Consider the following 72089-nt stretch of genomic DNA (forward strand, 5'->3'; position numbering starts at 1 on the left):
GCGTTACCCAGCGAATTAGCCACCGGAGACTCGGTGGCTGCGCGCTAGGCTAAGATTGTTTGAACAATTGAGAATGGATATCTTGAAGAGTGAGATTGAGAACATATTCTTAGAGCCCCTCTACATTTCCAGGTCCGACAGAAGCAGTAAATTAAGAGAGATATTTTGCCGAACGGATTGATGTGTGAATTCGTTTTTCCCCCGACCATAAAGGACTTTAAAAAATGCTAGTCGTTATTTCGTTAGATCATTTTCTTTCATATGTAAACGGCTGGTATTCCAACACCCTCTGCCGCACGTCTTTTTAGGTGGCTTGCGGGGCAGTATGTAGATGTAAACTAAAGGGCAGTGCAACGAGGTCCGGTGCTAAGGTCTACATTCAGTTCGTGTTCCGCTCCCGTCGGGTATGGATGTGTTCTCACTCCGTGTGGTTGACTCAACGGTATGCTTCGCCGGTTGCGAGCCATTTAGTTTCCGGCTAAGTGTGTGAAAATAGTTGCCTTCATTGAGTGGAAGCCTTATTTGTGTAAAGAAAAGTGTGCTAAATCGAGCTTACAGGAGTTATATCCGCCAGGCCTACAACATCTTTCTGGCATTAGTTCGTGTGCAAAGTGTGACACATCTACACGGAATACAACTTCAATTAATAGCGATACCTGCCGTAAAACCTTCCATGGATTTTCTCTTCAGGAGTCGCTGACATCGAAGGGATTGAATCAAGAGGGCAATCCTGGAAATGTGTGGACTGCCAAAATTCATTAAAGACATCCCGGATGGACAGAAGTATATCGGAAGGTAAATCCCTTAAGGAAATATTTTATTTGTTCGTAGAGGTTATAAAATAACTAAAGATAACGGATCAAAAAAATTAGGGAACACTATTCGTAATCCATACGATAAATTGGAAGACAGGTTAAAGCTAAATGAATCGCAGGGTAAAATATTAGAGACATTTTTAGATCAAATATCCAAATTGCAAAGCGAAAATGTGGTGCTTAAGACGCAACTTCCTTCAACGCATGGAAATTCATGGCATCCGCAGCCAATGTGATGAAAATATGGAAGTAGTAGTGAATAAAGTTTGTGCTGCATTAGATGTAGAAATAAATAATAGCCAAATTGTCTACTAATACCCGGTTAAGACGAAATCTAGTTGGGAAACAGGAGGAATTCAACTCCGACTACTGAATCAGCACATAAATGATAACCTGTTCGCTAAGTGTCAACTAAAAATAATTTTTTTCTATTCCACTCTTGACCTTGTAATCCGTACCTCCTAGTGATGTACAATCGTTTTCAATAATATGTAGACATCCACGTGTCCCATTTTAGTGAGTTAAAATAATTTCCATACCCTAGGGCTATTAAATGATTTCAACTACGAATGTATCTGGTTAGTTATTGAGTATTGTCAATACCATAAGTTGGGATTTTACTCAGCGGATATTTGACAGTAATTAGCTGCAAGGAAATTAAGATACAACCATTGTCACTTCCCCTACTTATTTCACCTCAGTAATTTAATCTGTTCAGAAAGAAATGTGTTAAGGTAGATAGATCCATTATTTTTATAAATGTAGTATTGACTCATGTATACTCTATTATTTTATAAAATGAACAAGAGAATAATTAATTCGAATTTAAACCCTCCCACATTTCACCGCAACAACCGCATATGTAATGAACCTATAAAGCTACGGAGCCACAACTTCGTAAATCAGAAACGGTGAGTCACGTATGAATATGAAAAGAGGATATACCATGCCGCAAAGTCAACCTTTTTGCGGGGAGATATCGCGGAACAAAATATCGAATTGATGCAAAGATATCACTGCCCACTAATTTCATTCCACTCACAGCACGAGTTTCGATTCCTATAAGTCATAATCGGGTACTAACAAATTACTATTTCGGACAGAAATATATATCTCCAAAAGTAGCAGTGGCGAATACATGCCCCCCCCCCCTTGCGGGACCGCCCGCATCGCCTGATATTTCAGAACCTAAATTGTAAATTTTTTGTATCATAAGATAGCATTGTCTTGTATATGCGTATAATCATTTTGAATAAAAATATCTTAAACTTTGCATGTTACTTGATTATTCTTCATTACAATTTAAGTATAGGTAGCTCAAAATATCTTTGCGCTCCCCCTTGAGTTTTTTCTATATCCGTTACTGAAAAGTAGTGAGGGCGAAGGATCAGAAGGAAGTAGGTGGAGGGGTTGTAGGAGGAGAAACAGACGGTAAGTCAAGAAGAGTTCATCATACAGACAACCTAAATTCTGGACTTGCGTCATGTCACGAGGTAAAAAAGGTTTTGGGGAAGGAAGTGGGGTTAGTTAGCAGTCAGGGGAGTACAGTTAAGATGGGGTAGTAACTAAAAAAACTCATATGTCGTTCAGTAAGTCGAATTTCTTCCTTTTCTTTTTCACTATTTCCCACATCTCGGCCGCATCTAAAATAAGCCCTTTTTCATGGAACCAAATAATTTTAATATCGAAAATTTGATGTATGTTTTTGTGCCATTGGGCGCTTTGAAAAGTTGGGTCACGGTTCTCCAGCACCTTTTGCGTTCGGGTACACGAGTAAAGAAGTTCCTCCCAGTGTGGTCCATATACACCCCCTCAAGTGAGTCACATCATATCTTGTACTTGCCGCTGAACCCGAAAGAAATGACTCCGACTGCCCAACGTGTGCTTGAGTTTCCTCAGTGCATTTTGGGTGCATTTTTCTAGGGTTTTTGCCCCGGGAGTTCGACTCCCATTTCGCTAGCCAGGCTGCATCCGCGTCCGACCTCGTCGGTGACGTAAAGGCAATGGAAGCAGCTTGCATTGAGTGCCAACCCTGTAAGTGGTCACCGACACGGCCCCATCAATAAAATGGGACTGGTGGGTGTCTGCATATTGAAAATGATAATACTTGTTTACATTAATGAGACCATTTGTGCTGGTAGAAAGGTGGGGTGGCGCAGAATGTTAAGCACTGTAACTATCTTTGGGTTCGTGGAGGTAAAATTTATTTGAGAGAAGTAGAAAAGGAGCCAGCAATTGTAGTTAGCATCATGGATGATGTAAAACATCTTTGATCATTGCTTTTGTGATTCATACTTCAATGGTATGGAAGGTATACCTAGACTATAAGCCAATTTTATGGATATAAATATTACTGCAAATGCCTTTAATGGAATGAATTCCCTATTGATCGTCCATCAAAATATCCGAAGTGCTAGACGTAATTTTAACTTACTACTTTCACATTTAAATAGCATGTCACAATTACCCGATATTATAGCTTTGAATGAAATATAAATACAATCTGATTAAAGTGTATACAGTGAATGGGTAGGTACTATTCTTGTGGAAATGATAATACTTCTGAAAGAGCAAGAGGTGTGCCAGCGTTTATAAGACATGACATAACAACCGTACTGAGGCCTTTTCATGTAAGCTCTACTGATTACTTGTTGATCAATGTTTCATGCAAGTTTCGTATATTTGATGTTTGTCGTCTACAGGGACAAAAAATTTCTATTGATCAATTTGTTCAATCAAGGGAGGGGAGGGGGTGGAGGGGAAGTGTCTAGTAAGTGGTGCGGCCCGTACCTCAGCGGCGCCGCGGTGCGGGGTAGCGCCCTGGGGAGTGGATTGCATTACGACGGACGATATCTCGTAAACGCTAAGAGATAGGTCAAAACAAACAGAAAATCGGGGCTTAAGGGCTTTACTTTAACGTTTTACATAAGGATAGCACTTTTTCTGTTCCAAAAACTCAAGTGAGGGTCCTCAGTACTTAGGGCCCTTGGGGCACGGGTTGCCGTTATTTTAAAGTAACCAAATTTTAACATGTGAATATAAACTTCATTTGGATCATTTTGAGACTAGGAAAACATAACTTTTCTCAATTCTGAAAAATAAGGGCCGGCCTAATAGCCATAGAAGTTCCGAAAATATTTGTTCTGGAGTGGCTCAAGGATCAGCGTTGGGTCCAATATGATTTTTATTGTAAATTAATCATCTGTGTAATCTAAATTTCATAGTAAACTAACCGCCTTTGCGGATAACCTAGTCCTGTCTTACAGAAGTGTGAACTGGATTGATGTACAGCAATACATAAAATGTGATATAAACGATATTAACCAATGGTTTTCATCGAACAAACTTAAATTACACGAGAAAACACAAATAATGTTTAAATTTATACAACAGCTTCCCCGTTGACTAATGTTGTGTACCGTTCTTCCAAGCATACTAAAATGACATGCTGACAGTTTCACACTGGTTCGAGTTGAGGAATACAAATACCATGGTTTAGCAATTGATGAGCATCTAAAATGGAAGCATTATACAAATAATATTGCAAATAGTTTGAAACATTGTAGAATGACACACTAGTTGATTAGTAATAATTGCTCTTTAACTGCAATTTACAATATTTATTATGCTTTCGTATATTCTAGGATAAATTATGGTATGTTTAGCTGGGATAGTGCATTTTAAAATTCGCTCAATCGTACACATACAGCTCTAAGAGCAATCACTTTTGCTCCTGCAGCCGGAGAAGATGGCCTTTCACTCTCTTTTCCTATAATTGTTAAACTGCAGGTACCTACTATTCCTGAGACACTGATAAATCTATTAGGTGCTAAGGTTTTCTACCTTCGTGGTGGTGGAGGTAGTCCAAAAGTCTTGGATAAGCCCCAATAATACTATCTACGAACAAATACTTCATATGTATTGCCCAAACCAAATGAATAACAGCATGTATACGACTACGAGATTAACAACATACCTATATACCATCCTTAAGCAAGTGAACCTGGCTGTATACTAAAAAAAAATTATAGGGGTTACCTAATAGAAGTATTTTCAAACCATATCCCTTTTTTATTGTTAATTCCATTTTTTAGTGTATATTTATTTTGTGTTTCTAATGTATCAAAAGTTCATATGGAAGGCATTTCTTGTTTCGCAGCTATATGCACAGACTTACGATTGTGTTTCTGAAGGTGATCCCTCCAACAGACATTAGACTCTGAGGTCAACAATAGCTCCAAAATTATTTATTTATGTGTGATATTTAACTTTCTTAATTGTTTAAGGAGAAATACATGTAACTATTATGGAGGACTGATGGTAAAAATAAAAGGTAGGCATTTCACCATTGCAAGTCACAGCCAATGGTTAAAATCAACGGGAAACTTAAAACGATAAACACGTTTTATTAAATTTGGGTTTTATACGCTTGCATTAATATGGCGACAGGTATGAATAAAACCGTAGGAGAAAAAGATGACTGAATAATCGACTCACTATTGTACAATGGGCTTCAAAAGTAAATGTCTAGTTGCGACAGGCCACAGAGTGTAGTCATAATTCGCTTGACATTTTTCCGCTTTGGAAAACAGGCACGGCAAGAAGAGGAAGACTCGGAGAAAATCATTTAGAACAACACTATATTTGCAGGTCCCTCAGAAACGATAATAAGAGATATTTTTTCGAATAGATGAATAATTGAATTTGTTTTCCCCCGGAACGGTAAAATAATTTGATAAATTCTGGGTAGAACTTCGTTACAGCCTTTCCTTTTTATTCGTTAACGGCTGGTTTCCTAACACCCCCTGCCACACGCTTATTGACGCGGCTTGCTGCGTAGTACTTATATAGATGTGGAAGAGTAGGTACTGAGAAGAAGTAAAAGGAGGAAGCTGCGCCTAATATATTGTGCATAAAAGTCTGGTCGTAGTCTAGACCCTATGTGGGAGATCAATGGAAAAAATTCGCAAAGTAACTGATCTACCACCACAAATGTTTTCACAGAAAAACTCCTGATTGGTTTCACAGGATCAAATCCAGACCTCTAGGGTCTCCCCTGTCATCACACCACCAACCCTCAGCTCACATTCCATGTAAAATCCCGTAAGTCATGAAACTTCCCCTTCGAGATTTTGAAACGACATTCATTTGATATGTCTTTCAAAACTAAAGTTATGCGAGCATTTATTGAAAGAACGAAATTTGAGTTGCGGTTGGTTTGGCATAGTTATAATTTCAGACATTCGAGAGAAAAGAAATCGAAAATTAAACAAAATCATATTTTGTAACAAATGAAAATGACGAGTCATTATCATTAGGGAATTTAGACCTGTAATTGATTGAAACATGCTAATAATGAGTGGAAACTATTGTGTATCCTTGCATAAATGTGGGAGAAGTGCACTTGGTATTTTGTGACGCGTCCTAGATCAATGAATTTATATCAGTATCAAGAATATCTTTTTCTTACAGATATCCTTATAGATTGCCTCCTATTCCCTTCAGCAGAGATAAGAGGTCTTAAGCATTTTCACACCTAATTTGGGGGAAAGGAACCCTACTCATGTGTATGATAACAAGGAAGTAAGTTTTAGCCATGATGAGAAATACGAGAACAGGCCGGGTCGCAGTGCGCAAGTCAGTCAAAGTAAGCTAAAATCATGCATAGGGCAAGTAAAAATAAACGGCTCTTAAGACAGTTATTTGACTTTAATGCCTACCGACTGAGAAATAGAAAAATTTATCACGAAGTAAAAGGAGAGCCTGGACTGCCCAACAGTGAACCAAGCACTAGACCCACGCCGCTAAGTATTTCGCTGCGGCCATTAGAAGGCAAAATTTCACAATAGTGTCGATTACTCAGAAAAAAACCGCAATTCATTATGAGAATTCGGTTTATGAAGTGGGAAGATTACTTGCGAGGAAAAATGATATTCTTCATTCAGCCATTCTCTGTTTAAAATGAAAAGATGCGAGAAGGCACCGCCCACATATCATGAGTTAGTGATGGCATTACATATCTGATAAATCAAAACCGATTAGAGAGGGAAAGCATTTCTGACTAGAGAACCGTCTAGTTGCTCTCTTATAATAATAGCCTAACTTTCCTAGACTAATAATTGTTGTATTTATTTTGTAAGCAGTTATTTTTTAACTGTACGCACAGTGGCGAATCTATAGCCCTCCCCCCCTTGGGTGTCCAATTCACACCAGATAGAATAATAATTTTTTTCGGACCCCCACTTAGCCTCCCCCCTTTTCCCTATTCTGAGTCCGCCACTGCTGATCCGCATCTTATTATATTCATACTTTTTCCATTTATGTAATAAAAGTGGTATCGTCGGAAAAAATAAATAAGCGGCAATGAACTTCGCTTGCTACGCGAGAGATGCTTGGGAGTATCTAAGGGCGGTGACTCGCTCAGCATTAATTTGTGACGGTATCAAATTTTCTTCCTTAGTCTCGACGCCTTCGATTTTTCTCTGAGAATTGCTCGATAAGTGGACGACGGGTTGTAAACGGAAAAATGTGTCAGTGTTATCAAAATCGACGACAAAAGGAAGTCCTGAACTGGTCTATGGTGTCAAAAACAAGTATGAGCTCAAATAAAGACGCATCACTCGAGCTGATAAATAGATCGAAGTAAGAATGGTGCATAGGAGGCAAAGGGGACAAGTAAGCTGGGTAAATCGCAGTACGCAAGTCATTCAAATTAAGCTATAATGATGATTATTCATGGTTATAGGTAAACCTATTTATCTGAATGAAGCTGAAAAAAAACTGTAAATCCTCGCAATGGATTAACATGACTATTAACTTATCACTGTGAAGCTGAAACATGCGTTTCATTCGTTGACGATTGAAACAATTCTTAAAAGGTTTCTTGAAGTTTCTCATGATACCCTACCTAATGCCACCTCATTGCATAAAATTTTCGAGTATATTTAGGACATTTTTTCCTGGGAGTCTCCCTCACGGAGGAACAAAGCAGACAGAGAAATCTACGTCGAGAAAAAGTTTACAGTGCCCGTAATCACCAAATAAATGGTCACTACGTCATTAAATAGTTCTACTCTGCGGGTGCATTGAGACATTGTGAAGTAAAAGAAAAATATAAATTAAGCAAATGCTAAAGGAAGCGAATGAACCACCAAGGATATATAAAATTAAAATGAATGAAAATTTGACTGACTTACCATACCATAATCAGCACACCTCTCCCATGTGACCTTGTAAGGATTTCCCGCAAAATCTGATTTCACTTCACGCAATCGACAGCGACAACGGATTTGCATTGCTGTAAAGAAAGAAAAATAACAAATTAAATTTCGCCTCGACTTAGTGCTCGATTAAAGCGATCACTATCCTTTATAAACCTCTAGTCACACTATAAATATTATCACTATAAAGAGTATTAAAATATGCGAGAAAATCTGAGTGAGCCATATTGATAAATTTTTAAATAGAAATAAACGGAATTAAAGAAAGTTATTGGAATTCGATCCCTGCCGACTAAGAATTTTTACAAAATTCGTGCCTAATAGTGAACCAAGCGCTACTAGTAGTCACCAGTAGTCACCCACGCTACCATGTATTTCGCTGCAGCGTTTAGGAGGCAAAATGCCACAGTATGGTATAGATTTTTCAGACCCGAGACCGCAATTCATCATACGTATTCGGTAGTTGGAAGTGGGGGCATTGTATTAGTTACGAGGGAATTCCAAAGATTATTAAGTTACGAGGAAAAATAATCTTCATATCTCAGCCATTCTCAGTATAAAACGAAAACACGCGAACGTAACGCCCACATTTCACGAGTTGATAACGTCATTAATTCTAATTTCCAACTCCCACAGAATTGTGGCCCAGCATTAGTTTCAAAGAAGCGTTTCATATTATGTATCAACGTACTCATTTCCTCGACCAATCCGTGGAATAGGTGGCTGCAAGGTGGAATATACCAATGAAGATTGACAAAAGTTATGGTGCTACAGATTCTGATTCACATCACTACATAGTTATGGAACATACGAATGCTTTGATTAGCAATTTTTGACGCAACCAATATAATACACTGGTGAAAACTTGAAAAGACAACGTCAGTACCAACTGATTATGACGGTATAGAGCGATGTACAGTCCCGAGAATCGCCAATTCAAAAGCTTACATTGAAATCCCGGTCAAAAAATTTCTGGAGCACGCCTTACGACCTTGGTTCACGCTTGCCGAGAAATAGTGAATTTAAAATTTGAGAGGCGAGAGAAATCCACCACACACAAAAATGGATATTTCATGCGTTGCAAGTATATTACAAGTCCCAAAAACTTGGCCAAACGAAAACGGTTCATGTAAACGAACAATGGAAACCTCCCTCCGAAAAATATATCCACGATCATCACATCGATAACGATTACATTACGTAACCTCAAACATCGAATAAAATATGAGAATTACTTGATAAGCTTGAAGACTATACGGGATCACTGGTTGTCAGCACTTCGTTGAACACGATTTTCCGCAAAATTAATTTACTTCACGGGTTCCATAGTCACTCGCTACTACAATTATTTTCACATGCCTAAAGTCAAAATCACACACAAAACACCGGAGAGGAATGTAGAATATGCAAGCTGTTAACTTTTTGGGAACACTCCCGTACTCACCTCTCAACTCAATGCAAGTTGCCGCCAGACTGATGAAAGATTTTCAGGAGACGGATCGGGGGCCTCTTCGAGTGTCCCGTGACAACTGGCCGCCACAATAAATAGTTCCGATAAATTAAAAAAAAACAGTACAAGGCAGGCGACAACATAAAATAAATAACTTATAAAATATTTATATCTATTCATTTTAATATTTGATGCTGCTTATTAATTTAATAATACGTTTAGGTGCGATTAAAAAATTGATTTGTTACGCGGAAGAGCGAATTTTAATTTTAAGTCTTCGCGGAATAACTTCAGCGGAAAACAGTATCCTTACGCGAGTGTCACGATGCAATTTTTCCAACCTTTTTCGGGCATAGACCTTCTAGAAAAGTCACCCAATTGTGGGAGGGGGAAAATCTGCTTCAAAGGTCATTCAAAGACGTCATCCGTAAGATTATCATCATTTTACGCAAGTATTGCATTAGGCCAATGCCTCTCGTAACAGTCTGCTCCGCGACGTAAAATTGGGCAGTAGTCATGGCTATTCGACGTCGAGCCTGCCTTAATTCGACGGCCTCAGTAACTGCCCTACCCCGCCTCCTATCAAGACTTACCTCCCTCTAGTCTAAACGTTACGAACCTTGGTGTCATTTCAAGCAACTTATTCCTTGAATAAAGCTTGAATGCTGATAAACCAACCCTCTTCGTCAAGATCACATTCTTCCTCAGCAGTTACGGAGTTGTTGAAAGAAGACATTGCGAAGGAGACTACGAAAGAAACATAAAACTCTTCGGATGGCCATTTACGTGAGTACGAAAATGTTTTACTAGCGGTAGAACGATTCATAGGATAAACTTACTTTGAAGAAGTCATGCGGGCTATTTTACGATAATGTTCGTAATTATTTTACTGGTTGTATTAGTAGGGTGGGAAGAATCGAAAAAAGTAATAGGCATTTGTAAAATATCGGTATTTGAGATGTGATTTTTTCATCAAAATAGCAGTGCAATTAATGGATGCAAAATTCGGTCGCTAACTAATCTCCATGACAGTGTTGAAAGCATCAAAATTATCATTATTTAAAAGAGATAATTTGCTGCACTTTCAGGTGGGTGGTTGAGTTGTATGTTAAGCTTCAATTGGATTGCTGTTTTTGTGTAGCTTATCACTTTCCATATCTTTACGGTTTCGGTAGTTTCACATCGTATATTAAGAATTTAATGGTAAAAATCAACTCATCCGCATTTGCGAGCATTTATTATCGTAATGTCCTTTCAATGTAATAATGGTAATAGCTTGAGGTTATTGGCGTGGTAGCGGTGGGAAAGTCAGGGCGGTCTCAATTCCTCTTCCTATCGAAATTCTAGAGAGAATGATCATATGCGAGATCCCTCATAATGAGCCCCTCCTACCCGGACATTTTCTGGGTTCATTAACTTCCTTACCGACTTGGTGGTGTGCAATACTAGTCAGTGATATTACGTATGAAGCCTGATATACGTTGACGAGTGAATATGTGATTTTCATAAATTATTTTTAGACATTGCTCATTAATCTGTTCAAACGAAAATTTTCATTGGTAAGCCACCTAAAAGCAATTGCAATATTTTCAATTTTCCCAGAAATTACGTGGGTGGTTCTATCCCCACTACGTTACTCCTGCGGCCTTGATTTGAACAACGGTAAAGGTAATAAAGTAACACTCTCACACATGGCTAACACCAGTGCGATGCCTCTTCAAGTGTTTAATCAAGTGCCGAATTACATAAAATTCCAAAAATAATTCAAAATTCGATGTCCATCTTGATGATTATTTTCTGCCATTTGCGTGATTATTTTCGAGAGCGCAACGACTTCAACAAGTTTGGCTAAACGATGAAATTTGTAGTGCCATAGAAGTTTTTTTTCTGCTGTTGCTTTCCCGTTGAGCTGCAGCGATGGCTTTTTCTCTTTGGGTTTCCCTCCGGGTTAGGCGCTCCAATTTCTGCCCACGTTTCGATGGACGCGTCTCACTGACAGTACAGTATGTCGGATGTACGAGATAAATTCATGGCATATTAATTGCCATTCCGTAAATGGTGGGGGGGCGAAAATGTTTCTCTAGGGCATACAATTAACTGCAGGGGATTGGTGTGGCCAATTTTCTTCAATAAAAACCTTCGGTTTGCATAAATGTAACTTATTTCCTATAAACTTTCATCTGTTGAGGCGTTAGACCTATTTACCACTCACAATCAGTCTCCAGCTATTTTCCACGCGTTGATATGACCGGTTAGGCCCAACTTCGTATTACCTCTTTTTGGGGCGAGTCGGGGCCTGTAGACTCAACTGGATCTGAACCTCTCTGCTCGAGTAAAGTGCCCATATATCAATACATACCATTCTACCTCCTAACCTTTAAGCTCCCACCTCTTGTCCTTGCTTTGGCCTGCACAAACCAACCAGGGCAAGGAATGAACTTCTCGGCCTAAGTTAGGATCTTATCTTCGAATAACTCCTATATTTTAAGCTTAGGTTTTTCTTTTGTCTCTAGACAGGTTTGTTTTCCCTGCCTAACTTTTGCAAAGCAGCTACAGTCTTCCACAACTCCTTGCACTCCTTACTCCTCTACAACTCCTCTTAGAACTCATTTTCAGTGACGTCGCCTCACCACAGCTCCGTTGCTTATCAGTTGCCAGCCCTAGTTAACCGCTTCGATTTATTATGCGAAAAAAATGTGCTCATACAAAAACTATCACGTGGTGGCCCAACATCAGCGCTGATATTTAGTATTAGTTTTTAAGCTCGAGTAGTACCTCGAGCTCAATCGGTCTTTTTTGTGACGGATTACTAGCTTAAAACTCATGTACCAACTTGGAATTTTCAGGGTGCATAAAATCGGCCGAAGACAACATTTTTCTTGCATCTCCAACTTGATCACTTTACTTTTTAACGGTTTTATTTGATGATTTTTTTTTACTTTTGAGACTCAGGAAAACGCTGAGCAGATGTCGTGTTGATATTGTGCTTTGTGTGTCAATTGTTTTAAGTGCTGTCTACAGCTCCCTGCATTCATATACTCACTGTTGAATAAACGTTCGTAAGAACATGACATGGCGCAGCCGGTAGTGCTCGATTAGGGCAAGGGGTGATCGATAGTACGTGGTCAGGCGACGTGTTCAAAGTGAAGGGAATAAGAAAGTTTCGAGGATGCAGCAAGCGAGGTCTCCTAATCCGTTAGTCTTAACGGGCAATGTCCGTGATAATTTCCTGAAGTTTAAGCAGAACTTAGAGATGTATATGTTAGCATCTGGACTGAAAACGAAACCGAAGGAAGTTAAGACTGCCATTTTACTGAATGCAATTGGTGAGGACGGAGTTGAGCTCTTAAATCGTTTAATCTGGAAGAAGAATATAAGTCAGATTACGATAAAGTACTACATGAATTCGAAAAATACGTGAATCCTAGAAAGAACGTGGTAGTTGAACGATTTCTGTTTAACACGCGCAAACAGCAGGAAGGTGAGCCCTTTGACGTCTTCGTCACTGATTTGAAAAAGTCAAAACCTGTGAGTACGGCCATCAGACTGATAGTGTTCTGAGAGACCGAATTGTTCTCGGAATATATGATTTGGCTGTTCAGGAGAGACTTCAGCGGATACCGGAATTATCTCTGGATAAGAGCATCGAGATCTGCAAGGCAGCTGAGATGGGACAACATCAGGTTGAGACCCTGCAAGGAACCAAACCCGTGGATGCAGTCAGCAGGAAGGGGACGAGAGCGAAAGAATTGAAGGATTCAGTGAGGCATACTGATAAGTACTTATCTAAGACAGTTGTAAATGATGTCTATTTGTGTAAAAAGTGCAATTATAAGCATAAAAAAGGAGAATGTCGAGCATTTGGTAAAATTTGCAATAAGTGTGGAAAGCAAAATCATTTTGCAATTGCATGTAAAGTTAAAAAATTGTATAATTATACTAAAGTAAAATCAGTTGACTTATGTGCCCAAGACGTAAGTGTTGAACACGATCTTAATGATTTTGTAATTGAAAGTGTTGTGAGCAGTTTATTATAACAGATGATTCGAATGTCTGGTCTGAGATTATTAATGTTAATGGTATAAACGTCAAATTTAAACCAGATACCGGTGCTCAGGTGAATGTTCTGCCTTACAGAATACTGACACGTTGTAAAAGTGATAATTTGATGAAGGTGGAATTGAAACCCACGTCATTAATATTAGAATCATTTGATGGTCATAAAGTGAAGCCACTTGGAGTGGCAAGTCAAAACGCTACGCAGAGGAATTTTCAACCGTTCTGGATTTCTGGATTCCGGATTTGAGGTCCTCAACTGTAATATGCTGGGAAGGTTCATCAAGAATTGCTCTTTTTACTGCACAGGAGGAAAATGAACAGTTAAATCTACTTCTTTATCTAAATGAATTAATGAACCAGGACTTAACAACATCACTAACTCATGAAAATTTTGGTAAATTTTGTATTTTTTCCACTTAAAAGTTATAACCTTTGGGGAAATTTAGTTAAAGAAATACCTTTTTTGTCATAACTTATCTTTTCCATCCACTTACAGAATTACCTGATAGAATTGTAATATTTGGTTTGACTGAAAGACCCCATAGGAAATGAGGTCTCGAACATGAGCTGATTCCTTTGAGTATTTTCTATCTCGATTCATTTGAGTCTCTTCTATCATAATGATTGAATCAATTGATTGAATCGTTTATGTGACTCAAGTCGAAAGGATTGAATCACTGAAATGATCGACTCTACCCATCACTAATATGACCTGACTCACTCGCACAGTGTGTCCCTAACCTCTCCTCCTCCCTTCTTCCCCCCTCTCTCCATCACACACACTGACTCGGGCAGCATGCTTTCCCCACCTTCCTCCATATGGCTATTTTTTTCAACCTTCATCTCTAGTATTGTGTCACTGATTACGAACCGTCAAGTGAAAACCCACGCCTCGAAAGCTCTTCGGGGTGTTTGGTTTTCGAAGCACCTCAGGCAGAAAAAAATCTACAAGGAAATTAGTTAAACGGGTGTCACAGGAATTAAGGAATAGCATCGCCTCCATCATTCCTTCGCAGAGACTAAGCGGAAGAGGAAATAATATGGAATAAACATAATTAGTGTACACATAATACGCCTTGACTGTTCGTCAATAACAGATATTTAGAATTATCGATTTCCCAAATGATTTTCTGGTTTTTGCCACACTTTCATGCAAAAACAAGTTCTTTTTCTACACCACCATATCTGTCCAGGAATAACCGAATTATTGGGTAATGAAGACAATTAGAAAATAGTGAATTTATAAATGAAATAGACACATTTTATTTATGTAGTTCAGTTTTTAATTCGAAGGCTCAGCATGAAACTTTATAGATTTCAAACTATGAACAATAAAATTGGGTAAACTTTTCTCGGGATTCCCACCGCGTTAAAAACTACATTTTTCTGTTGACGTTTCGAGCTCAATTCGTGTCTCATCCTCAAGGCTGCTAACAATGGTTTCATAATTTTTTTTACTCCTAAATCGCATTATTACAATACATTTTTTTGTATCAAACTACAATTAATTTACTAAAAAGCTTACTTTCCTTATAAGTTCCTTTTTCGCAGCTATTTGTGTTTTTTGAAGTATGCAATATATCCTAATGTAACTTTTAGTGAAATTACGCATTTAGGTAGGTATAAGGAGACACCTGGGTCTCCTACCTAACTCTGAGGAAGGTGGATGTATACCACCGAAAATTTCTGTGATTTTTTTGTGCCCTGTGCTTCTGCCCAACCTGTGATATTTTTATGGTTTTTTATTTATTAATTTTCTCTTTCTTATATTTTATTTACTTTTCTCTTTTCATTATTTTTTCTAATTACAAAATTTCACAACGGTGAATTCAAGTTATAATAAATAAATGCATTTGAAAGACGTATGATTGAAGGAGGTTTAGATATAGGATAGACTCATAGACGAGTAATTTGGTGAGGCAGTGGGTATGTGGTCGGAATACTTGGGTCGCAGTCCCATATGTCTGTAATTAGTGTATTACCTGTGCCCTTCAGCCTGGACTTAAAGTTTATGCAGATGTGGGAAATGAATTCGCTGATTGTTGGGAGTTTGTGAGCTTTACGGACATTAATTTGCTTATATTAAGAAGGAGGTAGATGGATTTATTTTGGAAGGATGTTTTACGGATGGTTTTATTTTTGGCGAAGATTTCGCATGCGTAGCAGCAGTACCGCACGGATGACGGTCTTGTAAGGCCTGATGCGGCAGCTATGGGAAAGAGGGCTGGTTTGGGAGGAAAGACAAGCGATTGCTTGACGGGTAGATATTGCTTTGGAAATAAAATATTTCCAGTGGGGTTGGTACGACGATTTGCCATCAACAATGACGCCGATAAATTCGTGTGTAGTCGCTCTTGGTATCTTTTTCTTGTTGATGTGTGGAGATGTCTGTGGAATGAATTTTTTGCGTTGTGTACGTGCGTGCTTTTTGTTGCGTTTATTTGTATCTTTCATGTTTGTGTCCGTTTGTGTAGCCTATTTAAATGAGTGTTTAGTTTATTTACGTTAGTGTCTCCCGTGCGTGATGTGGCTGCGATAGCCGTGTCGTCTGCATGCATGTAGATTGAGGTGTGCTTGGAATGTCGTTGACGGAGAGGATGAATAGCTGCGGACCTAGCAATGAGCTCTGTGGAATGCCTGCCTCCATAGGCCTTCAGATATGTATAGGACATATCGCTTTCGTGAGTAATGTGATTGGTCAATTGATGAGGCATTTTCCTCTGGGATTGAAATATAATCACCAGCTGTTCAAAACACCTCCATTTAGAATATTTCTCCCGATTCTTTTCAGCGACTCTCAGTAAAAACTGGATATTATTTGGTTGGGGTAACGTCGTAAGATCAAAAGGTACTGACAGTAATAAAGCTTTTGCAATGTCTTTAATCGGGTCATGTTCACTACAATACCATATACTTGGATATAAATCTACGCAACTTCCCCAAACTAACTTCTGACCATTATTACCTCAGCAGTGACATTTTCCGGATTTAAACTGATTAATCAGCCGATGATATGAGTGCTTAGCAGCTTAAGTGGCACCACTCAAGCTGCAAAGCAATGTGATGTAGCGAAAGATCCGAGGATGAAGGGTAGTGTCCGGAAGAATTCCTTTTTTCTCTCTGGGTTAGCGGACAGAGGAGATAATTGGTGGGTCATTGAGTTCAGCTCTTCATGTGCTTGATGAGTTAGGTTTTTCGTCCACGGTTTTTCGACCTTAATTGTGAAATGGCACACTGGGTCTTTCTTCGCAGAATATACTCGTTTAGCTTCGGCCGTTATCTTTCGTCAAAATGACAAAATTTGTTTCCACTCGTTAAATAATCTCAAGTCTGATTACTACAATTGACTGTTTATTTACTGTCAGAAACCCCTAAAAAAACTTAAATGACCATATAATATCCCATTTGAAATTCAGCCAAAGGCATTACGACGTTGTTTTGAGTATCCAATAATTAATCCAATGTTGTGCCCACCACGGTAAAAATTGCACTGATGTTAACTTTCGAAAAAAAATTAATTTTTGGAAGTTTAAGGTAAATTAAAAACGTCCGCATCTACTGCTATACTTTTGATATGGGAATAATATTTGGGGCCGTTTAGGACCCCAGAGAATTTATCGCGGAATAGAATATAGACATCGATGTCGACCGAAGTCATGAATATCAAATTTCAGCTCGATCGAATTAAAACTGAGGTCTACTTAGGAGAACAAAGAGACAAACACTAAATTTTTGCGATAACGGGAAGACGTGCTGATTTTCAACGGAATTGATAGGACTGGGTAGGATGGAATAAGATGAAAGGCAATTTATGCAGAAAGAATTGTGGTTTATTTCAGCGTTAGTTCTCGCCAAAATTAATTCGCCATTAGTTCACCTGCTATTTATTTCTACGCGACAGAAGATGTTCACGTATATCAAAGTAAGCAACGCATAAAAAATTGGAGTTGGCCTACATCATACAGATTCAAGTTAACGTGTCAATCAAACACTCACCAATCGCTTCATCTAAACTTTCTGCCTCCTCTGTATCTCATCTAAAAGCTGCCTCTCCTCAACCAGCGTTCTTCGTCGTTCCTCCTGCCCTCCGCCCACTTCACCTTCTCCATTCCTCTCCACACCCACATCTCGAATGCCTCCAGACTCTTTTAGTCCTCCATCCTTAGTGTCCACGTTTCTGCGCCGTAAGGCGCTAAATTCCATATCAGACTTTTCGCTAAACTTTTCCTTAAACTCTTACATAATGATACTCTCACGAGCTCCTTTCTGTGCATGAACGCCTCCGTTGGTTTGAACATTATTCCTTCTACTTTTACACCAGCTTCCAACTCATCCCACGCTTCCCTTACCATCTCTTCAGCATACACGTTAAAGAGCAGTGGCGATAGAGGACAGCCTTGCCTCACACCTCGGCCAATGCTTGCTCACCCAGATTCTCCGTCCGCTACCCTCACTTGCGCAGTCTGGGCCATATACAGATTACGAATCATGTAGATTGAGGTGTTTAAATACTTATAATCCCTCCAATCTACACCTATTCTCTTGAGAATATCCATTAACTCTAACCAGTTCAGTCTATCAAATGCTTTTTCAAAATCCACAAATGAGGCATACACGTCCGGGTCATATTCTAGGTTCCTCTCCACCAGGGACCTCATTATCGCTATTGCGTCACGAGTTGACTTCCCTATTCTGAAGCCAACATGATCATCGCCCTAATATTCGTTTGCCGTCGCCTCCAATCGTCTGTTCAATATCCTCAGTACCACTTTCGCCGCGTGCGATATTAGGCTAATAGTCCTGTAATCTCTGCATTCCACAGCTTTCTTCTTTTTCGGTAGCGGAATGTGGACCATCTTCACGAAATCCTCCAGCAAAATTCCCTCCTCATAGATCAAGCCATGGAGTAAGTATATTACTTACTCCATGATCCTGCGTACTAAGTCGAAAAACCTTTTCGTACTATACCTCCCTAGATTCGTCAGAAGCTCAAATGGGATATTTTCCCCGCCCGCTTCTTTCCTAGTCTTCATATCACGAAGGACTCTCTCGATCTCCGCATCTAATATCCCCGGACCAAGATTATGCTCCTCCACTGCACTTTTCACTTCTAAAGTCAATCTTTCCGGCCTGTTCCTCCCGTCAGGCAGATCCTCTACGTATTCCTTCCGTCTACTCTGTATCTCTTCTCTTTCGGTTAGCATCCTTCCATCTTTAGCCTTAATTTTAGGCATTGCTTACCCTCATTTGCTGCCCGATAGCGACTTAACTTTGGCGTACAACGCACCTACCTCTCCTTTCTTCTGAAACTTTTCCATTTCCTCACACAGTCTTTTCCACCAAGCCTCCCTTGCCCTCTTAGTTTCACGTCGTAATCGATTATTAATTTGTCTATACATTCTTTTGCCCTGTTTTGTGTCCAAGTTCTTCCATTTTCTCCTCTCCTCCATTTCTTTCATCATTTCCTCCGTTATCCACGGCTTCTTTATCCTTCTACTGTCAACGTACCCAATTGACTTCCCAGCCGCTTGGAATATTCCAGTTTTAATATTATCCCATCTTTCCTCAACAGTCTTGTTACTTTCAATCTCCCGGATATTGTTTTCCTCAAGTTCCTGATATTCTCTCCTCATAGTCCCCTTCAGAGCTTCTACATTCCATTTCTTTGCCGTCCTAACTTTCATAAATCTTTTGAATCTTACGGGCGAATTGATGAATTAATCTGACTTAGGCCAGGCGCGCACTAGCGCGACCACGACCACGACAGACCTCTGTCGCACACCCTCCAACCAGAGCACGACCACGATAGCAAAACACATTCACCGTCCACTTGCTCAGTTCGTATGGTCGGGTCGGAGTGAAGTCGGAGTCAGTGCGTGGGGCACCAATGTGTGTAATTTTTGGCCGCAACGACCGCTGAATCGGGGCCGACGAAATTCAAAAATTTTGGTCGGACGACTCGGGTTACAATGCTAAAACTGGTCGTGGTCGTGGTCGCGCCAGTGCGCGCCTGCCCTAAGGAACTCACTCCTCCTCCGGTGATAATGAAGACTCATCTCACACTATTTTCATATGTCCCAGGTTTCTCTCATTGCAATTTTAAGACAGGTCCAAAATACTTTATAGCAGACTTTGGTTTATTATTGTCGCGAATTATTCCGGGGTGATGACAGCTTTAAGCGGCAAATGTGATAATTGCTCACAACTCGTACCATCCATTACGTACACGAATATATAATATATATACGTAATATTCGAATTTTACGTCATGCAGACAAAAAGTTTCCATCTCGGGGTGTCAAGTGGATTGATCTGTGTTAGCTTTAGGCCTTTTTGCACGGCGAACGATTTTATGCAAAAACGATGTACAACGTTAAGATGCTGAAAGTTACCAAAAGGTCAAACGTAGAGGTACTGAATGAGGAATACCATGAGACCTACATGAAAAATTACAAACACCAATGCATGAGGAAATGCCCGTACTCTTCTGACCAAAATCTAACAAGTCCTTATCCTCAACTTACTTCTGGTAGCAGAGAGTTCTGATACCAGCATAGAGAGAAAAAAGACGAGTGGGAACTTCTTCGCTCATAATTTCCACTATTATAGGAGCTGTACGCACTACATGTGGCTTTACAATGACAAATTTCACGGAGCATTCTAGGTCTCTGCTGAAAATCGTAGCACATGTACATTGAAATTTGCAGCAGAATGATGAGTTTTCAAAGCCACTTTCCGGCTCAACTATATTGAACTGAAAAAAATGTTAAGCCCTCGAAATCATTTGAGACGTATTACTACGTTACAAATCAACCTGAGAATCATGCAATTTGAATGGGGAAAACAGAGGCATCAGCGGCTTGGGTTACTGAAGCAAATTTGAGATAAATACTTACGCGCAAAAAGCCGATTCCGGTGTTTCTCATACAGCAATGAATTAGGCTGTCAAAGGAACTCTCTATTGATATCCGAGCGCGAAAATGTTTAGCGCCCCATATTTTTTCGCCTGGTCTTAGAATTAAATCTCTACGTCAATTTCTTAATCACTCCAGGTCATCTTAAAATTTTTCTTTAAAAGCTTTAAAAAAGTCTTCTTAAAATCATTTCTTAATCATAGGCATACAGGTTTAAATATCAGTGCCAAATTCACGTTCTACATCAACTATTTGTAAAAAAGAGGCGAAACGATTGATGGCAAATTTCCTTCCAGTGCGACCTGATTAGCAGCGCAACCATGGGCGATGTAGAGAGTTTCATGTTGAGGAGGGGTGGCATCAATCCTACCGGGGGTTTAGGGGATACGGAACATCCCCCCAGTGAAACGGGGTGTATTCTAAAGCTCCTAAGTGTTCTTGGGATAATTTGTCTAAATTAGCCTCTGAAAGCAACATTTTAAGTACTGTTTAAGACTAAAAATTTTTCAAACTTTTGCTGTTTTTTTTCATTGCGATTGAATGTTCAGCTTTTGTACTTTTTTCGGACAAATTATCATATAAGTTGACGCGACAGGTTCTCTCTTGCCCCAAACTCCGTACATGACTGCAACTTCGATCAACCTGTCTGCAACGCCCTGCTAACATGTGGTGTTTGTTGGTATGAATTCACGCTAAGACTTCGGCTCGGTTCATCGCGAGCGCGATAGTAGTGTGAACTGGGGGGGGAAAAAAGGGACGGACATCCCGCGCATGCGCGCTGCGCTTCCCCACCCCTTCCCGCCTCGTCTCATTCGAGATCACCCTCCCACCCGTCGCGGCGGCCGCATTTAGCTCAGAACGTCGCCGGCCATGTGGTCTCCTCTGTTGCTGCTGCTGCTGTTGACGTTGGCGTGTGCCGCGTGGTGCCGCGTCGGCGCCGCTCCCTGCTCCTCCAGCCTGTCCGCTGCCGCTTACCGGGTGCAGTTGAGGACGGCGTGGACGCGCGAATCTTTCCCGCAACACTACCCCGAGTGGCGGCCCCCGGCACAGTGGTCGCCGTTGGTCGGTGAGTGCGGCGGAAAATGATCGCCAGGAATATTACGAAAAAAGAAGATCCCCAAGTCTGTGTTCTTATCCGGAAAATGCCGGTTGCGCTGTTTCTCATGCAACAATAACTTCAGCTATCAACGGGACTAATTGACATAGGATACTCGTTAGTTGTCAATCACGACAGTAACAGTTTCGTCGAAAACTACTACGGGCGTACAGACAGTGTTACCCAGATGTTAAGCGAATTAGGCTGGGAGCCGTTGGAGACTCGGAGGCTGCGCGCTAGGCTTAGATTGCTTGAACAATTGAAAATGGATATCTTTAAGAGCGACAAGGAGAACATAATATTAGAGCCACACTATATTTCTAGGTCCGATAGAAGCGATAAATTAAGAGAGATGTTTAGCCGAACGGATTGATATGGGAATTCGTTTTTTTCCACGAACCATAAAGGAATTTAATAAATGCTAGTCCCAACTACGTAGAGCACTTCATTTTTTGTGCTTAGACGGCTGGTGTCCTAACACCCCCTGCCACACGCCTTTTAGGCGTCTTGTGGGTTATTATGTGGATGTAGATCACTGCGTATTTAAATTTGTTTACCAAAGTCGGGTTACTGACGGAAAAATTTGATCCGAGTTTCACGGGGAAATAAGGTATAATTATGGGCGTCAAGCGATGTTTACATTCATGATGATTTGATCTATCAAATTCATAAAAGATCAATGCTGTTACCGACATTGTACTTCAAAATATTGGAACAAAAGTGGATCGCATTGCACTCATCAATGCGCCGCGGACAGTTTTGAAAGGTGATTAAAATGCGACCGAAGTGGCAACAGGAATCAGCCTCCTACGAGATGGAATTGGGCCTCCAATATGCAGTCCCTTTGATGACTGCCGTCTCAATGCGGCGCCGGCTTCGTGGGTATTTTGGATTTACGGCTGGCCCGCAGTGACTCACAGGGCTAGGGAGCCAAAATGCTCTCACTGGCCTTATTTCCTGCGGCGTGTGCCCATTGTGGAGTAGCATGTAAATAAACATAAAGGATCTTTTTCTTATGCTTTACCAGCACGTACGAAGATATGGTATAACATCAGAAATAGAACCTGCCTATTTAAATGCAATAAGGTAGTTTCCTTCATCAAAGTAAACGAAATGCATTGATTGCTATTCGTTACCCACCATTAATGTATTCATAATATACAAATTATTTGGTTTTACAATTCCCAATTTAGACGAATGGCTATGGTAAATTTTAACCTCATTTGAAAAAGGCCAGATTGGCGCCCATGCGATGCACTCCACGTGACGTCACAGGGACCTAGTTTTTTATACGAGTAGATAGGAGTTTTACATCGCCTGAGATTACCAATGCATGTATGAGGCACAGAGCTCAGGGAAACATGTCTTAATAATCACCTATTAAAACTACCTAAGGTCGGAAAGTTTTCTTCGTTTAATAGGGTAATAATAATCCTTATTTAAGCCAAGCGCTACCTTCTAGCAGGGTACTCTGCTACCTGCTAGCAGCCTGCATCGTATCAGCGCTGCTCAAAGCCTCGCCCCAAGATCACCTCACACGGCGACAGCGGGAACCAGAGTGACGTCACTCTTGGTTTTCCCAGCATTCATTCTTAGCCGTCGCATTTTCGCGCGCTTGAAATTTTTCACTTTTCGTTTAATCGCGAAAAAAAGATATCGACATTTAAAAATCTAAAAGTTTGAAATGCGTACTCCAGGAGTATTTATCTTTCGATTTAGGCAATGAAATAATAATAGGAAACCACCCTATTCTGTGACGGGTATCAACCGTGTTCAGTGTTAATCCTTTATGCCACACGGGTAGCCAATCAGAGTGCCTCTAGTGTACTACTGCAATCAGTGCAGCGTCTCGCCAAAGCGCTCTAACCAGCGCCGGAAGTGGGCGGTGGGCAATTCATTGACCACAAGTCGACCGTCTCGGGAATGGAAACAGCGGGAAAGACATGGCGAAGAATACAACGTAAACAAAAATATATCAAAGCGAATATTATGCTTAAGATTCAATAGCTAAACGTTGCTTATAGTATTAATGGATTTGGTAGTTTGATGTCAACTAACGCCTAAAGTCAAAGAAAAATAAGGACATTCTGAGTGGACAAGAATGTCATTGCTTACATCAAGCCGCTGGATGTGATTAAAAACATTGAAAAATTAGGTACATAATTGTACCATCATCGCAAGTCACAATCCTAAGATTGGTTTAACGAAGCTCTCGATTTATCTCTCCCATCCGCTAGCCTTTTCATAGCGACGTATTTCTTCCCTTTTACATCCTTTAAAACCCTTTGTCCTGTGTAACTCATTCGGGGCCGTTCCATGCGCTTCTTTCCTTCCACCTGTCCTTCTATGATTGTCTTCATCAGGCCATCATACTTCATAATGTGGCCAACCAAGTTCCGTATTCTCCGTAAGGTTTTTAGAAGACTTATCTTTCCTCCCACTCTTCGTAGCACTTCCTCGTTACTTCTACGGTGGATCCATTTTATCTTCATCATTCTTCGATAGCACTACGTTTCGAACGCTTCCACTCTCGACTGTATAGCTGTAAACGCCCAAACCTCGCTTCCATAGAAATATATTGTCCATATATAGCATCGTTACCTTGGTTCTATGCTTGTATTTATAGCTATGAGAGGATTCTTCCCACTATAGAATTATTCCCTCAACCTGTGCGATTCTTCTGATTGTTTCTTTCTTGCTTCGGCCATCGTTGGTAATTCGGCTTCCGAGGTAAAAAGGTCTTTCACCTCTTCAAGCTTATTCCTCCCTAGGCTAATGTTTGCCTAAGCCTCCTCTCTTTTGCTCTTTACTAATATCTAAGTCCTCTTTTTGTTGGTTTTCAGGTGATATATGGCCATCTTCTTTTCCTTACTTGTCAGAGTTCTCTTCAGATCATTCTCTGTCTCGGCTATGACTGCGATGTCCTTAGCAAATAGCAGCATATCTCTCCGTCGATGTTGACACCCAAAGCCTTCTCTTTGATTTCATTGATGGCTTTCACGAGATGAGCATTGAAAACTACTGGGGACGGTGCACACCCTTGTCTCACTTTTTTTCTTATTCTCGTTTCTGCACAGTTGGGTCCACGTTTTGTCACAGCTAATTGTTTTTTTACTAACTGCGCGCAACCATACGATAATTTTACAGCACTCCAATTTCTTTCATGAATTGTAAGCATTGAATTCCGATCCACGTTACTAAACGTAGAACGTAAGGTATGTCTCCTGTTCAGTACATATTGGAGATGGTTTTGTACAATGGAGTTAAAGTCTTCTCTCCTGTATTTTTCATGAGCTCTGCTGAAATATCATCTATTCATGGGGCCTTATTCTTTCGCAGGTCTCTTATAGCACCATCAAATTCTGATCTTAAGATGCTCGCTCCCATGTCATCCTTTTCTACTTCGCTTTGATAATTTTTGAGCTAAGTTAACTTCCGTGGCATTAATCCTCTGAGTATATTTTTCCATTTCTACCTTCACTTTGTCTTTTTTTCAATCAGAATATTTCTATACTTGTCTCAGATGTATTACATCATATACTCCACTCCTTGAAACGGTTTCTTACTATTCTCATGGCCGCTTCCATATTCCCTTGGGTGAAACAAAATTTACGCATAGTTCATTAGCGTCTGAAAGCGGCCAGCTCTGCAACTACTTGAAGACGTCCAGCTTACAAAATATTGCCCTCGCAATGCTCTCATACAACCTTGAATTTTCAAGCCACAAACCCCTTGTTCCGGAGAAATTAATCGTATTCGTCGCAGTATGACAACGCGTGAAAGACCCAAAGTTGAATTCTTCCCCATATTCTCCGAAGTATGCTTCGCCCACGTCTCACTTACAATAGAGATTTCTCTCATGGGGTGTGAAGACATCCTACACATTAAGAATTGAAACTGCCCGAAAGCACAAGTGTTACGGTGATGTAGCGGGTAAAGTATCCTGCAACGGACCAATAAGCCTACGGATTAAATTTACGTGACGGTTGATTTTATTCTTAAACGTATTGTGGACATTTTTCCGGTCATTAAAACTTCTCAGCACCTAGTGTGAGGTCCAGAAAATGTCACATGACTGTTCAATTGCTAAGCGCCTATTTCTTTGTTGAAACTCAACTCCTACCTTCCATTTGGGGAGTTGACTTAATAGTGAATATTGACTATAATTTCCGCATCGCCCAGCCCCGCTTTACTTCCCCCAACCATCAGCTTCAAAGCGCGATGAATCACAGTCTATGATTCTTCCTCTAATTAAGGGGAAAACTTCTGTCTCTTTCTATCCTTCTATCCTGCACGCCAGTCGCCACAAACACAAATAGGGTGCGACCCAACATGTGGAGACGCGCAGAGTGAAAGGGGATGGAGAGGACAACTGCAAAAGCTATCCCGGTGAAAAAAATGAACATGGATTGTTAGACATAAAAAAGTAACGAGATCTCGTACAGTTGTTTCGACGCATTTACCTAGTGTTCCTCCCTCTGTTCGCTTGAGGTGTACTTTTTGTTAAACTGCATTGACAAATGAATCATATGCCTCCCGGCTTGTCATTATCACCCACTCTAGATCCACTCTGCCAGCATGTAAGGAAAGGAGGGAAGAGACAGTGGCGCAGCGAGAGGGGGGGAGAAATTTTGAAATTTAATTCATTTTACCTAGTGGATTAGTATTACTTAGAGAACATTGTTAGGATTAATCAAATATTCCCCAGAAAACCGTTAAGCTCGCCATTTTGGACCATAAATCTTAAAAAAATTTCTGGAGGAGAGCCCCCGCAAATCCCAATCACCCTGGCGGGTACGCAATACCCCCACACCCCAAAGTGTTAGTTGCGCCTGAAACCCCCCTAGTCTTATTTTTTGGCTGCGCCCCTGGGAAGAGGGACTAATAAGTGTCGCGAATCGTGAAACGAGCAGCTCGGCTGGCGGCAGGGAGGCGGGAGGCAATGTTTCGGCATGAAGGAATAGGGTGCTTTCCTATTATTTTTTTATTGCATAAATTGCATTGCGTAAGATTAATACTCCTGGAGTACGCATTTCACGCTTTTAAGTTTTTAGATGACGATATCTATTTTTCGCGATTAAATGAATTGTGAACATATCAAGCGCGCGAAAACGCGACGGCTAAGTATGAATGCTGGGAAAAGCCAATGTGACGTTATTCTGGTTCCCGCTGTCGCCGTGTGAGGTGACCTTGAGGCGAGGGTATGTGATGCGCTGCGATACATGCTGCATGCTGATAGCAGGTAGCGCTTGGCTTAAATAAGGATTATTAATACCTTATCAAACGAAGGAAACTTTCCAACCTTAGGCAGTTTTAACACGTGATTATCAAGAGATGTTTCCCTGAGCTCTGTGCCTCATGCATGCATTGGTAACCTCAGACGATGTAATGCTCCTGTCTACTCGTACAGAAACTAGGTCCCTGGGACGTCACGTGGAGTGGCATAGCATGGGCGCCAATCTGGCCTTTTTCAAATGCGGTTAAAAATTGACCATTACCATTCGTCTAAACTGGGAATTCTAAAATCAAATAATTTGTATATTATGAATACACTAATGGTGGGTAACGAATCGCAATCAATGCCTTTCGTTTTATTTGATGAAGGAAACTACTCAATTAAGGTACGGCTAAACAATTGAAGTATTTCAATGGAGCTCTCAAATATTCTGTTCTCCTAAGGAAACGTTTTATTCGGGTCGAAAAATTCAGCTTACAAAATAACTGCATTAAGGCCCTGCAGGCACCTCAGGCACGGCTATCCGACGTCACACGAACCTGAAACTTTTTCACATTTTTTCTCTCACCATTTCGCGCATTTTGAGACCACAAATTCTTAAATCGGATCATTAAAAAAAGGAAGCGCCTGCCTACTTCACCGATGAATCCGTCCATCTTCAATTCTAGTCAACCCGTCAGCGCCCACGGGTGACATATGGCACCCAGTGCAGTGCTGAGCCAATATTCCGGCAATGCATTTAATATGTGAATTTTAGCGTACATTTCGGTGCACATGCTTTGTAGAAGGTTTCCTCTATTATTCAGTCAGTTTGAATTGTGTTCTTTGTGTTAAGTTCTTATGTATCATATTTTTTTAATGTGATATATGGGGGATTAAAAAAAAACAACTTTGGGCGCTGACGGGTTATTTAGTGCCAATCACGTAAGTAAAGCTTCAAAAGGGAGTGGTAGAGAAATATTCTACTATTTCTGACGCGCATTTTGTTAGGAAATACCCGTCGGCTTCCTGGAAATATTTTTCACATGGCTATAATACAATGTCAGTATTAGGCGAAACAATATAACTCACGGGGTATTAAAAATAAACCATGTCGCACCTCATAATTGGAAAGGGAACATGAAGTCAGCCAGAAATGAGAGAAAAAGTTGCAATAAACGGTAATACATCGAATCGCAGGAATAAAATCTCATAATTGACGAGTATTTCTAAAGATAGAGGAAAAAAAACTCTCCAAGGAGCCCGAAGGAAAACACAGTGGGGTGAAATCGAAAGAAAATGGCCAAAAATTCAAAAACGTTTATTTTTTTGAGCCGCGAATTTGAAACATCGCATAAATATTGTCGCATAAAATTTTAATATATTTCCCGATTTGTTCTTTCCTATGCTCTCACGTTTACAGTTTATATGTGGTCAAATTTGAACTTTAGCGAAAAACGACCACCCTCGATTTTTTCTGAAATTTGCCAAATTTATCCTCTTTCTGTGGTTTCACGAATTTAGTTATTGACAAAATTGTTGCACTGTCTTGACGAACACTACTTTTTTCCATATTAATGTTTGTCACATATTATATTTTATTCTTAACCATAGATATTAGACAAAATGGTGGAGTCTGCTTGCAGCCATGTATTTTACATAAACGTAGAGAGAAAGTGGATACTTCCCCCGAGTGACATGTACCACACCTTCTATGAGCCTTTTCGTTGTGAACCTGAAGTAAAGACCAGCTCATGCTGGCAAACCCAAATTTTACATCGTTCTTTCTGTCGTACGGTCGAATCCGGTTCTGACCAGCGGTGGCGGAGAGTGCGGTGACGCGGAAAGCGTGTGGATGCGATAGGTCCACGTTTTATTTTCTAATTTTGATCATCGATTTAACATAAATAGAAAATAGGATAGTCGCCATAGAGTAAAATTAATAAAAATTGCTGCGAATGACACGTAATATGTAATAGCGGAGCTCTGCAAGAGGGATACCGAAAGACCTCCAACAAAGATCAATCCCATTTATTCTCTGAATCATTTTGCAGCCTAGCTTTTCTTTATCGTGGTCGGTCTCTGCACTTCTTTCGCGCCTATTGGTGAGGTTTAGTTATAGCATTATATCTAAATATTAATGGCAAAATATTTTGCGAGTTGACGGTTTTTTATCTGCCATATCTTGAAACCGAGACGTCAAGATATGAGCAAGATGCACTCGAGAAATGAAGCTAAGAAGGGTTGAATTTCCATACGACTGCTATCATGGACGAAATTTATAGTTTTTTTTGTTGAGGCAGCAATCCTGCCAGAGTTTTAGGGAAAATGAAACATCCTGCAGTGAAACAATAGCCCCTCAGTAAATTTTAATAAGTTTTGTTGAGATTAGCCTCTGTTTATATTTATTTTTTATTTTTTATCAACATTGATAAATAATTAATTAAATTAATTATTAATGAAAATAAAACAACATTTTAAGTGCTACTTAAGGCTAGCATTCATTTTAACTTTTGACGTTTATGTTTCCGTTGTACTTGAATATACAGGTTTCGTACTTTTTAAGTTAGGGGGCGAGGCTCCCCGTGGCACCACTGAAACGCCGCCCCTTATGCTCATCTCCCCCTGATGTACTTTACTTCATCTTGTTTGGATTATCCATTTCCGACATTTTTATTCCACCGATGAAAATTTTCATGTTCCCAGTTTCAGTTTATGCTTGGCTCACTTTGGAAGGAAGTATGTACTTCAAATAATTACACGCGTTCCTTAATCGTTGACTCAACGAACTTTCACTCTTAATTTTTAATCCTCAACTGTTCTACTATGAAACAGCTTTTGTGGGAGATCATATGTAGACCAGTTGTTTACCTGGCTTTATAAAAAATAATAAATAATATTAAATATTCTGCCTCTTACCTTTCCATCTATTTTGGTAGGTAACAGCGATATCTTACGGTGTATTTTCTAACATGCAACTTTGCTTGTACTTTGGAAATTATTTATGTTACGTATTTGTTGTTGTGCATAATATTTGTCGTGCGGTGTGCATGTGGGGATTGTGTTGCACCAAGCACGCTGGTGATTGGTCACCCCCTGCCATACACTGTAGAGGTGGCTTGCAGGGTTTAATGTAGATGAGTGAAATGGAGGGCTCTGGTACCCAAAGAGGTATGTGACTCTTTGCGCTAGCTGTATGTTTTTGCGTTTCTTTCTTTCGGATTTTCACGTAGAAAACTCGGATGGAGGGAGGACATATTTGCTTTCCTTTGATAGTATTATATGGAAATGGTACTTAAAAAATTTGCATGTAGCTAGTGGGTTGGGAAATACTGTAATGTTAATGTAGTAGATTAGGATACGCAGTACATATTTCACGTACGTGAATTGGCAGTGCTGATAAAAAAAATCAATCTAGTGCTTGACGTTGGAACTATATCTGTCCCACTGTATTTCGGTACGTTAGGAGTTTCGGAATTGTGCTGCTCTTGGTTAGCGATGGAAGGTGAGTGAACAGCGAGGGTAGAATACAATTATGACGCGGAACAGGGGTTCGTGATTGCATCCGTCAGTACCTCAACTTGAGAAGAGGCAAAATGGAATGGTCCAACATAACTTCGGCGGGTGGAGTAAAACAGCCAGAACAGAGAAATGGAATTGTTTGAGCGAACCCTCAGACCATGCGAGATATATCTATGTGCTTTTAGGGGATGAAAAAATACCCTGTTCCCATTCCATTCACCTCTCGTGCACACTACCCCACCCATCACCAGTTAACGTCATCATGAATCACTTCCCTTATTCCCTACGACAACCCTCCACCCTTTCCTCATCTCAAAAATACAGGAACTCTCCCCTCACCCCTAGCCCAGTGGGCTGTTATCCAAGAATCAAGTACCTTGGAAGTGGCGTTATGTGCAGACGCTGGCGACCACGAATATTACTAAAGATGATCCTGAAGCCGGCCTCTGGATATGCTGTCAACCACCGCGCATTTAAATAGGTTTACAAAAGTCGCCACTCGCGTCGCTGACGGACAAATTGATCCGAGTTTCGCGGGGAAATTAGGAATAATTAGGGGTGTTAACCGAAATTAAGATCCTGTTAAGATGAAGATCAATGTTATTTATCAAACTCATAATTTTTAAATACTATTACTCGCAATTACTGACATTACAATGCAAAATTATGAAAAAAAAGTGGATCGCATTGCACTCATCACCGCGCCGCGGACATTTTTGAAAAGCGATTAAAATGCGACCACAGTGGCCACAGAAATTCAGCCTTCTATGAGGTGGAGTTGGCCCTCCGCTATGCAATCCCCTTGCCTGGCTTGGTCGAGATAAATTAGTGTCGAAATAAGTTATAGTGAATTTGTCATGTTGAAGACGGAGATATTGTCAACTGACGTCATGGCCTACCCGGGAGAGGTCGTGTCTTTGCTCATCGGCATGACGTAAATCAGAGGTCAGGGTGGATAAAATTTTTGAATCAGCGCTAAGGAACCGGAGTTAGTTTTAGTTGCTCGGTGACCATGTGAGGAGTGTGTCGAATTTTGATGCTTGGAGTAGTGTACCTTTTCCGGAAAGTGAAGTTTTATTACCTAACGCTAAGATAGTGATTTGTGCATGTAATGAACGTGATTTTTTTCGGTGAGTACCGTGAAGAAGTGAGCAGTTGGATATGATCTAAATTTTGAAATCGTTGAATCAGTGCATGGTATGGTGTTGAAAGTGCGTTCGATGGTGTATAAGTATGGAAGTATATCGAGCGAATAGTGTGATAGTGTGCTTATTGGTACCGGGAGAGTCATTGAAGAGAATCAATCTAGTCTGCGGTCCACGAATATTAGAATATAGCTTCATTCCCGTAGAGTGAGGAAAAACGGCCCCCCGTCATAGGTAATTCGACTAGTTATAATAATCATCGCATTTGGAAACTAAATTTTACCTGAATATAGGCATTGTTTTATAAGAAAACCATCATATTGACTTTATGAATGACATCGGCTACATATGTTAAAATATTTCTTGACCTACACTCCAAGAAATATTTAAACATGATGCGTAGTTTTCCGCGGCGTTGTCTAGATGATGTCTCCATGTTCCTGGGTTTCACCGCGTGGATTTTCTTTGTGACAACAGTTTCGCCGGTATTCCAACCGGCGTCTTCAGGTCGATGTGAAACCCAGGAACATGGAGACATCAATATTTTAACATGTATTAAACGAGGTCAAGATAAGGAGGAAATAAAATATATAATCGGCTACTCGTAGATTTCTTTGCGCGGTGCGTCTATGGTCAAATTGAATGTAGTATTTTTTCTGAACGATACAGCAGTAGATTTCACTGCTGTTCGCGCAAGATTCAGCCTTACGTCCTTACTCAACGCACGATAGGTACTTCACATTGTAGTAGGTGTTGACTTGAACTGAGTGTTGGCAAATATAAAGATGGTTAAATTACACTGTGTGTGGATACATAATAAATATCTGATACCGCGACGTATGCTGTGATAACCTGTCTTATGCACATATTTGCATTCGCACATATTTAAATTCAATATACATATAATGATGTGGCCATTTTTTTCTTTTTTAAGCTAACTGAAAATGAGTTTATCCCCCTCTTCTAGTATAGATAAATCATCTAAGACTATGGATAAGCAGGGTACGCTTAGTACATAGAATTTTGCAAATCGCGTAATGGAAAGTTCATAATCCGTGGATAAAATAAATTGGAAAGCTCCGGGATTCGTCAAAAACTGCTACGGGCTTACAGAAAGCGTCAAACAATATATATATATATATATATATATATATATATATATATATATATATATATATATATATATATATATATATATATATATATACTACTATATATATATAATATCCTGCGAGCCATCACGAGGGTGTTTGGCATGGGAAATTCAATCACCAGCTTTTAGCATGCAATAGGATCCCCACACACACAAGTATGTTTGCAGCCGGTAGGTACTCGGAGGCTGCGCGCTAGCCCAAGATTGCTTGCGCACTTAAGAAAAGATATCCTTCAGTACGACAAGGAGAGAATCATATTAGAACCCCTCTATATTTTAAGGTCCGAAAGGAACGTTAAATTTGGGTGGCTTGCGGGGTAGTATGAAGAAATAGATAAGAGAGGCAAAGCCGAATTTTCGCCTCCGGAAGAATAGCCCGGCCGATTTTACGTGTATATTCCTGAATTTTCCTGACATGCGCCGCGCCGTCGCCTATCGTGACAGTGACGTCTGTTGACAGTTACGGTCAGCGATGGAGTCAAACCAAATTTGAGATTAGCTGATCTTAATCCACTCAGATGCGACTATATGGGATGGGCCTGGGCGCCCGACCCCATAAACGGGAATCGATGGTTGCATCATTGCAGCCAGCGACCAGTTAAATGAGGAATATTAGGATTTACGTATGCTCGTGTGCGCTGAAAAATTGCTCATTCTGAAGTGTGTAATATATTCCCATAGTAAGGGAGAAAAGGTGACAACAACGGGTCGCGGTGAGGAGCCACTTCCGTTTCATAGTTGGTTCCACGCAACGACGATAAATGCAGGTCATATTTCTCGTCGTCTAGGAAAGACTCTTCATCTAATTTACTTGGTGTATTTAGCCTTTAATTTTCTCCACCCTCCGTAAAGATTCCCATCCTAACTCGCCCAACACATTGCAAACGCTGCACTTTTTCTCGTAACAGTTCATCATAAATCTGACCACCCTACGCTGTACTTCGTTGATTTTAACTCCCAACACCCTCCCCCCTTTTAGTCCTACTTAAGTCATATTTAATAAGAGTCCCACTCGCTCGCAGCGTTTTCCAAGTGAGGCCTTTCCAAGTGAGGTCAGATAGCCCTGTCTCTTTCACCATTGTATGGCATATTTCGAGGATTATTTTTACAAAACCCTCTTTACGGTTGGCTTTCCCGCATACTTTGCGTATTTGTTTTCCTCCAGAAGAGATACCGAGTAATGGTGAGCCCTAAGGGGGCCTCCAATCCTCCCCCTCAAATTTTTTCCCCTTTTTGCGAAATCAGAAGGCGAGGCCGATAGATTTACAAACAGAGAATTCGGTTCGATTACTCAACATTTATTTAAAAGTTGAAGAAATGAGTGATATCCATTCAGTCATAAGTGCACAATTATTAATAGTCGTCGGATTTATTAGTGTGGATGAGTTCATGTACCAATTACTTTCCACCTGGTCCTCGGAGCTAATTTTTGTTCGCACCCCCACCGGGAGGAAAGCGTATTTGATTTTAATCTCGTAATTTCCCACATTTTTTCTTGAACAAACAACAGAAATTAGAAAACTATGATATGCGAGGTGAGGTGGAGGGATGGGGGGGACTATTGGAGTGATGGGTATAGGGTTATATATAGTGGAGGGGAAGAAAGCCAGCGAGGGGTAGCTTTAGTATTAAACGGGAAGATGGGTAAGCGTGTGGTAGGTATAGACCAGGTAAGCGATAGGATTCTGGTGAGGTGAGGCGCGGCCCACCAACCTTGTGGTGGTCCAGGTTTACATGCCCACTAGCAATCATAGGGAGGAAGAAGTAGACGAGGTGTATGAACAGCTCGAGGAAATAATTAGAGACACACCGGGTAAGAAAAATCTGGTAGTGATGGGGGACTGGAACGCCTCAGTCGGGGAAGGGAGGGATGGAAACGAAATAGGAGATTTTGATCTAGGAAAACGGTACGACAGGGGAGAGAAAGCAGCAGAATTTTGTAGGAGAAACAAATTATTCATCACAAACACATGGTTCAATCATCATAAAGGGCGAAGGTACACGTGGAAAAGTCCAGGGGATGCGGGGAGATATCAAATAGACTACATTATGGTAAGACAGAGGTTTAGGAACAGTGTGAAAAACTCGCGCAGCTTCCCTGCAGCGGATGCGGATTCGGACCACAATCTAGTGCTCATGAAATGCAACGTAAGATTCAAAAGACTTATGAAAGTTAGGAAGGCGAAGAAATGGAACGTAGAAGCCCTGAAGGGGAGTATGAGGAGAGAATATCAGGAGCTAGTGGACATTAGTATACGGGAGATTGAAAGTACCAAGACGGTAGAGGAAAGATGGGATAATATAAAAACGGGAATAGTCAAAGCGGCGGAGAAGTCAATTGGTTACGTTGACAGTAGAAGGATAAAGAAGCCGTGGATAACGGAGGCAATGGTAAATGAAATGGAGGAGAGGAGGAAGTGGAAGAACGTGGACACAGAACAGGGCAAAAGAATGTATAGGGAATTGAATAATCGATTACGACGTGAAACTAAGAGGGCAAGGGAGGCTTGGTGGAAAAGACAGTGCGAGGAAATGGAAAAGTTCCAGAAGGATGGAGAAGTAGGCGCGTTGTACGCCAAAGTTAAGTCGCTATCGGGCGGCAAAAGAGGACAAGCCATGTCTAAAATTAAGGCTAAAGATGGGAGGATGCTAACCGAGCGAGAAGAGGTACAGGGTAGGTGGAAGGAATACGTGGAGGACCTGTATGACGGAACGAACAGACCAGAGAGATTGACTCTAGAGGAGGAAAGTGCAGTGGAGGAGGATAATCTTGGGCCGGAGATATTAGATTCAGAAATAGAGAGATCACTCCGTGATATGAAGGCTAGGAAAGCAGTAGGCGTGGACAACATCCCGTGTGAGCTTCTGAAGAATCTAGGGAAGGAAGGTAAGAAAAGGTTTTTCGAACTAGTGCGCAAGATCTATGAGGAGGGATGTTGGCCGGAGGATTTCGTGAAGACGGTTTTAATTCCGCTTCCGAAAAAGAAGAAAGCTGTGGAATGCGGAGATTATAGGACTATCAGTCTAATATCCCATGCGGCTAAAGTAGTGCTGAGGATATTGAACAGACGAATGGAGGCGAGGGCAAACGAGTATTTGGGCGAAGATCAGTTTGGTTTCAGAAAAGGGAAGTCAACTCGTGATGCAATAGCAATAATGAGGGCCCTCGTGGAGAGGAACCTAGAATATGAGCAGGACGTATATGTGTGTTTCGTGGATTTTGAAAAAGCGTTTGATAGGGTGAACTGGGTAAAGTTAATGGATATTCTCAAGAGAATAGGTGTAGACTGGAGGGATAGACGACTGATTTGTAATCTGTATATGGCCCAGACTGCGCAAGTGAGGATAGCGGACGGAGAATCTGGGTGGGCAAGCATTGGCCGAGGTGTGAGGCAAGGCTGTCCTCTATCGCCACTGCTCTTTAACGTGTATGCTGAAGAGATGGTAAGGGAAGCGTGGGATGAGTTAGAAGCTGGGATAAAAGTGGGAGGAATGATGTTCAAATCAGTGAGATTCGCGGATGACCAGGCGTTGATCAGTCAGTCAGCAAGGGGGCTTCAGGCCCTAGTGGATGCGTTATACGAACGTTGCGAGGAGTTTGGGATGAGGATTAATCACAAGAAAACTAAGGTAATGCGGTTTTGTAAAGCATCACGAGCGAGGAATGTGAGACTCAAGATAAAGGTGGGTGGTGAAAAACTTGAGCAGGTTGAGCAATTCAACTATTTAGGCAGTACGTTAGAGGAAAACGGATACAGTAGTAAGGACATCAGGAAGAGAATAGCATTAGCGAAGGAGGCGTTCATGAGCAGGAAGGAGCTTCTGAGAGGATCGTTGTGTAAGAGTTTAAAGAAAAGGTTAGTGAAGAGTTTGGTTTGGAGTGTAGCTCTCTACGGTGCGGAAACGTGGACTCTGAGGAAAGAAGACGAGAGATGATTGGAGGCGTTCGAGATGTGGGTATGGAGAAGAATGGAGAGGGTGAAATGGACGGAGAGGAAAAGGAACGACGAAGTGCTGGATATGGTTGGCGAGGAGAGAAAGCTTTTAGATGAGATACGCAGAAGACAGAAGGTTTGGAGTTAGTGCTTAGCGGTGAGGGGATGTTGAAAATGGTGTTGGAGGGTAGAATGTTGGGGAAACGAGGGAGGGGAAGGAAAAGAATAGGATTTTTAGATAGATTGAAAGAGAGTAGGCCTTACAGTGAATTAAAGAAGGCAGTGCTGGAAGGAAAGGGAGGCTCCCAGATCACCTCTTTAGTACTCCATGGAAACCTACCTTAATCGGTAGAATACTATAATAATAATAATGATCATCGATTGAATTTCAATTATTTGTCTTACTCTATGTCTTATCTATGTAATTATTTGTCTTATCGCGTCGATCACCTGGGCACATAGGCGGATCTAGGGGGGAGGGCACGGGGGCACGTGCCCCCCCCCCCCAGAACCTTAAAAAATATGGAAGACTTTAATTAAGTCCCATTATCATTGCGATCGTTTTGTATTACGAGGTAACCTTGTGCCCCCCCCCCCCCCCCCCCCGAGCAAAATCCTGGACACGACCTTGGGTGTGCCCCCCAGAAAAAAATCCTGGATCCGCCCCTGCCTCGGCATGTTTTATATCGTGGAGGAAAACTTCGCCTTCGCTAATATTCTCTGTAAGCCAGCTCTCTGTTCATATAACCACGTCTGCGTCTTGAAATATATGCTCGATTTTAGCGCATTTTTATTTAACTCTCCGGCAATTAACTACGTAAAGTTTAATGTCATAAATTGTAGATTGAGTTTTAGCTGATTCTTTTCCAGGCTTTGTGTATAAGGTGGGCCAATTATCCTGGAAGTGCTTATCACACTTGATATAATTGCTCCCCCTGGAGTACGCGTTTTGGAATTTTCGCTATTTTCCGGCATTACCGCTGCTAAGTTTTTTAATGTAATAATAAAATCTTCGCAATACGGTTTACCTCGGAGGCTACGTTTAATATAATAACTTTACTCGTTTAAATAATTCAGTATAAATGTTTTCTTTAATTCATCTGTATAGATCATGTTGATGTGAAGAATGCCTGTTTTAATTTATGAAAAAAGAATTATAATTTCGGATTTGAACCCTCCCAGAACTTCACCACAACTACCGCGCTCAGTGTAGACCTACTTGACTACGGAGCCTCGTATAGCCATAGCAATGTATAAACGTCGAGTCCACATATGAATCTAAAGAGAGCCCGAAAGAAAACAATCCGAGGGCCCAACGTGTGCATGGACGTGAGTTTCCTTAGTGAATTCCATCCGCTAATCTTAATTCCGATCTGGATTTTGCTGTTGGTGTTCGACTCAGCTACCGTACCTCACAATCAGTCGTGTTCGCGTCCGTCCTCGTCGGCTCGTGGTGCGGTGAAGGCGAAGGAATCAGATTGCTGCATGTGCCAAACTGACCTCGCCCCATCAGTTACGTGAGTGTCGTGGGTGTCTACATCATATTGAAAATAGGTTCATCCTCGTATGGGGTCAACATCCTCTCTTCTCTAGCTTTCCTCGCTTTGCGACAAATCTCGTTCCTTATTCTTATTTTTACTTCCTCAGTTTTCGCATTCTTATGTTTTCGCCGTTCTCCAATGAGGTCTAGGACTTCATTCGTGGTTTATGGCTTTTTCTGAACTAATTTTTCTCTTATAGAACGTCTCTAGCGGACTCCTGAAGCCCACTTATGATATTTGTCCAGCTATTCTCCACTGATTTTATAGTCTGATCTAATCCTATCTTCCTCTCCAATACTTCTTGAAAGGCCTTTTGATTTGTTGTCTCCTTAAGTTTCTCTAATTGCCATGAGTTCTTCACTGATTCCTTTGTTTTCTTGAATTTCAGATGGCATTTCATCATCACTAGATTATGATCACTGTCGATATCGGCCCCCGTGTAGCTTTTAGAGTCCCTTATCTGGTTCCGAAACCTCTGCTTCACTAAAATATAATCTAGTTGAAATTTTATTTTGTCTCCTGGCATTTTCCATGTATATCTTCTTCGCATGTGATTCTTAAATTGCGTGTTGGCAACCACTAGTTTGTGTTCTGTGCAGAATTGCGGAAGCCTTTCTCCTCCTTCATTTCGATTTCCTAATCCATATTTTCCTGTTATTCTTCCATCCTTAACTTCGCCGACGACAGCGTTCCAATCACCTGAAACAATAAGGTTTTCCTCACCCCTTACCTGTCTGATTACTTCCCTGATATCATCGTAGACGTCTTCAACTTCTTCATCGGTGCAGTCTTTTTCATTGGCATGTAAACCTGTACCACCTAACGGTATAAACCGTTTTTCTCTAATTTTACCATAAATAATTTTTCAATGTACCGTAGGAAGCTTTTCACACACATTCTGACGCTCTTCACGAGCATTATCCCAGCTCCAGGATTACAGTTTAGAGATCCTCTGTGTATAATCCTTAAGTTTTAACTCCATAAGTCTACCTCTTTTTGTCACTTCATTTCGCTGATTCCTTGCACGTCTGAGATTAATCTTTGCATTTCCACCTTAAAATTTTCTAGCTTAACGATGGTCCTAAGCAGTGGCGTAATCAGGAATATGCTTTTTGGGGGGGGATTCAAAATTTTCCCGTACTTGGTTTATTGTAAATTAAAGATCTCTTTTCAAGCTGACACCTTCAAAGCTAATTTCCTTAATGTTCTTTAACCTCCACCTTGTAGTAGGCAAGGATTCCAATTTCCTTGAGTAATAAGAGGCATTATCTACCACTATAATTGATCCTTCGGGTAAGTTTGCAAGAAGTGAGTGCTCAAACCATCTCTCGTAACACTCGCCACCCACTTCTTCATGCTCATCCATTGAGTTCTTTTTGTGAAGAAACACATGCGATGCTCATTTTATGAACCCATTTTCCATTCCTGAGTGTATAATTGCGAATCGTCCTCCTCGGGAAGTGGGGGCCAAGCCCAGTATTTAGTCCAGCAAGGAAAGCTTAACGCGGATTTTCTAATTGTTTGTTTCGCAAACTAATGTTCACTATTTGTCCAAGATTAATCCAACTTTCGCCTGTAAATACACTCGTCCTGTGCTCGCGACGATATTTTTTAAGCTGCCTTAAATAATTGTGCCACCAACGAATAATATCATCCCTATAGTTGCGCCCCTGGCGATGTGCCCACGCAATGTGGACATTTTCCTTATATTTGAAACTTCGTATGGCCCATTGCAGTGGCGCAGAGAGGGGGACTTGGGGAATAAACAACCCCCCCCAGAGCTCAGAGAATTTTTTTAGTTTAATCCATTTCACTTAATTGGATTAATATTACTTATAGAATAGTGTAAATATTAATAAAATATCCCTCAGAAAGCTGAAAAACTCACCGTTTTGAACCATTTCTATTAAAAATTTTCTTGGGGAGGGCTCCCGCACCTCCCCCCTTACCGTGGCGGGTATTCCACACCCCCAGACACCCCAGCGTTTTTCGCCTTAAACCCCCCCCCCCCCCCCCTATCCTTAATTCCTAGCTGCGCCTCTGGTCCATTGGATGTCACGTGACTATTGAATTCTAAAACATTTATTTCTATGATTAAATATAACTTCTACTTTGTTTTTCCTCTGGGGCAGATGACTGTCGAACGAAATTTGACTGCATTTTAGGCGTCCTCCAGACCTTCTTTCAATACAACTTACCATTAACCGCACATGTGATGTGATGTATACGGCCTCTTCCTCCTTATCTCACAAGAGTTCGCAAAGCAGAGCGAAAGCAGATATTTAAGCCACCTTTAAGCCTTGGAGAATCTGTTTTCTAGTTTTAATGCAGCATTGCAATGATCTGGTGCAACATTATATTTCCAGTTATAGTTTCCCGTGTTTTATATTGCAATGACTCAAAATACTTCCAGTGCTGAAATTCTTTAGAATGAACTTTTGATGTTCAAATTGCATGATGCAAAAACTGATGATGCATTTTAAAGAAACTTTTGATGCTCAAATTGAGCTTGTATAATTGCTTTCGAATGGTTCCATCAATTTGGTCAACAACCGATTGGTCTTGTAACATTAATTCTCAAATGGATGGTGTAAATATACCTTTGAAAGCCTCATAATTACAGAAGAATTGAATTATAATCACATATGATTCCTGCAAACCCATACTTGAATCCGAGAAGTAGAGCTGGATTATAGAATATGTATCTGAGCTTAGCTTTAAATGTCTTATAAAATCCATAACCTGGCATGAAATGAGAATCAGAAAAAGTATTAACTGAGATATTTATCCATATCCAAGTGAGAGATATAACTCGAAGAAATTTAATTATTGTGAAAGTAACTAGGTCGGTATAAATTTACTCCGTGCCTTAGTAAACAGGAGAGGATTAATTTTTATTCTGGATTTTTTTTCGTTTTTATCGAAATAAAATTAATATTACCTTGACTAGGCTTTGATAGAACTCATGAACTGCTACATTTTCCATAAAAAGTTTATCCATTCCATTGGTACTTGGATCAATTTTGTTATTGCACAAGTAAAATTTTTCTTGAACAAATCCGATCTTTGACGCCAATTTTTTTTTTAACCCGGCAAAAATCCCATCTTTTCCTTCAATCATATAAAGTGGTGGTAAAAAAATAGAGCTTTCCTTTGTTGTGCGTGAAAGAGCCCTAGTTGACCTTCCCCTTCTGCGCTTACAGCCCACGCAGCGGTCAGAAGTTATCGTTCGGACAATAGGCACGCATCAGCAGTCATATACATTCAGAAGACGTGGGCAAAAATCTGTGCGGAGAAGAACAGTTGTGAAAGGTACTGTTTTCAGTATTTAAAATAATGGAGCCGGTTTGAATGACGCCTATTTAACGAACGGATTCGTGTCTGCCCCCGTCAAATGTTTAATATTACGGACTTCCCACATACTTCGTACATTCCATTATGTATCTTTCTAGAAGGGACAGGCGAAGCACACCGCTGAGGATGAACGTCAAATGTTGAAAGGAGGAAAGCCTATGAAAAAAGTGTTAAGAACTAGAATATCTCTGGAAATCGCGATCAAAAAGGTTAGAAAGAACTCATTTTGCGGCCTCCTGTCGCCAAGTCACTTAATCTTCACTGATGCATATAATGTGTTATTTTAATTGCCTATCCTACCCGGGGATATGCCCATACGATGTCCACGACTGCTTATTCGACATGTAAACTTGCTTATATCGCAGCTAACCTTTATATCTAGAAGTTGACCCACCATCCGCAATCCGGTGGACGCACTTGACAGCTTAAAGCTCAGCCGCGAGATATGGTTGTGCAGAGCAAGAGACGTAAGTATAGGCATATGCTTTGGGGGGAGATGGCATGGCCTGGTGTGGTGACCCCCCCCCCTCCCCAGGCAACAGCGGTTCCGGGGAAATTAAAAACAAAAACGACACGCCTGGAAATACATTTTACATCATTTTGGCGCTTAAAATTCAACTTCAAGCAGATGCAGTCTTTATGAGTCAAAACTAGACAATAGTTTTTAATATTTTTTTTGTTTTTTTGAGGCTTTGGGGGAGGGATCCAACCCCCCCTTAGTTACACCACTGAATAGAGCGTATAATAAATAGTGTCAGCAGCGCAAAATGTTGCCATCCAGGGGCCGGTCATTTTCTAACCTCCTAATCGGAGAGCAACAAATCCCACTCTGTTGGGAGGGTGGGCCTTTTCTTTGGTGCAGATGAAAAGGAATATTCTTCTCAGGGGCGATTGGGGCCCTCGGCTGGGGTTGTGATGGGGCCCTCCTTACCAGGAGATGCGGGGGTTCTCCCCCAGAAACGTTTACGATATCGCGAGTCCGGAAATGAATTTCGATGCTATTCCGAATCTTAAAAACTAGAAAGAAGTGAACAAATAATAGGAATTTTGTAAGAAATAATAATGTGAAAAGCGAGAATTTCAGAGCTTACTAATTTGTGTATAAAATTTATAAAATAATGTATTATGACTCTGTTATCTATTTAGTGAATCCGTTCCTTGAAACTGCCCTGAAATTTAATCAAAATCTCTAAAATAATTTAAAAAATCAATAAAAATAAAATCTTTTTGAAAAAACCTTTCAAAAAAGCTTCACGTTCTCCTTCCCTTCTTACACCTTCATATTACACCCTCTGGCGCCTTTATTTTATTTATTATCATGTAATCTTCTTACAATGAGTATATTGCATATAAAGTAGCTAATGAAAACGCCTATTTATAATGGAAAATAATTGATTTAACAAATGAGCTTTTTTTATCACACCTGTCATGTTCGCTTCATGTATTGTGTCCACTACTTCCCTAAACCCTCGGGACCCTTGGGGATTGCTGACCGGCGATCTGGCCAGACGGCCCCTGATGTTGCTCATCGTCAGTGGCAGATATATGGGGGGATTAGGGGCTACAGTAGAACCCCTTCCCTTTGGGTCAAAACACAAGCTAGATGAAATTGAAATTTTAGGGGGTTGGCACTTTGTTCAAAAGTATTCACTTATATATTCCGATATATTTACCTAGTTTAACAAATTGAAATACAATGGAGTTATAAACTTAGGGTCTATTTCACATGCTTTTGGAATGTTACAATACAGTGGCAGATCTAGAGAGGAGGTTCGGGGCCATTGCTATCCAATATATATAAGTACCCCCCCCCCCTTTGGTATCCAATTTACACTAGATAGAATGCTAATTTTGTTTGGATTCCCACCGCTGCAGGTAGGTTAGCCCCAACTTTGCCCCCCCTGTTCTTATCCTGCATCTAATGTGTTAATGACAAGGAGCCATGTGAGATGGACAGGACAGGGGCAAAGGGGTAGTGGAGAAGTGGGGAGCTGCTCGACAAGAGTCAGTGCAACTGATACATATGTGTAAGGGTAAAAGACTTTGATTTTTCGTCATGAATAGTGAGAGAAGTTGGTGATTGACTGATTAAAAGGAAAAATATGTGTATCCTTATTTTTCAAGCGCAATCACAACATACTCTTAAGGAAAGCTGGTACGTAAATGAGCTTGTAGTAAATGATGGAATGAAAGATAAACTTTGTTATTTACATCAAGAGGTAACAGAACAGGACAATTATTTGCAAAGATCAGAACTTGTATAGTTTTTAATAAATATTGTGTGGCATACAAGCATAGGCAGATCTCGGGGGAAGGCACGTGCCCCCCCCCCCCCCTACCCTTAAAAAATAGGGAGGATTTTTAATACGGCCCTGTTATCATTGCGGTCTTTTTGTATTACGGGGTATCCTTGTGCCCCCCCCCCCCAGAAATAAATCCTGGATCCGCCCCTGAATACAAGTGAAAGAAGTTTATTTGTGATTCTATCATGTGACCATTCAACAAAGTGACTTCGCAAACCATTGATTTGATTATGTAGCAAATTGTCGCGGCTCTGCATTTATTCTTTGTCTGCTGCAGGGCGCTCCCATGACTCTTCGTTTGTGCTGTTCCGTGTGGGACTCGTGGCCTCGGCCGGACTCAAGCTCTTTGCCGAGACAGGCCGGGACGAGGGCTTGGATGGCACCCAGGGAGAGAGGGGAGTGCTCGATGCATTCCGGGCAACGGCCATCTCGGCCGGTGCTGGCAGCACCACGACTGCCTTCTTCGTCGACGGAAACCACACTAAGGTAGGAATGGTCACTAAAATGAATCCCCACGGAGAATGCCTAGCACAGTGGTTGTGAGTTCAAAGAAGTTGATTTCAAGTCATTTGATAACATTCTGCTATTGCACATGACGTCCTTAGGTGTCAGTGTGTATTTCTACGCCAGTGATCCCATTGGTCACTGGAATGAAGCTGTGCATGACGCATTCATTGAGACATTCATTCATCTAGCCATTGAGTGTTATGACTCATGGCTACAAAGAGAACTGCAACAAGGGCATCATTTTATTTATGTTTTACTTGATATTATTTTAACTTCTGGGCTTTGATTTTAAATTTTCATGGGAATAGTTGGAAACTTGCCTCATCGTTCCCCCAAGTTTTTGTTTGCAAAATTAAAGATATGTATTATGGTGTATGGGCAATAACTGTGAATGAAAAAACCCTCAGTATTTGCAAATTTCACCACTGTATAGATTCAAGAAGAATTATTGTTATTTTCTGTGCACCTACCTACCATTCGATGAGATTGTTCTTTATGACTGTCTCGACTACTATCTTTCCCGAGTGCAATTGTAGCTGATTAGAGCAATGTGCTTCTTGGATCCATGGTTGAGATTTTGTAGTAAATGCAAGTAGCAAGCATTTTCACTCCCATGCTCTCTGACAATTCGCTTTTAAGAATTTTCCTCAGTCGTCATGTATCTGTAGTATCCAATCCAGCAGCCATCATCTTTCATTTCATCCATTGGTCTCACAATAATCCTTCATTAAAGGGAACTATAATATCGATGGTCAAGTTCTAACAACACGTATCTAAAATTCGGCCAGTTTAAGATGGGTATCTTAAACAAAGAGTAATAATTAAAAAAAATAAAATACAAGCAAAGAACAACTCTTTATTTGCAAATGAATGCTTCTTTTTCAGATTTATGAACTTTTGGTATTTAATTTCATTGTGCAAGTAAAAGAAAGTAATAGTTTTTTTTGCTCTCGTGAAAAGTTGTTATTTTTGAGATACGTGTTGTTATAACTTAGCCATCGATATGCTCCTTCTTGCACTTAAACATGCTTTTGCTTCAGGCACTGAATGGATTTAAATCATCAAGTGCAAGAAAGACGCTGAATGCATGGATCATGGATCATACTTGACCAATCAATCAATGCACTTTGCAGGTGTCGGTGATATCCCGCCTTGTGCCCTCGCCTGATTGGTTTGTTGGACTTGACAGCATCGAGTTGTGCTCTGGGGAACACTGGTTGCCCTCTCTGACCATTGAAGTGAGTACATACTAATGTGACTTGTGTGTGGTTTCATCTTTGAGAGAGGTCTAGTGGTAGACTGCTGGCAGTTTTGGTGCCGCTATGAATGCGCAGTGAAGCTTATGGATTTAAAACACAAATCAAATTGTATTGCTTTCTGCTTATGAAAATGGCTTCTCAAATAATTTGGTTAAAGATAGCATTTAAATGGAATGATCACAATGCATCATATCAGCCTTAAATGATGATATGAAGACCAGGAAGCTAGAATGTAGCCAGGAAGAGCACAATTTCTCTGTGTGTTTTAACTTTAAAATAATAGTCTCTGGTTTACATTTAGCATCTAAATTAACGGTCACATGTGGGTGCAAAGTACTTAAAATGAGAACATTTTTAGTTCTTATGCTTTGAAATACAGTGAAAGTGATATTATTCTTTTCCAGAACTTTTGTTTTGTGAAGATTTGATTTTGTTAGGGATCGCTCCTCTTTATCTGTTGATACTTCCAACTAAAATAGTGAGCTTACTTCTCAGAGAGTCTGCAAGGTAAAGATATGTAAAGAAATTAGTAATTGCAAATTATATTCCTTCCCTCTCATAAATAGAGGGAAACCAGCCGTATCACCACATGTTCTCCAGGGCATGAATCATTTGGCCTGGAATCATATTTTCCTATTAGATGCACTGGTGATGAGGGGCGGTTTTGGATGCATCTCTGAAAGTGTCTTTTAAAACATGATTTATGAGCTATGGAAGCGATTTAACATTTGATTAAAGGACAAATTTTTTTGTTCCTTACATGAGCGATGGCGGACTTGAAAAATTTTGCGATGCATCGAGCTATGCCTAACGACAGTGGCGAAGCCAGGAATTTCGTCCGGGGAGGCGGGGGATCCAAAACCAGGGGGGCAAATTTTTGAAAAACCGGGCAATAAGTAATGGGTTTTAAACTAATTTCAACACTTTTCATAATCGAAAAAACTTCATTTGTTAAAGAAACATTTTGTAAATTCCTGATTTCTCAATATTTTGTTATCTTTTACGAAGGACAATAATGGTGTTTTTATTTTTCGGAGGGGGGGGGGCGTCCGGACCCCCCATACTCCTGGCTACACCACTGCCTGGCAACTATGCCAATTACATCTGTAATTGTCTATTGTCATCTATGAATAGATGTATATCTAATAGATGTTTTTCAGAAATCTATTAGATGTGCAGTTGATCAAGGGGAGGTTTTGTATGCATCTCCGAAAGTGTCTTTTAAAATGCGATTCATGAGCTATGGAAGCGATTAAACATTTGATTAAGGGAGGGAAAATTTTTTTGGTTTCTTACTCGAGCGATGGCAGACTTAAAATTATGCCACGCATTGAACGATGCCAACTGCATGCCATCAGCAATCATCCGTTCCCCCTAGCTGCCGTTCCTCCTATTAGAATTAAGGTGATGAGTACTATTGTTGAAATGACACATTGCAATATTTCCACTTATAGATTTATTTTACACTAAGTGTTTCGTCGTTACAATGACATTTTCAAGTGTGAAACGACGTAAGTGTAAGTCGTTGTAATGATGAAACGCGTAGTGTAAAATAAATCTATAAGTGGAAATATTGCAATGTGTCATTTCAACAATATTACGAACTTCCACCACATCGTGCCTAACATTATACAAGATATGTAATTAGTACTAATAACCATAATCATTATAATTACATAAGATTGTTCTTCCCCTAACTGACAAGGGGAGACCATCGCACCTTGCTCCGCCTTTTTCAATGCCGTATTTTTTTATGGCATTCGGAATGGCGAACACACCTCTGAAATGATAGTGGTTCGATTGAATGGGCCTTAGTTTGGCTGTAATTAATTAATTTCCGAGCGGTATTTTTAACAATCGTGTTTATAATCCCAAAATAGCACTTCATCTACTCCAGGATCAGTTGGTGTAGTGGTGAGTGCATTCGGCTCGGCCCAGGTTCGATTCTTGGTCAAGGTGGTACATTTTGTACTACTCATTTTGATCATTCGGCAACAAATTTTTCACTAATGTTAATTGCAGCAAGCATAGGCATGAGAAAAATTTTTATAGACATAGATATGATAAGTAGTGATGTGTCCGTTCGATTCCTCGATTCTTCGATTCCTCGATTCTCGACCAAGAACCGGAATTGAAAACGAGTACTTGCCAAGGTGAAAAATCGATACTGATTCCATTAGTACTTCAAACCACAAAATATATGACTGCGTTTTCAACAGTCATTTGAATTTTTGAGCCACGTAATCGTGATAACAAAATATGTACATATCTTCTAGGGATGTGCGAGTACTCGAAAATTCAAGTTGAGTCGAGTACTTGGTACTCGACTCAAGCGTTTCGAGTAGCATTATGAATGTCGCGTTGAGTAGTTAAGGTTACAGAGCTTTCGAGTCCAGTAGGTCCAGCCATCTGCCGACAGGAAGCGCTATCATGAAACTCATGTAATAATGCAGTTTTTAAAGCCGATAAATCATTCTAATGCCTTGGCCTGGTAGTTTCAGCTTGCCGAATACACTATAGTTATACAATAGAATACAATACACTATAAGGTTTGGGGGGGGGGGGGGAGGCGTTGGGGAGCCTGGAAGGGTGACCCCCCCCCCCCCCCCCCCTAGCAACAAGGTGTCCGCAAAATTTATGAAAAATGACATGAGTACTTGGAAATGCATTATACAGTAAAACCTCTTTACATCGTAATGGAGGGGACCAAAATTTGGGCAATATGATGTATGGAGGTTCACTGTAGAGAAGTTTCAGTGATAGGCACCATATTTTCATATCCTTCAGAAATGAAAGGCACTACTGTCTTTTAAAGCTACATAAGGCACTACTGTATTATGTGTTTGAACAAACATGCATGCATTAGTGAAAATATATTTATTATTTAATAATTACAGAAAGCAAGCACAATCGCATAATTTTTACCATGATTCGAGAGAAAACGATGTGATCTCTCTTAATTCAACAGTCTTAAAATAATTAGGATAATTGAATACCTTTTTTCCTTTTTCACTGTTAAGTATGCTCTCATATGGAACAAAATGGCCACAACTAATGATTAACGTGAAAATTACAGCATATTAAAGGTGTATAAGAAAAAAAATATGGGTGAAACATTTATCGCAGAAAATGTCATTCCATGTACTTAATCACAGCTGCATTAATGGACTCTAAATGTCACGGTTCAATTTGCAGAGGTAGTTAGGCCGTCTTGGTATGATAAGTGGAGGTTTTACGAAGATAAAGAGGTTCACTATATAGAGGTTTGTCTATAAATTTACCTGTAAATCTGACGGGACTGTAGAGGTGGTATGAAGTATGGAGGTTTATGATGTATGGAGGTTTATTATGTAAAGAGGTTCACTACATAGAGGTTTTACTGTATATCATTTTGTCCCTTAAAATCTATCTTGAAACAGATGCAGTTATTGCATGTGAAAACTAGACAATAGTTTTAAATATTTTTTATATTTCTCTGAGTCTTTGTGGGGGTATCTATCCCTCTAATCACCCCCCATAGTTATGCCTCTGCTTCCTTTAATCTTAACGAGAAGGTGCACTGGTGTCTTCCAACTTTTTAAATGGACATCTGAATCCGATTCGGAAGATGGGATCTTCCCTGAAACAACAATCAGAATTTGAGTCATTTTCACTTATGTCCTGTGGGGCCAAGGTGCGTATAATAGGAGGTGGTCTCAGCTGAAAGTGGGGGAGGAAGTGCGTGACGTCACGAAGTTCCACATTGCCTTTCGCTTCCTCAGAGTTCCTAGGGTTCCTTGCATCGTGGCTCAGCCGTGGAAGCAATTTGCAGCTACAATGTACTTTGACTTGAAATCTTTGGGTAACTGGAATATGAGGTTGAAGTAACTTCATAATAATTGAGAATATTTCTTTAGACCGGTAAGTATTGTTTCGTTAAAGATAAATTCACTGCCCTGCAGAGGATCCTTTGTAACAATTTCTTTCTTGTACAGAAATAGTTATCACTTCATCCTGATTCGTATTATACCTATTTGAATGTGTCCGTGAGGAATATGTATATATGAATATCAGTAGTCCACAAAGATTGTTATCAATGTAGTACTTAAGGTCATTCTTCTGTCCGCCGGTAAGTTTGGCTTTTCCATTAATTCAATGCCATTCTGAAGTGCTATTTTTAATTTTGTTTCTTTCCATAAATGTCAATTGTTTCGGCCTACCTAGAGAATTATTATGTTTTGTTTGTGATTGAAGGATATCCAGTTAACATTCCGTTATGGTTTTATTTGGAATCATTCAGTTTTTATATCTTCATGGTGAGAAGCATTAAGTTGTGGATATGATTGGATGTGAATGAATTGAATGTGAAATTCATCTACCTATTCTGCTATTTGGTAAGTTGCCAGGTTTTATACCTTATTATTTTCAGTAGTCATAAAAAATACAATGGTCATGATTGAGAAATGTGTTAGTTTTTTATGATTGTAGTTATTAAATTTAATTATAAATGCAGATATTTTTAGCCAAAATAATAGTTGTGACACATATTTACATTGCATGTAAATGTTTCATCTTGATATCAATAGAATTCCATTTGCGATTTTGGAGTGGCAACGAATCTGCAGTCCTGGTTTTCAGTTTAAATTCTACAGCTAAAAATACTTAAACACGTATTTTATTTATTTTTTTACGGTAGCTTATTCCTCTTATGAGTTTATAATTTCAAATAGCATGATCATAACGATATTTTACGGGTGAAACTATAGGATGTAGAATATGATAATTCTGCTTACTATGCTAGTCTTCTGATGCGATTGAAAAGGAAACATGGTCATTCCGGAAGAATATACAACGTAATCTGATGGCCAATAACGATATTTTTTATTGTAACTCATAAGAATTTGATGCGGAAAGGCGATATCACGACCCGGTTCCTGCTTGTTATTCCCTGGCATACGTCTACGTTGGGAACTTCGTGACGTCACGCCCGCACGGAGTTTCAGCTGAGACCACCTCCTATTATATGCACCTTGCTGTGGGGCAGTGAGAAGCTCCTCCTCACATAGAGAAAAATCCTTTTCAAATCATACCAAGAACATAGGCAATGGTGGAAATGTTTGTTGTCTTCGAGTCCCCCCTCCAATTGCGCTCATCTTGTTCTGCCTTTTGAAAAACTTACCGAATGCTATTTAGTAGAAGCATGAGCACTAGTGATGGGAATAATTGTAATGACCATCTCTATTCAGAGGCATAGTTTATAATTGATGCTCAATAAGAAAATTTTGCCTGCCAAGTAAAAAAAAGAAGCTATCTGATTTCAAAATCAGACGGCCACAAATTCGACTCCTCTAGCCTCCTATTTAAAATTTAATATTCCAACTTAACAGTTCAACCATTTTTTATGAAATTCACAGCATTTACTTCTTGTCATAAAAGATGAAAAGTCACGTAATTTCATTTCAGTCAGTATAAAAATTTAAGAAATCGTCGCCAATTTATAAATGCCTTGGGGTCAACTTTGGCTCTCTAGTTCTGAAGAGGTCTGATGCCTTTGTGTCGTTGTTTGAGTATGCTTTAATTTGAATGTATTGATTGCAGGGGCACGTGCTAGATGCCGGCACGAACAATGGGCTGACGTTTACAGCACCAAAGTGGGCCACTCATCCGCAGGGCAAGGTGCTGCCCCTGGAGAGCGGCCTCCTCCCGCCGGGAGCGTCGTTTCACTACCCACACATTGAGAAGCTGCCACCCATTGCCAGTTTCCACTTTACCAAGGTACCTACAAGCTCTACATTGAAAAGGGCTGCGGAAAAACTTCTGTTGTCATTTGTATTGGGAAGTGATTGCAAATGCTGATGGAAGACTTATCCTAAACATACCTGAATCCTTGTTGGGGTAAGAGATAATGATGAATGATAGTGACAAAATGAAATAGAAGAGAAATGTGACATGTATGCCAGTGTAAGGCTCACATTAAGACCACAGAAAAATTGTCAACTTTGAAGAAAAAATTGCGTCAATATTATATAAAATGATCCCAGAACTTTCTCGTTAATTTTGTGACTTCTCATTTGCTATTTAAGGTACCTATCTAATCTACACTTCTATATTTATAAATTTATTACTTAGTAAGTTGTCACATGGTCTTTTAGGGAAAAATTTACTTTTGTTGTGAAGTTTTGCAGAAAAATGTTTACGTTCAAACAAGTTTTAAGGTATTTAACATGTTTATTAATGTTTGAAAATACTTTTTATGAACATGAATACAATCAACATGATGAATGCGATTTGTGTAATGAAAAGGAATTTTAAGGTATCAGTATTAATAAAAATATTTCATCATACATAGGCTGCCTTATTTTAGGAGCCTCTTAAGGACACAAAGAGATTAGAGTTTAATGAGTGGCCAAAGACACCATCCTGACATCTGTCCTGATTAGCATTTCCTATGAACTTGGGAACCGGCTCAAAATTTGAGACTCCTAGGTCAACCCTCCTCACTACTACATCACCCAGGTATATCGATGAACCCTTTTGTGTTGAATGTCAGGTGGAACTGATGGGCATTTTCACATGCAAAAGACCTAGAAAGATTGTGTGCTTAAACGGCTGATAGATTCCTTAAAATATTCTCAGGATAGCCACCATGGCAGGAACTGCGTAACTGTCGATATTTTGATGCCTGACTCGGCCATCGTCCTCAGGGCTACGAGTGTCGAGTGATCACATCATTACTTGATGCGCTGCAGGCGCAATAAAGCTGTGTCAATGAACCATATTCACCTTAACCAGCCTGTTCACATAAATATGCCTGATTTATATAAATGATATTTAAATGATATAATGAATAAAATGATATTTTGATTTATAAAAAAATTTTTAAATAAAAAAAAAACACAAATTTTTTAAAATTTATTTGATAAGATTTTCGAATCATTTTTAAAAACAAAATTTAGATGAAATAGTGCAGTGAAAAATAAACTAGAATTACAAGAAGAAAAGAAAAAGGAAAGACAAATTATTTGTTGAGGCTGTTTGTATGTTATTTGGAATTGATGTGTCGTAATTCCATGTGTTTGTTGAAAGTTAGTTTTTGGGTTGCCCCGAGCCTGGACTTGATGATGTGAACCAGTTTGTTGATGAATTAATGCACCGTTGGAAGTGTGCGTGATCATGGTTCGGACGTTAAGAGTAGCATTTGTTGTAGACGGAATATTTTTATTTCCACCGTGGAGCAGAAAGACGAAAGGCGGAAGCTGGTGTCAGTGAACCAGTTTAGAAACTCAGTAGCATCAATGATGGGGTTCGAAGGAAGGGAGTCAGAAGGATTGATAGGAGGGAAGTCTGCATTGGCTGAATCGGCGAACAAGCGAAGAGGTGGGGGACGTTGAGGTGCTGGTGTGCCCTGTTGGTTATTTGGCGTTTGTGCTGCTGATCTGTGTGCTGCCATAGCACCTTTCGCCACCCGGTTGGCTGGATGATTTTTGCCGCAGAGTGCTCATGTTGCTGGATCTTCTTGCTGGTTTTTCACACTTGAATGATGCGTGATTGCCTGCACAGCAGAAGCACCTGTGTTGCAGAAAGCAATGATTCTTTGTATGGCCGATGGCCTGGCATCTGAAGTGTTGGGTGAGATTTCTCCTTGGTTATATACAGTCCTTCTGGTGGTCAGGTGACTGCTGATTGGCTGTCGTCAGTGGCTTGCTCTGATTGGCTGGCGTGTTGGTGATGATTTTGCCTAGACATTTTGATGGTTTTGAGCACAGGTTTCCAAGTGTTGCTCAATGCATATCTGGAACCTCTATTGACTGTGTTAGTGGCCAGTCTAATTTCAATTGACTCTTTGATAAGTCGATCCCAAAAACCATTGGATCTGCAGAGCATCTTGTTGTCGTCAAACTTAACTGTATTTCTGCATTCCATCCAATGCTCTGCGATGGCTGACTTTTTGGGCTGCCCTAAGCAGAGGTGGTGCTTATGTTCCTTGAGCTGTGTGTCTATAGTGCGACCCATCTCACCAATGTATATCTTCCCGCACCCATATAGGACTTGGTAAACGCCAGGTGTCTTCAATCCTACCGGGTCTTTGGCTTTAACGAGCATGTCCCGGATCTTTTGTGGTGGTTTGTGGATGGCCAGTATGTTGAATCCCTTCAGAATTCTTGCCAATCTCCCTGACACTGAAGAGATACATGGAAAGAATGCCTTCGCAACAGGTTCGTCTCTTTCTCCATCTTCTCTTTGAGTTAGTCTATGATAAGGACCTTTTTAGGGCCTTAGAAATCTGTCTCTGGTCATATCCATTCTGCAGGAAGGTTTTTCTAAGGCCCTTCAGTTCTGGTGCCAGGCTATCTTTGTCCGAGATGGATACGGCTCCGTGAATCCACACCAACCTTTACTTACATGGATGGAGTCACCACCACCCTTTGCAGAGAATGGCGGTAATGAAATTCTAATTCAGCTATCAAAAAGAATAAAGCTGTAGAATATGGAGATTTTAGGACAATCAATTATGATTAACGAGAATTAACTATGATTAGGATATAGCACAGGCGGCGAAAGTGGTACTGAGTATTTGATGGACAAATGGAGGTGAGGATACTTGGGCAAAGATCAGTTTGGGTTCAAAAAAGAAAAGCAAACTCGAGGCCCAATAGTGACAATGGTCTTAATTGACCTTGTCAATCACTATTGTAACTGACGGTCGACCATTTGCAATTGTCAATCACACTCAAGTTTCAGTGCTCAACATCACTGAAACAACTGACATGGCCAATTTGTAGCTACACTTGCTGAGGACCCTTTGCAGACTAATTTAGATTGAAACCTGATGAACAGAACTGTTAATTTTCATTCCTAAGGACTACTGCAGTTCACCAAAATGCCTAACTTTAAACCCTCTTTCAAAATTTTTCTTCAGTTTTGAAAGGACATAATAATCTTGGAGATGTTGTTACAGAGTTTAACTTAAAAAACTGCAATCCTGCTGACTCAAGGCTCATCCTTAGGGCTGCTGAATGTTGTTTTAATGCATTAAATCATATTAGTATTGAAAATGAATGTGGAATTTAATTATTTGTGAAAAATGACGAGTAAATTATAATTTATTAATACCCATGTTAAAGCTAACAAAATTATTTGCTGTGAAACATTGACCAATTCTATATAGGAAGCTTTCTGCCGACTTACTTCCTTGTTTGATTTGTTTGCAGGTGAGGGAGTACAGAGTGGTGGATGATCAGAGGTCTGAAGTGATGCCAGATCAGCAATTGGATGGCCTGCAACCTGCAGTCAAACAAAGCGCAAACAAGTCAGTGAAGTATGTAAGAGGATGGATTGGAAAAATCATTTTACTTGGAAACCACCGCAAGAGAGTCTACAAATAACTCAAAAAATGGGGCAAAAATGCCCTTCTAGTAGGAAAAATGTTAAAAATACTTAAGTGCACAATCTTAAGGGTGCTTTGCTTGGGGGATGTAATTGCACAGGTTAGCACTGGAAACATTTTTGAAATTGCAAGAATGCGAGAATTAGAGCATGAGCTATTTTGCCATCTTGATTTCATGCATTCTCACGTGCATTCTAGCGATTCATCGCTTTACACAATGCAATCTTGACTCTGCCTTCGTACAAACATCGGATTGCGCAGTGATGTGCCCGATGTAAAATAGCCTTTAGAGTAAATCGCAATAGATTTCAAAGCTTTCACTCATTTGGTGGTATCTGCAACTGTAGCCACACAATGATAATTTAGAGTGCAAGGGATAAGTTGGATCTTATTTCTTGATTAAAGTTTTCGCAGCTCATGGTGATTAAAGGGCGGGACATATGGGTGTATCAGAAATTGCTCCGACGTTTCCCGACCGACTGCTGGTCACTACTTCAAGGGAATTATGCTGGGATTTGGTTTTTGCTGCCTTTTTTATATATTTCAGCTGGGAGGGGTGGGTGGAGGGTGTGAGGCGTGAGGACTGGAGGGGGAAGATGACGAAATGTTGCGGATGACTGTGTTCCATGTACTGCTGATTCTCAATCCCGTGTCTATATTATAAATATTCTCATTCTTATTTATTTCCATGGCTTTGCGGATGAGTCTGGTTTTGAAATGTTTCACCCTTGCGATGATTCTAGATTTTTTTAAATCGATTGCTTGTCCCGTGGCTTCGTGCTCCACTACGGCTGACTTCATAGAGAAACCCAGTCGAATGGCCTGCTTTATGCCCTTCTAGTTGAGTCTAGTTAACTCCATCCATTTGTCGCTGCTTCATTCGAATAAACTCTACTGTAGCAGTGTATGAATTCTAACCATTTTTCAGTTCCATTCCCTTTCTCTTTTGCCTCAGATAATATTTCAATGCCTTTGCTTCTGCTTATCATTTCTTTGATTACATCCTGTTGCTAATTCCATAATTCTTGTACATCCACAATTCCTATTTATTTATTTATCTTTATTTATTTATTTTATTTCACATTTTCCCAATAACCCAAGGGAAAACATTTCAAAAAACTTATTAGGAAACACTTCACAAAAGATATACCAAAAAAAAGTAAAAATAAGTTATAAACACTCTGTTACATTGAACTATTCCAATAATCTTCAAAGAAAATATGAAATAAAATTCAACAATGCATACTTTGCTGGTTACAAAGACATATTATTCTTAATTATGATGATTATCTGATATACAAATTCATTTTTATCCCATGATAAATCAACTGTTTCTATGCTCATTGTCCACTTATGCTGCTTTTTTCAGTGGCTAATTTTCCATCCAACCATGCTAATGACTCAGTAAGCTGAGTTTTTTTTAGCTTGTGGCAGTTTTACAGAAGTGGAGTGCTAGTCCACTGTATTTGGGGGACAATAATTCCCTTGCTCAATTTCCCTGGTCCTGCATACTGCTGACATTGTTTACTCAGACGTCCACAAGGTTGCTCATTCTGCCATGGTTACCAGGTTATGGAGGTGTGGAAAGGAATTAGATCTCAGAAGAAATGATGTTAATATAATTAACAATTAATTATTATTGATATATTTTATATTATAAATATAAAATTATATATCGCCCATTTAAACCTTCACTTTATTCAGTTCATCTGTCAGCTCCGTCTTCCGAAGCCTTCCCCCTGCTTCACCCCAGCTGTTGTTGCCCCGAGGGGATAAGGATGCCATCGTCAACAGCATTGTCGACAAGTACCGTCGCCGCGATGGAAGGAAGCTGGCCCAACGTCCTGCAGCCACGAAGCCACGCCGTGAGTTGTTCCATGTTATGCGTGATTAAGGGGCCTGAGGGCGAAAGGTCATGGAACTCTGGGCTTGTGTGGTCACTCGGAGAGGGTCGGGTCACGGGCTTTCCATCTTGTCCCGACCTTGAAATATAAATGACCTCCTGCTTATTGCCTTGCTGTTCTTGACAACAAGCAGTTCATACTATTATTAAGTTATGATTAAATTCAAAGAGGCCGTACTCTTCATTAGCAAGTTTTCAAAGACTTAGCAGAGTTCTCCAAAGGGACAGTTGTTTGCCTATGTATCAATTTAAATTCATCGTCAACCATTGCGTTCAACTTACACCGGGGTGTAGGTGGACATCCTACTCAAGGAATGTGCATTGGTTAAGTTCTAGTGCCCACTGCTGCCTCTGAGGAAGAATATTGTTTAAATCCAATGGCAGGGTTTCAAGGTCAGTGTGCTCCCTAATTTTGTGGCAATTGACAGTGTTTTCAGTAAACAAATGCACATATAATGATTATGATACGCATAAATTTATAAAGATATAATGGCCCAAAAAGGATTATCCTTCGTTGTAGGACCCTGGATGTCACTTTGATTATTTAGTTGTTATTTTGTCATGAACTTACTTTTGTGTACGATCACTCACTAATATGTACTCATATCTGGATAACTTAGTCAAAGTAGCAGATTTTTTATTTTAGCCCTTTATAACCCAATGTTGCCCATAAGTAACATAAATAATGTATACATTATCAGCTCTATTCAGGACAGATTTAAACTGTATATTCTTTTTTTCCATAAAGTTTAATGGCAAAATATGTAGCTGCCGCAATAAACATTATTAAATACAAAATTTTCACATTTTTAAAATGAGAGGTCTTGAAATGTAATATCTTCCAGAAGCAGCTTTGGGCTAGAAAGGGTTAACTGTATGTAACATGACTATATGTAATTTATATAGAAATGTTTTTAATACGACGGCATCAAATACTTTTTAATTCAAGAAATGAGGCTTTCACCTTCTTTGCCCGCTATGCTAGAAACATTCCGCCGTGCATTCTCTGGGGTCTAGTTCTATTGACTTCACTCATTACACACCCTCATGCCCTTCTTAGGTCTGATGAATTGATTTCACAGCATTCATTGGTGCGTTTTTCACCGTGCACTATTTGCAGGGCCTCCGAGGGACTGCCGGGTGTCGCATTGGGCCGCATGGGGCCCCTGCAGCAAGACGTGTGGCATTGGAGAGACGCGCCGAGTGCGCCAAGTGGTGAAACCCGCTCGCCGTGGTGGGAACCCATGTCCACTGCTGCACCAGAGCAAATGGTGTGCTGCTGAGCCGTGCGCCGCCTTCTTCCGCTGGTCGTCCACATAACCCCTGCTAAGAATTGCCAAACATTCCGCAATGAACAATACAAGGACATCTGAAGTGTACTCTTTTAAGCATCCACAAAGTTTCCCAATACGATATTGGTAGATTTTGAATGGGAAATTGAGTGTTCATGAAGTAAGCTCAATTCTTGATTGTATGTTCACAAAAAAGAACTTTAGAGCGATATTCTCCTAAGTCTCCTGGCGGCATGTTGCATTTTGAGAGTCTGGCTGCCGGCTGGCTCACAAGTGGCCAATCGGTGCATCTGCACACACCCGCATACCGCCCAATGCGATGGCGTTTAAACTGTAACCATGAAATAGTTAATTCCTCAACAGAAGTGTAGGATGTCCTTTTTAACATTGTCGTTTCGATTCCTTGCACGGTCAAATTGGCTTTAATTTTGTTCACAGAACTAAATTATGAATGTAACGGCGCATATTTTTTGTAGAACCTCACTCCTGCAATGGGATATTTACAGTTTTCGATTTGTTGTTCCAGCAGGAGATGATTGCTATAAAAATGAGCATTTCATGGCATATGCTTACAACCTTGATTTGCACAGAGGGTGGGAGTTATGGAAAGAATCATCACACATAGTAAGTGGAGTGACCGACTTATAGCTCTCGCAAAAGATCAAGTCGGTTCACTGTGGGGAAATGTTGGGGCTTGGGCCACGGAACTCTCAAAATGCTTGCGAACGGGAGAGGATGGCATGGAGCGTCATTGGTGAACCCTCCCTAACTGCTGCCAACACTCCCGCCATGAGTAAGGGGTCACTCATCACCACCTGCACTCTAGCTCCATCTTATCACCACGCCAACTGCACACTACCTGAGATTTCAACTTTTTTCTTAAGTAGTTTGATTCCCCTGTCATTCCTTCTCTCTCATGCAGGACTGTGACAGATTCTTTTGCGGGAGCCATACGAATGGAAAGTTTTTCCGAGCCATATTGTACCATTTGAAACTCGATGAGTAGCAATTAGAGCGGGCAATGCCATTTCTGTGCCAACTCTGTCAAATTTAAAGCAAGCAACAGGACGTCGAGGATGCATAGTGCATACTTCTGTTAGATTATGCAGAGAATTTAGCATGTTGTCATTTACAGCTTGTATATTTCATTCATGTTGATGGACTTGGATTGAGTAGTTTTTACTAGTTTGTTCTTTTTGGAAATCATCATCATTGAATTTCTAAGAACTAACGTATGTAAATGAGGTAAGGCAAGATTGTGGAAATTTAACTTTATATCAGATGGTATAATGAAAGAAAAGGAATTGGACTCTGAGATTGTTATATCTTCACTAAGCATCAATGTAGTGATCAAGCCAAGTGTCTCCTTGGAAAGAGCAATTGAATTGTACTGAATGCAGATTAATACTTTGAATAAATTCTTTTATTTATTCAAATAATTTTAATATTTACAACTAGCAGAGTTCCTACTGAGATCACTATAGAGATCACTAGTTATGATTGCATTCTTGTAAATTCTTTTTAATAAATTTTTCTTGTAATTATATTAGCAATTAATTTCATAAATGTTCATTCAAAAAGTTACAGTGAAAATTTTTTAAGGCCATGAAAAATAAGGACATGAAACATGAAGGACTGTATTTTATATGAAACATGAGTCTTGAATTTTTTAATAACTTCTGAAACTTTTCGTGGTCATCACTGAAACTCGGTGCTTAATTATAATTAACAATGTTCTCTCCGAGATCAAAATTTCATGAGTTTCTATGGGCAGATTCTAAGTTTGGTGAATTTTAAACATCACAATACCACACATTTTTACTTCCACGGTAAGGGTGAATAAATAAAAAGTGAGACATTAAGTTGCCATCTGTGAATTTCAATGCATGGTTTTAATTTGACAGTTCTCTGCCAGGTGGAGTTAGTGTGTTCCTGTGTTGAGTGAAAATTTTCTATCATCAGAATACGCAATAATGTAAATTAAAAGAAAACTTTGTCATTCCACAGAAATTTTTGATGCACAACCTAGGTTTCCACGTGGCACATCAATGTCACAGGCGCCTCTTCTGTGCATCTGTACCACACGATGCCGTGCCATATCGAAACCTATAATTCGAACGTTAAATTTTATGTTATTTTATGTGGCATTCCTTATGAGAAAATATCTGAAAAAAATATTTAATTTTACCCGACATTCGGCTTCCAAATTGTCTAGAGACATCATGCATGCAGTGGTATTGACTCCATGGGGGTGCCCGAGCCACCTCAAAAATTGGTTATGGGTGTGACAAAAAAATGTGTCAAGCTTGTCGATTTTCCCAGGAGTGTCCAGGTATCAAGATTTGTGTTATCATGGTTCTAATGCTGATCATATGACTCTTCTAAAATGCTTAAAAAACTAAAAACTCACTACTTATAAAATTTCCTGGGGGAGATTCCCGGTTTGGGCACCCCAATATTTTTTTGTAAGTCGGCATCACTGCATGCACGTACACATTAGACATGGATGTTAGATGTAGAGGTATACATTGCCTGCACAAAAAAATTGTTTATTATTCTCAATCATCGCAAAACGAAACTTTTTTTCAATAAACTTTAAATTTCATTTCTACAATTCTGTAATACATAGCCATCATTTTCCATTATCTGAAACTTTATTTATGTACAACAATTGCTTCTTCTTAGATCTCTGAATTATTCCTGAATTTTAGCATTTTCTTATACTTTAGGACTCTGATGACTGAAATTAATATTATCTTATTTCGAAAAAAAAAATCGAATCTGAGACCATGGTATAAGTGGACAACTTTTCTAATTAAGGAATTGGAAAAGTCAATTTTCTGCCTACCCTAATATCCTGGCAGGGCATTTTGAGAAGAATTAAGGTGGACATCCTGTGGTGGCTATTCTGAAATTTCTTTAATAGTCATAATAAGGACTTTTCTTTAAGATATCAATTTTACCATCCCTTTCCTCTTACTCCCATCTATTAACCTGGATCCGCCCTTAATATTTTTTTTTGAGATTAATAATTCATATTCTAGGGGGAATGATCGGTTGTGTAGTTTCCGAAATACAGGCTGTGACATAAATGTCACATTGGGCGGATCTGTTGTCTTTTGGTGCAAGGTAATATTTCCCCAGAAAAAGCAAATATTTTTCGCATTTGAGCTGCACAGTTCATTTAAATGATAAAAAACACTAGAAAAACATATTATTAATTACGTAAACTATTTTCAAGCTTTTGTTTATATTTGAAGTAAATTGTTTAAAAATTTATCAATAATTTTCAGAGTTCAATTGCCCGCGATTCATACAATTTTCGATGTAAATTGTGATGTTTTAAGTTGTTCAAATTTTCTGGATTTTTTCAATGTTATTTCACAAATGTGGGGTGTATTTAGATTTATAATGTTTATATTATAAACTTGTCAAATACACATCAAGAAAAATTATTTTAAATTTATGCAAAGTTTTCGTCAGGAGTGTTATGAAATTGCGGAACCTTGAATTGACACAGTCAATAGATTTGTTGAAGGTACATTTAAATAATATTATTACATGGCTATTAAGTAAAACAGTTGAAAATGCATTCCTCAATTTTGGAAAATACATAGAATAAATATACATATTTGAAAAATATTCTCACAACGCAAAGAGTGTAATACAGTATAAAATTAAATGAAATTTGAATCAATTTGTTTCAAATGAACTAAAGATTGATTTAGAGTTCATTGCCGGCGTATACGTATCATTTTGAGTGGTAAGTAGTAAAGTAATATTTGTCCATATTACATGCGTCGCATGCAGTGCATTTGACGGAAGTGCAATATTCTCCAGCACAGCGACGCAATCTTTTGTTATAGTAAAACAGGGACTAATTGATCATTAGCATCGTAATATATTTCACTATCTGCCTTTGTTGAAAATGAAGTAGTACGGCGGCTATACATACTTGGCTTCGCATCGATGTATGGTCAGTTATGTTTGCACCGTAGCACGCCTGACCTCTAATTGTGACATGCAAGGGCCAGATTTTGCTTGTGAACAGCTTCAGATTGTGAACAGCTACATCCAAAAGCCAAGGAAATATATTCCACCACCACCACCAAAACTGATTGTCTTCCGCCGAATGAATTGCATGCAAGGATGGATTCCAAAATACGTAATCATACTCCTGCCAAAAGAGAGTTTTCTCAGTGGGAAAAATCCCCCTGAAACGTTGTTTCAATTTAGTGATCTACGGCGAAGCTCCCACAATTTGTCTATTATGTCGGGCAGCGTATTGTCTGCACAGTGAAGGTATTTACTTATCACAAGGAACCTATTCCTTCGCTTGGCTACGGCAAGCATTGAGTTGTAAACATCCCCAGAATCTTCCCAGGACCATCGCTTGGATGGAACCTTGTTACAACCCCGTAACAGTAAAATTCCTATGAAAATTTTCATCTCCTCTATACTGATACTAGGAGATGAAAAAAACAATAAACGTAACATAATTATCTGATTCTGCTGTGAGAAAAAAAATTTTAAAAATGTAATCCGAAAAAAACCATTTTAAAAATTTCTACACATGATTTTTCCCTCAATTCAGGAAGATCTGTTTCGGGGAATAACCTATATCTAACAAAAAGATCTACCCGTCGCCCATTGGCTGCTTCTATTTTTACTTTTTTCTGTTGGAGAAGTGATGTACGCTTCGTTGACTTCGATTCCTTTTCTTACATGTAACTGGTACCGAAATTCTTCCTGACTTCTCTTGAAATTCATTAGTATTATCATTATCAAGCTGCAAAACAAGCTCCACTCTTGCCCGAAGTTGTCTTCCCATTAAATTTTCCACAAGTCCACCTGCAATGTCCTCAACAGTAACAATTGCTGCTTCTTGTGGCTCAATGTATATTGATTATACTTCGTCAAAGTCTTCGCTTTTTGGAAGCTCTTTGGCTTCACGCAGTGTAATATCTCTGAGCTATCAATATTCCTAATATATAAAAATTTTAATTCAGAATTAATTACCAGAATAAAAGTTAATAAATGCAAATTTATCGACTAATTGATAAATAATAAATCTTTTGACAGGAATACGAAGGAAAAAACGTTGAAAATGCAATATATTCTAACTAGAGCAAAAATTCGAAACTTTGAAGATTTGCATAGGGATCCGCCCAATGTGACATTTATGTCACAGTACCATTTATCAGAGTATATTACAGAAATGGAAAGCAATACCAAACATATTAATTTATTATTAATAATTTTGTATCATTATGTTGATATACACCAATATTTGTCGCTGTGGCTTAAATAGTTAATGAAAAAATTAAATATTTACTCAAAGCGAACGTCCATTTTTAGTGTCTTGGGAAGGCACCTAAGTACTAGGATTGCTAAAAGGATAGGTCTTCACTCTCACTTGACAATTCTTACCTTGAATTGAAGCACTTAGCTTCCTCTTTCTAATAAGGTATAAAACACAACAATATACCGTGCCAGAGCGATGCAAGAGCCATTACAGCGGAGCGATACAGGGTGTGACATTTATGTTACATGGGGCGGATCCAGGTTAAAGAAACTCATCTTTTGTTATCATTATTACTCCTACTTAGAATTTGTGTATTAAAGAGAGAGAATTACGACATGATGAAGCACCTGAACTAAACTGGTTGATTAAAGTTTGAAATTTATGTATGAATGTGAAATTTGAACAGTTTTTCCATTTAAATAAAATATTCTCAGCTCCACCATTGATATTTTTCCACACATCTATTTGTTGTTATTTGATTTATAAACAAGGATCACATCAAAAGAATTGAATTTGCAGTGATGCCAGACGTAAATAATTTCCTAGAACCATTTGTGATGTGTTCATCTCTAAAAAAACATTATCCTTAAGACTATACCTATCGTTCCATGATTTGTCATCTGCTCCCCTACAAAATGTGAATTTGTTGCATGCATTTGCTATTAGCTATATAAATTCAAAAGTATTTGTTGCAATTTTCAACATTTTCGGCTGGAACACACAGATTTTCCACATTTTACACTTCTCTGATTTATTAATTACTCAGTAGATAAATGCGAATGTATCGTACAGACAGTTTTGAACTCAATGAATTACAAAATTTCTCAGATCAATATTTCCCACGCACATTCATCATTACCAGATTTCTCAGCCACTCTCTTGAAAAATGCGAATACTATAAGGCCTAGGTAGTGGTTCACTAAATATAATGACACAATTTTTTTAATTTATTTGTAGTATCTTTAGCTCGACTGTATATAAGAGAAGGTAGACGCCCTGAAATTTCTGAAAAGGATAACTCCCATCACCTTTTCTCATCAACTTAACATTTACTTTACGCAAGTGTAACAGAGAGAGTGAATATCTTGTACGTATTAACACGTTGCGTACTGGGGTATTTAAATTCCTAGGAACGCCGATTCTGGGTGGAGGTGTTGAGATTGGAAATATGTGCCTATTAGGGCGTAATGCCTTTGGTTTAAACATGGTTAAAAAGCTAATGTTTTGAATATAACTTTTCGCAATCAAACATTATGATGCATCCATTCATTATGAATAACGAACTACAACTGGAAACGTACTAACAAATACATATTGTACGCTTTAAAATTGTTTAGGTTGATGCCCCGATAAGACGAGAATCTTTGCCATCCATCTGGAATATTCGGGAAAAAAATGACTAGAATTCTCGCCATCCATGCGCAACGTGTTAAAACATTGTTTAGGTATTTTTCAAAGTCTGAAAAAACATTTAATTGCCATGCATTTGGCTTCCAAGAGCCGAAATTTGAAACAATTGCTTCTGATTTTCTTAGATAGAATTCAAAATACTACTAGCAAGGTCTTGCTTCTATTTAATGTAAAGATGTAGGCAAGATACAATTCCAATGATCAACAAATAAGGCAATAAATGATGAGGATTTTTGTGATTTGGAGTGAATGAGAGTAAATGAATGAAGAGGAGAGTCTGGCTGAAAGGAAGGAGGATGAATGCCTTGGAACCTCAGGAGATTGCCTGTGAACCACGTAGCCTTTCCACACACATCCCCCTTATTACTACTCATCATCCTCCCAGAAACCGAATGATAAACTTTGTTTCCCCCCCCCCCCCCCTTTACCCGCCGGGATTAAACAATCCCAGCTCGCACCCCCTCTCCAATAGCCACCATGCATATATGAACTTGTTCCCACCATATGTTTTGGTATACAAATATGCAAGTGATAATGGCACTACAGCCAAAAATGGTAGTACATTTTTAAATAAATTGTGGAGTTAGCGAAGTGTTTTTCATTGCTAACCATGACAAAGCCTTATTCATTTCAGTCGGAAGATAGTATCAGCAATATCAAAAGAACCTCAATAGTTTAGAGTTTTCCTTAATTGCATTTTTAGTATTTGTTTCCTTAATTGTATAGAAGTAAGTAGTAATGATAAAAATGCAATTATTTATATTGTGAATATTCCATACAAGTCCCTGAACACAAAATTGCTTAGAAGGACAACAAGAAAAATAATTGAATTATTGATCGAGTCCATTAATATTTGACAGTTACTATTCAAAATTATGTTCAACCTCTGTTTCCTTACATCCAGATTAAAGTCAAAATAAGATCAAGAAAAAATTAAAACTTTATTCAAATTTTACTTACTTGTCCTTTCCTTCTCTGTTGTACAGTTTAAATTGGTCAGCTGATTTTTAAGGACGAAAAAAATTGTTAAACATGATCCTTAAAAATGCATAGTTTGAAATATATTTACTAATGTAGGCTTAAAGTTCTCTATAAAAATGCAAGTTTTGCACAAGCTTTTATCCATACTTCAAAACATTAACTAAAGACTATGGATAAATGCTAAGAAATTATGACTATATCCCATGTAAAAATTAATCAGGCGTAGCCCATTGGTAACGACCAAAAGCCTAAAAATGTTCTTTTGTAATATTTATAACACCTTTACCTAAAATAAAAAAAGACATTACTTGAACAAAAAGTTTTTTTTGCAATTAAAAAATTCTACATTTTCATTAGTTGCTTCATTTATAACATTCTCAGAGTAAAAAGGTTTTAAAAGAACTGAAGGTGTCTGAAGATGAAATAGAATCCGTTGTCTTTTTCAAAGGTTTATTGAGAAGGTTATTTTAGAGTTTTTTTTTAGATTTCCGTTCAGTTTCAAGGAACAAATTCACTAAATAGATAATAGAACCATAATAGGTACGTAATAAAATTTTATAAGCTGAGAAGTTCTCACTTTTCATAGCATTTTTTTCTGATGCAATTGCTTGTTTTTAATTTAATATAGTTTTTAAGAGCCTAAATAGCATCAAAATTCATTTCAGGGCATGCAATTCCCTAAAATTTTCTGGAGGAGGACTTTCAAATCTCCCAGTAAGGGGGGACCTTATCATGAGGGCCCCCAATCACCCCAGATCACTCTGGAAGGAAAGCCCTATATCCAGTTAACCATGGAGATAGGGAACAGGGGCGCCGCCAGGAATTAAGGCTGGTGGGGGTTAGGTGCAACTAATACCGGGGTGTGTGGGGGTATAGAATACCCAACAGGGTAAGTGGTGGGTGTGAGATTAATAAATTGTGGAATTTAAAGATAAACGATTCAAAATGGTGAGTTTTACGGCTTTCTGAGGGATATTTTATTAATCCTTAAACTATTCTATTGGTAATATCAATCCAATTAAGTAAAATGGATTAAACTTTTAAAATTCTCTTGAGCTCTGGGGGGGGGGGTTTAACCCCCAAAACCCCTCCCCTCGCTGTGCCACTGATAGGGGAGAATGGGGAATTATCATTTTTAGACATAGTGGTGCACAGGGGTATCAACGGATCCCTCAGACACTCAGTCAACAGGAAAGCCACTCATTATTAAGAGAAATTCTCCCAGAATTTTAACAAAGTGTATGGCGTTGAACTCAGCCAGACGTGCGAGAGAATCTTTCAAAAGAAGCAACGGCCTTGGTGTTTCCAGAATGTTTTCAGCAATGATTCACCTACCCACAATGGGGGGGGGGGAGAAGGGAGAGTTCACTTACTGCTCAAGTACAGGGCTGAGAGTTCCTCTGACGTCAGAGTCACCCTTCCCCCTACCACGGTGGGAGGGGGAGGAGGGTTGACGACTTTGACACAATCTTCCAATATGTTATTCTACGCCTCATGAGGCCACCAAAGCACGCTTGACAAAACGCATTTTTGCAGCTGCTCCCGGAAGGCTCTGATATTAAAGATATTGCCATGTACTTGATCTTAAAATTCCAGACATCTTCCTTCTCGCTCATGATATTTTCCTGATATTTCTTCCGGTCATTTCAAAACATGTGAATGTATCGGGTCACCGGTCATTCACAAAATTAATTCAAATTTTATCAACAGTTGACGGTAAATAGTATCTTTTCCAAAATAAATTCCAAATTTTTCTCGATCCATTTTACATACTCTCAGCTCGACTGTATAAAAAATTCCAGCGCATTTTTTGTCGTTTCCCAATACTTAATCAGCTCTCTTTAATTAAAGGTGAAGTCTTTTTTCTAGTCTCTTAAAAAAGAAAATAAGTTTCCTCAAACAATGTTTTACATATTTAGATCTAACGTCAATATTTTCTCTCGCACTGCGTCGCCTATGAATTCATTGATGTTCATCAACTCTCCTGAAAAAGCGTATATTCATTGGGCTGCCCGTCATTCACTGAATAACTTCCTAAATTTTCTCAACCTATTTTCAACATTATAAACTCAGACAGATTTCATAAAAAAATTGTCAATGTCATAAGCCGCGCAGCAAATGATTTTCTGCGCAGGGGCGCAGCTCGGAATTAAGGCTGGTGGGGGTTAGGTGCAACTAATACGGATGTGTGTGGGGGTATGGAATACCCACCAGGATAAGTGGCAGGTGCGAGATTCATAAAGTACGGAATTTTAAGATGAATGGTTCTAAATGGTGAGTTTTACGGCTTTTTGCGAGATATTTAATTAATCCTTACACTATTCTATTAGTAATATCAATCCAATTTAGTAAAATGGATCAAACTTATAAATTTTTCTGAGCTTAAAATTTCTCATAGCTCTGGGGTAGTGGCGTAGCCAGGGGAGGAGGTCCGGACCCCCCTGAAATATAAAAACATAATTATTTTCCTTTATATAAGAAAACAAAATATTGAAAAATTGTGAATGTAAAAAAATATTTCGTCAACAAATGAAGTTTATCGATTATAAAAAGGGTTAAAATTAGTTAAAATCCCAATATTTAGTACCTTGTTTTTCAAAAAATTTCCCCCCTGATTTTGGACCCCCCCGCCGAACGAAATTTCTGGCTACGCCACTGCTCTGGGGGGGGGAGGGGGTTTAACCCCAAACATCCCCCTATCCCCCCCCCCCTCGCTGTGCCTCTGTTTCCACACACAATTTTTGTTTCCTCATTTATTTACCGCTCAGTAGAAAAAAAACGTTATGCTATGTGCCATCTACATCTACAATGTGCCATCTACATCTACTATGTACCGTGCAAATGGTGCGTGGCACGGGGTGATTCCAACCCGGCATGCAGCACTCATCCTAGCATTGATCAGACACGCCGCGTTCGCCTCAACACAACGACTCGCGGTCGGACCAGAACTGGGAAAGTGTTAATGAGACGAAAATTCTACCATGCAAGTAAATAATTTTGTTAATATATAGGCGAAAAGTTAGCGCAGTTAGTGATTCATGGCCGAGCTATAACATTCCAAAATGCATGCTGATACTATTTCTGTGTGTGTGACGTCATTCCGGTTCCCGCTGCCGCAAAGAGAGGTGATCTTGGGGCGAGGATGTGTGTGCCGCAGCGATGCAGGCTGCTAGCAGGTAGCGCTTGGCTTAAATAAAGATTATTAATACCTTATCAAGCGAAGGAAACTTTCCGAACTTAGGTAATTTTAAAGGGTGATTATTATGAGATGTTTCCCAGGGCTCTGTGCCGCATGCATTCATTGGTAATCTCAGACGATGTTAAACTCCTATCTACTCGTATAGAAACTAGGTCCCTGTGACGTCACGAGGAGTGGCATCGCATGGGCGCTAATCTGACCTTTTTCAAATGCGGTTAAAATTGACCATTGTCATTCGTCTAAACTGGGATTTCTAAAACCAAATAATTTGTATTTTATGAATACACTAATGGTGGGTAACGAATCGCAATCAATGTCTTTCGTTTTCTTTGATGAAGGAAACTACCCTATTCAAGCTCTCTTATAGATAAACTATCGCCAGTGCTATAGCCTCGGATTATGCTGCTAGCGTGTGGGACCTTTACAAGGTAGGACTAATAGGTGAAATCGATCGAGTACAGCGCAGGGCGGTCAGATTTGTGATGAGTTGTTTCGACAAAAAGTGTAGCGTTTCAAGTATGTTATACGAGTTAGGATGGGAATCTTTACAGGAGCGTAGATCGAAGTACATATAGGCTTAACTTACTTAGGAAATTCGAAGAAGATATTTTCTCAGACGACGTGAATCACATCCTTCGTTTACCATCGTATTGTAGTAGACGTGATCATGAGAATAAAATAAAAGAAATAGACTGCAAAACAGAGAGATTTAAAATGTCATTCTTCCCTCGTACCATTCAGGATAGCAACGTTGTCTCAATTGATAGGAATAATGGCGTCGCTCGCTAGTATCACTCATTGCATATTTGTTTTCATAGTTCTACCCTTGCATGTCTTTGCTCTAGGAATTACTAACAATTAGCAAGTTTTTATGAGTAAGCATGTATATTTTGCTAGTGTGCGTAATATTTCTATGACTGTGCGGTGTGCATGTGGCGGTCCTCTTGCATGCTACGTGTTGGTGATTTGTCACCCCCTGCCAAACACCCTAGAGGGGGCTCTCAGGGTATTATGTAGATGTCACAGCCATTGATTCTATCGCTTAGTGAGAACCGTGGAGTGACAACGACGAAACTTGACGAATGGGTTAAGCATTGAAATTTCTTGTCCTTTATGCTAATAAAAGAGAACTTTTTAAAAATCAACTGTGACTAAAGATGATACGGATTCCACGTGGCATATGACACACCTGATACAAACTTGCAGTCAAGGCAATGGAGGCATTAAAAATTAACCAAGCAAACCAAGAAACTTCATGCGATCCTTAAGCGATCGAAATGTTATACTTCTCGGTTTTTGGAAAAATAAAGCGTGTTAATTTTGGATTTGATTCTGCCGGGTTTAACGATAAATGCAATTGATTGGTGTAAAAAACACACTGATTGCGAGGATCCATTCGAAATAAAATAAGAGACTGTGCTGAATTCTGGAAGTGTTCTGACCCATGACAACGCCCGTCCTCTAAGCGCTGGTGCAACCCGACTGTTCCTTGAGCAATTTCAATTGGGCGTGTACGATATCCCTCCGTGCAATAATGACCTTGCGAATTTTGACTTGCATATTTCGCCGGAGAGAAAATTTGGCTAGGAAAAAGCGTTTTTAAGTGGACGATTAGATTCAGGATACCGGTGAAAATATTGAAAGGCATTCGCAGCAACGATCAAAGAAGAACAACCATCACCCAGGCTTTGCGACGAAAGTTAACCGAAAGTGTACTTAATATTTAGCAATGAAATGATTTTTAATCGATCACTTTGTCTTTTATTCATGACTCATTGGAGATTTAAAAAAAACAGCCCTCGGAAATGAAAAAGAACATACAAAAAATAATTAAAAAATATGCAATACTCAGCCACAGAATATTAACTCAAATCAGAAGATCAGAAAGAAGATAGAAAATACTGAACACAAATGAAAAATATTCAGTCATAAAATATTAGCCATTATTTTTAAACTATCTATACTTGAGGTGGTTGGTTACCTGGGTGGATCAGAAGACAACAAACTTCGTCATCTACCGCCATAGCCACGACCTACGCCCTGGTAGAAAAATGATGCAATAATATTATATATTACGCGATGATAATAATGAGTAAGTAATTTATTGTAGTACCTGATACCAAAGTTCATGCGGCGAAAATTAATTGACATTTGAATGGAAGTTAAACCCGTGATAATTTATATTTGAGTTGAACCATCAAAGATTACTATAATAGTCGAGTTAGGACTTATCATTGGAAATATTTATCAGATGTTTCTTACGTGTATAAGGATTAAGAACTTCTCCTTGTTGTTTTTGTTTGATAATGGGTACATAAAAACGTGAAAGGAAATGTGTTGATGTATTAAGTTAAGAATTCACCGTCTAACCAGCCTAATTGTGAAGGCAATTGAACAGAAAATAATGCATGTTCCAATTCTTCTACATCAACATAATTCTCTGCGTGCCACTTTTGGGGTGTTTGCCAGGGGGTGATTAATCACCAACTTGCAGCATGCAAGAGGACCACCGCATGGTCATAGTGATATTACGCATAATAGCATAATATACGTCCATATTCAGGGGATTCGGGGATTACAGGGGATTCATAAATTCAAGGGCAGACTCCTACTTGTAATTTCATTTGCTTTAATACAGTTAAGTTAACATAAGAGCTCACTGTGCGACTATTCGCATTAATATGAACATTGTGAACAATGCATGTGACGTCACGAAAGGAATGTATAGGGTCTCTTTAGTTGTGCCCTGTCTCCCTTTCCCCCATCCCCTTTTCTTCTCCTTCAATACCTCCCCTTAACAACCACCTCTCCACCCTACGACGCGCCAACCGAACCTCTCCCGAACGCCTTCGCGATGCACTTCGACTCAAAATCGGGCCAACAATTTTGACTCTGACTTGAGCAATTTTTTCACCGAAACCTCCCCCTATATCCTTAGTGATTCCCCGCCCTCCATTACCTCTCAGAACTGTCAGTAGGAAGCATTGCATCACTTTGGTTTTCCTCATCATTCTATCATACCTGGTTAAGTTTTAGTCTCGCGCAGCAGTTCGGTTGGAGGTGGATCTTCCTTCGCTGAAGTGTACGGGTAAGTCCTATTCTCGTATGTAACCTATTAATACATGATAATCTACAAATTTAAAC

General features: G+C 39.6%; 1 protein-coding gene across 3 annotated transcripts; it reads left to right on the plus strand.

Annotated features, from left to right (window-relative positions):
- Positions 1 to 647: 647 nt before the first annotated feature.
- Positions 648 to 59594, plus strand: LOC124160289 (spondin-2). 3 transcript variants are annotated; one of them, XM_046536121.1, is made up of 7 exons: positions 648 to 795; positions 44000 to 44208; positions 45363 to 45467; positions 51066 to 51242; positions 54680 to 54786; positions 56560 to 56720; positions 57879 to 59594. In XM_046536121.1, exons 1-7 carry the CDS (start codon positions 774 to 776, stop codon positions 58076 to 58078), a joined length of 981 nt encoding a protein of 326 aa, XP_046392077.1. In that variant the 5' UTR covers positions 648 to 773; the 3' UTR covers positions 58079 to 59594. The 3 variants fall into 3 exon arrangements, with proteins under 3 accessions (XP_046392077.1, XP_046392074.1, XP_046392075.1); XM_046536118.1 differs by lacking the exon at positions 648 to 795 and adding an exon at positions 21293 to 21524; XM_046536119.1 differs by lacking the exon at positions 648 to 795 and adding an exon at positions 21293 to 21524 and having other exon boundaries at positions 54680 to 54777.
- Positions 59595 to 72089: the final 12495 nt, after the last annotated feature.

Source organism: Ischnura elegans, chromosome 6 (assembly GCF_921293095.1).
Source record: "Ischnura elegans chromosome 6, ioIscEleg1.1, whole genome shotgun sequence".
Taxonomy (NCBI): Eukaryota; Metazoa; Arthropoda; class Insecta; order Odonata; family Coenagrionidae; genus Ischnura; species Ischnura elegans.

Coding starts and splice junctions, on each gene's coding strand:
- LOC124160289 (XM_046536118.1), top strand. CDS start 21,329: ATGTGGTCTCCTCTGTTGCTGCTGCTGCTGTTGACGTTGGCGTGTGCC. Junction 54,787..56,559: donor AGCGCAAACAAGTCAGTGAA/GTATGTAAGAGG, acceptor CACTTTATTCAG/TTCATCTGTCAGCTCCGTCT. Junction 56,721..57,878: donor TGCAGCCACGAAGCCACGCC/GTGAGTTGTTCC, acceptor CACTATTTGCAG/GGCCTCCGAGGGACTGCCGG.